This window comes from Serinus canaria, chromosome 9, assembly GCF_022539315.1.
Source record: "Serinus canaria isolate serCan28SL12 chromosome 9, serCan2020, whole genome shotgun sequence".
Taxonomy (NCBI): Eukaryota; Metazoa; Chordata; class Aves; order Passeriformes; family Fringillidae; genus Serinus; species Serinus canaria.
The window spans coordinates 832,508-893,455 of record NC_066323.1 but is presented as its reverse complement, the minus strand read 5'-3'; the positions used below and the strand labels follow the sequence as shown (position 1 = coordinate 893,455).

At 49.6% G+C, this 60,948-nt stretch overlaps 1 protein-coding gene across 1 annotated transcript; it reads left to right on the top strand.

The window, feature by feature from the left end:
- The first annotated feature begins 236 nt into the window (after nucleotides 1-236).
- PLCH1 (phospholipase C eta 1) lies at nucleotides 237-36,800 on the top strand. The gene is made up of 22 exons (XM_050978184.1): nucleotides 237-469; nucleotides 10,804-10,950; nucleotides 11,302-11,545; nucleotides 12,766-12,895; nucleotides 14,403-14,573; nucleotides 16,422-16,515; nucleotides 17,755-17,958; nucleotides 19,080-19,200; nucleotides 20,102-20,273; nucleotides 21,762-21,869; nucleotides 22,447-22,608; nucleotides 23,701-23,772; nucleotides 26,299-26,393; nucleotides 27,026-27,123; nucleotides 28,114-28,293; nucleotides 28,386-28,493; nucleotides 29,114-29,238; nucleotides 29,661-29,745; nucleotides 30,249-30,395; nucleotides 30,800-30,879; nucleotides 32,733-33,093; nucleotides 33,863-36,800. Exons 1-22 carry the CDS (start codon nucleotides 427-429, stop codon nucleotides 35,848-35,850), a joined length of 4,935 nt encoding a protein of 1,644 aa, XP_050834141.1. The 5' UTR covers nucleotides 237-426; the 3' UTR covers nucleotides 35,851-36,800.
- Nucleotides 36,801-60,948: the final 24,148 nt, after the last annotated feature.

The window sequence follows — 60,948 nt, the reverse complement described above, 5'->3', positions numbered from 1 at the left end:
CATTCAGCCTGCGTCACTCCGCCGCTCCCGAGCTGGAGTGTGCTAATCCCTGCCCGCGGGAGTCCCTGCGCTTGCCGGGGCGGGCACGCTCGGTGCCCGGAGCCCTGGCGGTGCCCGGAGCGCTGCCGTGCCCGGCGCGGTGTGCGGGGACGCGGGAGCAGCGCCGCCCCGCAGCTGCAGCACGGGCAGATGCTGCCGGCTCAGCCTGCGCTCCTCCAGCCTGAGAGAAGTTACCGGCTCTCGCCTCTGCATTTGTGCTATGGATCACCGAGTTTGCCTGGCTCATCCCGAGGAGCAGTGCTCGGCTGTACTTCCAAGGATTGCTTTCCAAATGTGTTGGCTCTGAAGGCACGAAGATCAAACTGAGCCTTTCCCGAAGGGAGAATTTCCATTCTGCTTGCCAATAATGCCTGAGTTACAAATTTAATGGCAGACCTTGAAGTATATAAAAATTTAAGTCCAGAAAAAGGTAAGGATGTTTGAGTTTGGAATTGCCATGGGACGAGCTCGTAATGTGTCTGGAAATGGTTATAGAAAAATCAGGTAACTTAACCCTTGGGTTTGGTAAATTGCAGTGTTTGTGTGGACATTGTTGGTATAACAGCTGTGTATCTATTCCTGAATGTTTAACAAGAAAACCTGGTGGGTTTGTATTGACTTGAAAGTCAAGTCAATTTCTCTATGAAAACACGTAGCTTGTGTTTGAGATGCTGCTCTTTTGATGAGAACAAACTGCACTTCTGCGTTAGCCTAAATTATTACAAATGTGTTTGCCTTGAATAAAAACATTCTTGACCTTTTCATCTGTTGGGAATTTTGCTGTGGCTTTCAGTGGAGAAGAGTTGGGTTTTTTTTAGTAGCACTTATAAATAGTATAACACATTTGCAAGTGGTATGTAAAATTTGAATGAAAGCACTGGATAAAAGATGTCTTTCTAAGAATTGCAGGAGATGGTACAAAAAAGGAAGACATCTTGAATAACTTTCTTCAGTATCTTGTAGTTTATAACATCTATTTTTTTCAATTAAGTCAGTGCTGAATGGAAAGTGGCAGTTAGCTTAAGCCTCTAAGTGGATAGAGAGTGAATGCTGTAGAGAGAAGGAGAAATCATGGTAGATTAAAGTTAATTTTTGTCTTTTGCTCATCCTTAAGGATGTTGGATTATGTTCTTGTAAAGAAAACACTTAGAAAATACATTTAGTATAAGGGCTTTTTTTGCCAGAATTGTGTAGTGCTTAGGAAATTTTTGTGACTAGATTATCTGTAATTTAAAATCAAACAAGCTAATCTGAAATAAAGCCATCAAAAGTCATGGATTATACTTTTGAAATATCATCTTTCCCGTTATAAGATGTTAGAAAATTTCAGGGCAGTGTTGGCAGTTGATACTTTTTTTTCTTTGTATCTGTCGTAGTTGATTTTGGTAGATATTTTTTATCTGCTGGAAGTCTCTGGGAATAGGCACAGCTATTGTATAAAAACCAGAGCCTATTTTAGGCAAAAGTGAGTTATTTGAGGATGCCCTGCGGGGAGGGCTGCCTGTGCTGGGGCTGCTGGGCTGTGGTGCCAAAGGCTGCTGTTCTTTCCCAGGTGTTGGGTACCCAGAGCTCTCCATGGAGCTCTGGTGGCCGTGGCTAAAGGAGGGCAGGTGTTACTCCATCTGCCTTCCCAGGTGCAGCAGGTAATGGATATGGCCCCACTGAATAATTCACAGCAGCCAGCTCTCCTGGAGGGGCTGGAACAGGCCTGCAAGGAGAGCATCAGGTTCAAGTTTTGAATCTCTTGGCCCTGTGTGTGTGGGTAAGCACATTCCACAGCAGAGAACTCGGCTGAGGCTGGAGTTCTGCTCCAGGTCATCCTGCAGTCCCTTGCTCACCCAGATGTGATAGCAAGGCCAATTCCAGTTGGTCATCCTTGGTTGTGGCAGTGCCACCTCTGTGTGGGAAGGGCAGCCAGGGCTGTAGAGCAGCGAGTGGCTGTCCCTGCTGTCCTGGGGTGTCCCTGGCGCTGAGGTTTGGTGGCTCAGAGGTGGGGTCATGGCCGGGCTCCCCCTGTAGCAGGGACAATGGCAGTGCCCTGTTTAATGTCCTTATTAGTGCTGCTTTGGACTCCTGTGCCTGCAGCTGTCCAGGCACCTGTCCAGGCACTGAGTGTAGGCTCTGGAATCCTGATATGTGAGGGAATTAGCCTGGAACAGCAAACTGGTCTCAGTGGATATGGAAGGCACCAATCTCCTGGGAAAAACTTGGTCATCCATAGGTTTCATTCCTTAAGCTTAAGTCGGTCTCAGCATTAAGTGCACTCACAAGAAGTTAGCACATGCACATGCAGCTTTGGCAGGTGGAAAGCCTCCAGGTGGTTTGACTATCCTGAGGAGGTTGCCCAATGTGGCCCTGAGTGCTGCCTGACCCGAGTGTCACAGTGGGGCACCACAAAGTGTCCCTGCATGGCCCTGCTGAGGGGGCAGAGGGTGCTGGAGCTGGATGGCTCCAGGGGCAGTGTCTCACCAGCTCTGCAGAGGATGTGGCTGGCCAGGGAGTACCTAGGTTGTGTGCTTGCTAACTGCTCAGTGTTCGTGGTTTTGGTGCTTATGAATGGAATCTACTCGTTTCAATAAATCCACAGTACACTGTCATGGTGTTAGGGGAAACATTTTTGTCATTTGCTGAAGAGCTGCTGTCTTTGCAAAACCCTGGGGCATAGATTAGAATTGTTGAGGTAACTCCTTCAGTGCTTTGCTGGAGCCTGAGCTGCCCCAGTGCCACGCTGGGGTCAGTGGTGGCACACAGGAGCTTGGGGACACCAGGGGCTGTGATCAGAACGTGCTGACAGAAACCTTCCCAGCTCTGTCCAGCACTGAGCTTGCTGCAAGAGGTGTGTGTGCTGCTTTTTCCTCCTTCCTCCAGCAGCTGATGCCTCAGGGAGCCAGTGCTGCTCCGTGTCTCCTTCCCTGACTGAAGTGGGAGCTGTGAGGAGCCCAGGCTGGCTTTTCCTTGGGAGTGCCAGCAAACCTGGCTGTAGGGCAGGGAGCTCGAGCCTGTGCTGTGGCAGGTTATCCAACAGCAGAGAAGGGACTCACAGGTGTTCCCACGTTACCCACAGAAACGTTGATCAGCCTGGAACTCAGATGCACAAACCAGCACCATTTTCAGTAATAAAATCACTTTGGTGTTTGAGACTGTCAGTTCATTGTTTGCCCACAGATGACTCACTGTCGGTGACTTGCACCCAGGTAATTTAGAATAGAATAGATAAACATGTTTCTTTAGCAAAATGACTACTTCTGAGGAGGGTGAATAAATTAGTTCATATCATCCATTGCACTGCAGTCTCCATTCATTACTTTTAAAGGTTAATTAACTTCACCTTCCATTCTGTTCTGCTTTTTTCCCCCTTCCTAGTCTCTAGCTGAGCCCCAGATGTGGCTTTCTTTGGCAGCCTGGAGGGAAGCAGTGCTCCCTCCAGCCTGGCCCCAGGTCCTGGGGGCTGGATCCCTCTTCCATCTGCTCCTGTGCCTTGTCACCAGGGCACTCCCCTCCCCGGCCGTGGTGCTGACAGGGGCTGAGGTGCCGCCACACGTGGCTGTTTGCTGATCAATCTGCAGACATCAGAGCTGGCTGCTTGCACTGAGGCTGGGACAGTTCATCCTCTGCACATCTCTGTGTGGGCACAGGAGCATGCTCTAGGAAGGGCCTTTTGGTGGTGGGGTTTTTTTCCTATTTTTTGTTAAAATGGTGAAGTTAAGTGGGAGGTGTGACATACAAAGGGCCATGTGGTGAATGAGGTCTGCCCTAGCTCTGTGTTGTGGTGGAAATTGTATTTGTTGCCTCATACAACACAGGGAGGCTGAGAATAAGATCTGATTCACTGGTGTATGATCCTTATTTATGTACTTATTGATTTTTTTAGAGGGCAGATATGGGATTCTGGCAAAGAAAGAGCTCTGTTCTCTAGCCCTGCATCCAGAGGCACGGCTCCTGGGATGCTCAGACTGCTCTCTGCCAGCAGGGAGGCCTCCAAGGAGGAGCCCCTGGCACTGCAGAGGTGGCTCAGCTGCAGTGAGGGAGGCATTGCCCTCCTGAGCAGAGCTTCCCCCGCCTGGGGAGCCCCGGGGTTCCCTTTGGGGACATGGGCACAGAGCTGGGGATGGTGCCTGGTGCTCTGTGCCATGGTCACACAGAGGGAGGGTCCTGAAAGCCACCCTGGATCTGGCACAGTGACACCACACACCTGTGTGCCCGTCCTCCCCTTGGCAGGGGCACCAGCAGGAAACTCTCCTGCTCCTTTTCTTCCCACCTCCTGCTTTCTCCACTTTCTGGAGTGTCATAATCAACTGCTGTGCCCTCCCTGCTGAGGGATCCTCCAGGAAGAAAGAGGATTAGGATGTGCAAACTTAACTGTGTTTGCTTAATAAATCTGTGCTCCTTGTTCACCCCATTGATGTGACAATGTGCCTTGGCACTTGGCCATGGCTGTGCTCAGACGATTGTGCTTTTCAGTGTTGACAAAGGATTAATTCCATACTCCTCATGGAAAACTTACAGTCCTCAGCCACGCTGTGCTGCTGTGGCACCAGGGCTCTCACAATGGACAGCTCTGGTGGAGCTGTTTCTGAAGAAAGGATGAAACCTGGGCTAATTGCTTGAAGATAATAAGTGGAACTTTGCTGAGCTGGCAAAAGGAGGGGTCCTTGTGCAGGGGTGGAAAACATGCATTATTCATGGTGTCCAGCAGGGCAGCACAGCCCCTGTAAAAGAGGCAGTGCCCTGGCAGGACATTTCTGCAGTGCACAGTGCTCTGTGAAGTCTCAGTGAGGGAACAAAGCTTGTCATTAAGGACCATTCAGGCCCTTTTTGGATTATACTGTAGTGCCAAGCTTTTGTTTGGATACTTCTGGTTTCTTTCTGATCTCTAAGACCAAAAGAGGAGGGGGCCTCAGTCTGGGGAGGAGCTCTGGGTTCTCCCATGGCAAGAAAAACTAAGGGTTGTCAGGGATCAGCTTGAAAAGGTGAAGAGCAGAGACCTTTCACTTGTAATGTGAAAATAAGGTGAGTTATTGGTCATCCTGGAAGCACTGAGCCTGCCGTGTCAATAGGGGAGGCTGAAAGAGCAGTTACTGTGAAATATGTGTTACTCAGGCATGACTTCTGGGAGCTCCTGCTCCCAGGTTTTTGCATTTGTTTTGGGTTTTTTTGAAAGAAAAAAAGACACCACCAGACAGTTCCCAGACTTACAAAGAGCTGAAACATGCTGATAGATTTCAGTTGTGCTTGGGGTTGTTTCTCCATTCAGGATAGTAAATGGTTTTGCTCTTAAGCTTCACCCCTTTTTTGTTTGCATACTGTTTAGTGACTTTACAAGCATGAGCTGCCTCCCAGGGTTAGTGATTTCCTTTGATTAGATGCCATCCAGTTGTTTTGAGCAGTCTCGACTTGTGTTTGGTTACTTGTGTTGATGCTCTGCATCCCCAGGGCTGAGATGAATTGCCTGTGCCCTTTTCAGCCTCTGGTGTCTCTGCTGGTGCTGTGTGGCTTCCTCGAGGGTTTCTTGAGAAATGCAGAAGTGTGAGAGATTGATTGTCCATCTCATGTCCATGGACTTCCCAGAGATTACCATTAAACCCACTGTAAGGAGCTTAATGTGAGATTCCGTGCGGCTGGAAAAGCTGCTGTGAAGCAAATTAAACTGGCATAAAATATGAGCTGTGGCTATTTAAACCAAACCCCAATCCTGCCTGGGCCTGGAGTGCCCAGAGCTGCATCTGCCCTCCGTGCCCCCCGGCTCTTTGGTTGTTATGTAACCCCCAACAATCAGCACCCTGCTGGCATTAGTGCTGCTCTGTGGGATTTAGAGGAAATGTGCTCTCTGGGTGGACCTGGCAGAAAATGGTGTTTAATGGCATTACTGGGAGGGCAGGCTTAGTGCTCAGGGTGGAGGAATGATGCAGGACAGGTGCAGGAGGAGAGTGCAGACAGCTGAGAACATGGTGGGGGTCTGGGGTTTGCTTTGGGCTTGGGCTGGATCCGGGGTATTTTCCTGCTGGGATGGGACAGTGCAGTTGTGTGCTGGTCTCCAGTGCAGGGGTGGGGGCTTTTTTGGGAAGGACCTTTCAGATCATGAAATCCAACCATCAGCACCACCACAGTGCTCAGCACTGGACTGGGTCCTCAAGAGCCACATCCACTCGTTTTTCACATGCTGCAGGGACAGTGACCCCCCCCACTGCCCTGGGCAGCTGTGCCAGGGCTTCACAAAATACACAGAAACCCCAAATACTGAATGCAGGGGAGAAGAGCTGCTGCTGCAGTTAGAAAAGTAACTCCTGCGTTTTATGGGTACCTTTTATCTCTTCAAGCTTAATGTTGGCTTAATGCAGTTGATGCCTATCATTTAGAAGCCCAGTTTATATCCTCTTTCATAATTATACTTCTCAGTGTTTGGTAATGCTCTTTATACCTTATTTAATCTTTTTGTTCTGTCAGATGGCTGTAACAGTAAGTCCATAAAAGCAAGATGAGACCAGACCTTTTGTCATTTGCTTGCACTTTGAAATATTAATTTCTTAACATACAGGAAAATAAAATATCTGTTTGTGGGCAGCAATAAGAAATTTGTTTTGATCTTTGACTTTAAGTAAAGTTATCTGTCTCGCAACAGGGGTGAGACAGATAATTCCTTTTGCTGCATACTCTTGGCAGTAGAGTTGTGCTGCTAATGCAAAGGTAATAGTGTTTTCTTGAGTAACTAAACCCCAAAATATAGTAGCAAAAAATAGCCAATAGCCAAATAGCCTGAGATCAACTAAATATAGGATATTTAGTTGATCTCAGAGAACATGTTTTATGGGAGGGGGTGCTTGTTTCACTGCAGGGATCTGCCCTGTATAGCAAAATGCTCTTCTGTGTGCTGGGAAATGCTGCTCAGTGTAATGTCTTACTTCCCCAAATCATTTCCTTCTGGTATCGACTGCAGGCTCCTGCACACCCCAAAGTCCTTGTGGGGAGGCACAAGGGTGGGCAGAAGTGCACTCACCAGTGTGACTGCTGGAATGAAATTAAATGTAAACCAGAGGAATTCCCAGCTCCCGGGGTGCAGGGAATGGCCCCTGATGGGAATGGGTTTTGTGGGGATCCTGGGGGGCTGCTGCTGAGCCATCCCTGGTTATCAAAGGATAACCCGAGGGGACGGGGAGGGATTGGGGCGAGGGGATGGAGGGTGGCACGGGGGGATGGAGGGTGGCACAGGGACAGAGGGTGGCACGGGACAGTGGGTGGCATGGGCTGGTTTGGGGATTAGTGCCGAGGAGTGGCCACAGCTGCCCGGCAGTGCCGGCTCAGTGGGCAGCGAGAGCGGCGTGGGCAGGGGCACCCCCAGAGCTGCCTGGCACCCCGGCTCTCAGGGACATCCCGGGGCTCCATGGCTCTGCTCCTGGCCTCAGGGGCCTGCCACGTGCTGGGCAGCGTGGCCACCCCAGAGAGGGTCGAGCTGGCACAGATGGGTTTGTATCTGTTTTCCCCTCGGGTACAGAGGCAGCTCCTCCCGTAAGGAGAGGTTTGTGTTAGGAGTGATCCTCATGGCTGAACTAAATTAAAAAGTGCTCTTTGAATTCAGGTCTGTATTGCTTTAAAGGGTTATTTTGGGAGGAAGAGAAGTAGACTGGTCTTTCATTATTAAATCCCATTAAACTCCAGGATGTCTGTTGGGATGATTTTAGACTGTCGAGTTTGCATAACTCTGCAAACAGAAGTTAATGTAGTTTTCAGGGGGTTTTAATTTTGAATTAAAGCTTCAAATATCATAGAATCATGGAATGGTTTGGGTTGGAAGGGACCTTAAAGACCACCCAGTTCCAACCCCCTGCCATGGGCAGGGATACCTTCCTTATACATTGCATCAGCATGATTTTTTATTTAAACTTCCAGATTAATTTTCTTTGATCTTGTAACATAAGCTACATTGTGTTCTAGTTTAATTTAACTCATTTTCAGACTTTGAGCAAAAAATGCACAGCTAGTCCTTGTGTTAGAAGAACATCTTTTAATGGGAATCATGTCTTGCTTCCCCAAATTTTAATCTATGTCTGCACTGAGGAGCTGCTTCATTTACTCTGTATTCCTGGTTTATCTACAGGATTAGATGTTTTTCTGGAACCAGCTTCCCTATTCCTTAGTGAAATCCTTCCTGAACTGCTCTTCTGGAGCTTTATTCTGCCCTGCACTGCTCAATACCTTCCCTGATTCAGATGCTAATGTGTGGTGTCTGGCAAGGGACCGGCATTAGCATACTGAGAATAGATTTGAAAAAGACCTTTTTTATTTGCGTGCTTATATTTTATAAATAGCCTGAAGGGAAGGATGGGGTGTTTTGTAAATGGTTTGCAGAGCTGAGATCCAGTGGGCTCGTGATTGCTGTGGCATTTCCATTACCCCAGTCCCTTCTTGAAGGTGGAGCCTTTGTTATTAACACCTACACAGCAGGAATGATGCCATGAACTCTCTTACACGTTTACTGTTCTTTAAATGTTTGAATTCTCACGGTACTTCCTTGGAATTGGAAATGTGCAAGCAGCAAAGCTGGTGCTCCCTGGGGCACTGGACCTACTGCAGGAGGGTTTGGGAGTGGAGAGATATCTGTTGAGATATTGGGCAGGAGCTGGGTTTCTTCCACTTTGTGAAAGAAAGTGATTTAAAATCTATTCCCTGTAACTGAAGTGTGCCTGAAGCATGAATGTGACTGCACCCATAACAATTCCAAACGTGATGTAGATATGTTTAAGCAATTGAAATGGTGACTAAGGAACTGGATTGCCTTTTATGGTTTTTATTTTCCCCCGGTTTTGTTGGCTGTAGTTACCTGACTATGGCCCATTCTCTGCTTTTCTTGTATTGAATAAATGTGGTCATCTCCCTTCTGCCTTTTGCTGACTGTCCTCAATGGCATCTCAGTGAAACCAGGCTGGGATTTTTTTCTCCAACAACTGAGCTGATGCTAATAGAGGGACTTTTTTGAGAATTAGTTCTTTTTGTAAGACTTTCACCAGTCACTGCAAGCCTTAGGTGCAAAGAAGCAGATTTTCTGTGTTGAGTAGCTTGTTGCTAAACCTCTTACTGAGCTAAAGCCCTGCTGGAGTGATGTCTCTATTAGTGAAATCAAAAGGTGCTGTGGTGTGTGTGCCAGGCTGATGGAGCAGGGCACGTTTGTGTACCCACACTCACAGGGAGGAAGGACCTCATTGCTGTGCTGGGACAAGTGGTGTTTGTCTTGGTAGGAATCCAAGGCAAACCTGATGTAAACTCAGTTCCACAGGGGAAGGCTGGGTCTGCCAAGAAAAGGCATTCCTGTGTGGGTGTACATAGGGAGTTTTAGAGACTATTTTTGCTTCAGTTCATCTTTTTTCTCTCAGGTTTGGAGTTTTCCATCCCTTGTGGTGTAAATGTTTGTCTTCCTGGTATTTGTGCATCTTCAGATAGATCCAAGTTAATGCTGCCCCAGCCATCACGTGGATATGGTCTGACATCTCCTTCTGGCCTGATTTATGTCACATTTGTGGTTTATCTTAAAGCCCTTCCAAACTCACCTTCATTCAGTGTGTGCTGATCCAGGGGGTGCCATTATTTATGGACATAATGAAGGACTCATGTGAGGCTTTCAGAAGAATTTGATTCTGTTCAGCTCAACCTCAGTCCCCTCCTTCCTCCAAGAAAGAGAACTCAGGAAAAAGACTCCTTCTGATGGGGTTTTTTCCATGTGGGTTTGCCTTGCCAGCTCCTGGTGAGTGAGGGAGCCAGGGGAGGCTATTCCAGTGCCAAGGGCTGTTCAGCCCTGGTTTGCTCAATGTTTAGATGCTGCTCTGACTGCCTGTGAGCCTGTCAGAGCTGCTGGGAGAATAAATAAATCCCAGCTCTGGCAGAGGAGTGGGAGTGTGGGTTAGTCTTTGCTGTGACACTGAGCAGCACTGGAGAGAGAAGTGCTGGAGAGAGGAAGGGTGATAAGAAATAAAGACAGACCCAAAGAGTTTATTTGGGAGCCAGCCAGAGTGTAAACAAATCACCCAGGGAGATGAATTTGGAGTGATACCAAGTGAGGAGAGGCTGTGAATGGATAAAACCAGAAGGTAATTTAAGAGCATGGATATATACTGAGATCAAGAGGAAATCTTATCTTGATCCTTGTGTTTGCAAGGCTGCAGGAGGGAGGATGTGAGATGAAATGGAAGAAATGGGTTTATTTTAGTCAAAACACAGAGGAGGAAAAAAGCCTTATCATTTGGATGGGAGGGATGGATAAAAGGAAATAATCCCAGTGCGTGTTGGAAGGTCGGTGGCAGCACAGAGAGGGTGTGAATGTGTCTGTGTCCTTCTGTGAGCACTCTGCCAGTGCCACAGCATGAGGGACAAACTCCAGGGCTCCTGAGCCCAAAGGACTGTGGGGTTTGAATGAGGATCTCACCAGTCCAAGTACATGGAGTGATGGGGTTTAAAATTACAGCACTGTGGGCAGTAATAGAAAAAATGTAAATAAGATGAGCATGAAACAACTATAAAATGTTTTCCTTCAACATAGATGAAAGTTTTCTTTGCCTCCTTTGTTGTTGGGGTGTTCAGACAGATGAGCTGTTCCATTTTCCTCTGTGGAGAAGGTGGCAGTGAAGAAGGACTAGTCTCCCAGCACTGCCCACTTTCTGTCCCTGGAGGTTCGGGTCAGAACTGGGGTGTGCCTGGCAGATGCTGGGCAGCCCGTTAGTCATGTCCTTAGTGGGTGAGGTGGCTGCTCAGTTGAATTTGTTCTGCTCTGCCTCACAGTTGAAAGATGCATGAGTGTGATGCAGTCTGGGACGCAGATGGTGAAGCTGAAGAGTGGAACCAAGGGGCTGGTCCGTCTCTTCTACCTGGATGAGCACAGGACCTGCATCCGATGGAGGCCCTCCCGGAAGAGCGAAAAGGCAAAAAGTAACCTCCTCATATTTCTTCTAATTTCTGGGGCAGTTCAGTGTTAGAATGTGACTTACAGAGCCACACAGGGGCTCGTGGGCTGATGGGAGATGCTTGGTGTCTCCTGTGCTCCCTTTTGTAGCCTCAGCCCTGTGATGTTCCGGGTAGCACTCGGAGCCTCCGGGGCAGCCGGCACGTGGCACAGCCATGGCAGGGAAACCTTCAGTCCAACAGGGCTTTGGGATGTGAAGATGTAACATTAATAAAGTTTAGTGCCTCTGAGCCTGAATAACTCAGAATGAATTGGGAGAAGCAGGAAGAGGCTGGCTGGCTGTCCCAGCGTGGCCTTTGGTTTCTTTTTCCCCCCAGTTGTCATCGACTCCATTTACAAAGTCAGCGAGGGCCGGCAGTCGGAGATCTTCCACCGCCACGCCGAGGGCAGCTTCGACCCCAGCTGCTGCTTCACTATTTACCATGGCAACCACCTGGAGACCCTGGACCTGATCACGTCCAACCCCGAGGAGGCTCGCACCTGGATCACGGGGCTCAAGTACCTCCTGGCCGGGATCAGCGACGAGGACTCGCTGGCCAAGCGCCAGAGAACGCACGACCAGTATCCTTTGAGGGGCCAGGCCCCCTCCTGGTTCATATTCCTGCCTTGCTTTCCAGGCACTTCAGCACAGCCTGTCCTTTCTCCTCCTGTTAAGTGACCAAAACCCTTCCACTGATTGCAATGGAAACCTGAGCAATGGGTTTGACATGGACACTTATGTGTGTGATAAACCATGGGCTGTGCCTTGGGGACTGGATCAAACTGCGTGGGAGTCAGGAGATAGGCATGCATTTTGTTAATGAATTCCTTTTTGAAGGGGAGAACCAGTTATTTCTAGTTATCTCAATATCTCAGCAACTCCTGGCCATCTCTGTTGCTCTTGTGTCAGATGCCTGTGTCCTTCCCAGCTTCCATTGTTTATCAGGAGTACAAATCCTTCAGGCTCCTTAAATGTCTGTTGTAGATCAGTAGCCAAAGTGAACCTCATGTTCTCTGAATATTTTCTTCATGTGCCTTTTTTTTCCAATAGTTTTTTTTTCACAACAGTGATGACTAAAATGTTATACACAAAGAACACTCTTACCCTAAAAAAACAAACCCCAAGGCCATCTTAATTAAAATTGTAACATGTCTGTTCTTCTGCCTCATGAAAATCTCCAGTGGTACTCCTGGAAAATATACATATTTCAGGTATTTTTAATTTATATCTCCCGTGTTTGATTCCGATTCACAGCAGGCACAGGTCCATTGGGGTTGTATTGCATGCTCTGTTGCACCTGTCCTCAGCTTGCTATATTTACCCATGGCTTTTCTGAGCTGCTCCTGTCTGCTCTATCTTCTCTCCTGGTGAAACATCACTGCAAGTCCTGTTTGTTTTATCCAGTGTGGCACTGGGAGACTGCATACAGAATGGCCCTGTCCCTCTCCCAGCTACTGCAGGAACTTAGCAGGAGGTGCTGAGGGATATTTGTGCAAGGAGGGGGTGAAAGGTGCTGTTGGGAAGTGAAGCTCAGGTAGAATGAAGGGACAGGTGAAAGAAGATCCTAGAGTAAGCCCAGCAATATTGAAAAACTTTGGAGCACGTTCTCAGAGGAGGAACCAGCACCAGAAATGGGAGTGCAGAGGGGCTGGAGTGGTGAACTGAGCTGTGAATAACTGCCATAAAGCAGTTCTGGTTTTAAGCATTTGCTGAGCTGTGCTAAGGGCAGGGGCCAAGGGGTTCTTTCCTGAGCTTGTCCGTGGGGAGAAGCCCTGTGTGCCTGTCCTTGACACGCTGGCAGCTGGGTGAAGCAGACCTTCGAGGAGGCTGACAAGAACGGGGATGGGCTGCTGAACATCGAGGAGATCCACCAGCTGATGCACAAGCTGAACGTCAGCCTGCCCCGCAGGAAGGTCCGGCAGATGTTCCAGGTCCGTGCCTGCGCCACCAGGGGCCACCTCAGATCCACTTCTGGGCACAAATCTGCAGCCTGGGACCAAAAACACAGCACCCACAGGCTTTCTCAAAGTCCTACCTTTTTGTAGACATCAGAATGTTGTTTAAATGACACGAAGCTCACAGAAAAGTTACCAATGTTACTGCTCCTGCTGCATTTTTGGTTTCAGCTCTGTGAGCTGAACTGTTCAGTGCTGGCATTGATGGACAATGAAGTCACTCTGTCGCTACTGAAATGTTTCTTTCATTTCCTTTATAGAAAATTATTTAATAGAAACTGGCTTTATGCAAGTAATTAAGTTTTCTTTAACAACTTCCTCCTATTTTGCCATTCAGATTTGATTGATTTAGAACCAATTTTTTACTTCTGTTGTCTGAAAACAGCTCCCATTTTCCACCAGTCCTTGTGTTTACTGCAGGAAAGGAAAGATAAACCAAGGACATAATGGAGAGCAAAATATGTCATCACTTTTCTGAACCAGTACCAGCTCAAAGCTGGTTTGCTGTAAAACATGGGAAAGCTGAGGAATCTTCTGTGGCATAAAATTCCTATTAGAGATACATCTTTGGAGTCTGGAGTTACTCCCAAAGACCTGGAAACTGCTGGGGTGGTGTTGCAGAGATTAATTTGGGTTGTACTCGTTCCCACAAATTATGAATGTCATTTAAGGTATGTAATAGATCTAAAATGATTTAAAATCCCATTCAACACCATTTAACTGAGAATTCCTTTCCTCTCACCTACTTGCTGTGGTAGGAGTTTGCAGCTCCTTTCTGCATGGAGACCCACACAGTGCCTGCCAGCCATTCTCCAGAATATATTCTTTGTTTTGAAAATCCAAAGCAATCCTCTTAGGCAGATGTTCACAGGAAAAAGCTTGTATTAGTGTGTGTTAAGTACTGTTTTCTTCTCTTCCTACCTCTGAGGAGAAACTGCAAATCAAGCCTGGAGATGCTGGGTGTATGTTTTCTTGGGGAATCTCAGTGCTGCTGCAGAGTTGTCACCTCTGCAGAGTGCTGCTGGGGCTGAGAGTGCTGCAGATTAAATATTGTGCATTTAGGACTCTTGATACTGTCCTGAATGTTTTAAGATATCAGACTGTTGTTGGGGAAGCCTTGGGTGATATTGTTATGCCTCTTGCTGTGTTTTAATCCAGGATAGCTGCAGGGCACACAGGAGGGCAAGAGATCAGAATAAAGCCCAGGGTGAGCCTCTTTCTGAGGGAAATAAATATGAAATTAAATAAGGAAATTAGAGTTTCATGGGGAATCTGTGGCTTTAGTTTAGTAACTGTTTTCACCAAAAACCCCAGAGATGGTGATATAATTCTGCAGTTATTTTAGCCTGTTAGAATTTGTGTCTGAACAGTCTCGCAGACTAGAATTTACTGCCTTTCTGTTGGTGTACACAAGTCCTGCTCTGTTTTATTCCCTTATTTCTCCTGTGCTGAGCATGTTTACCTGAGTGTCATTACCTCTTAGGAGGCAGACACAGATGAGAACCAAGGAACCCTGAACTTTGAAGAATTCTCAGTGTTTTACAAGATGATGTCCTTGCGTCGAGATCTCTACCTGCTGCTCCTAAGCTACAGTGACAAGAAGGATCATCTCACTGCTGAGGAGCTGGCCCACTTTCTGAGGGTGGAACAGAAGGTAGGGCAATATCTGCACCCATGTCTATGGCCATGCACTTACATTCAAGTGTAGGGAAAGGATTTTATGGAAAATACTAACTTGGGTCAGAGGGCAAAGCACAGATGGGACAGAAGAGAGTTCTGAAGGTTTTATTGGTTTTGAGCTGCTTTGGATGATTTTTGAAGTGCCCAGGATAGTGGTGTGAGAGGGTGCTCAGGGACCTGGGGCAGGAAGACGAACACGTGTCAGAGGTGGGGGAGCTGCCTTTGGGGTGCACAAGGACATTAAGGACCTGCTGATGCAGCAGAAACCTGGAGCTGAGTGTCAGGTCTGGCATTCTGCATCCTCTCAGTGCTCTGTGTGCCCTCCTGAGAGCGCTGCGTGGGCAGAGCTGTCTGGGGAGCTGCTCTGCTCAGCACTGCTCCAGCAGCAAAGCACAGTGAGTGAAACCAGCAGCTCCTGCAGGAACCTCTTGGCTGGGCAGGCTGGAGGCACCTTGCCCCCCTGTGCCCCTTCCCAGTGCCCAGCACTGGGAGGCCAGGGAGATTGAATGTTCCCAGTGCCAGCAGTGCCCTGGGGCAGGGCAGCATTGCCCCAAGAGCTGATTGTGCTCCCAGGCAGGAGGCAGCTCCCCAGTGCCCTCACCCAAACAACATCTTGGTTTTGCTGTCGTCTGCGTGCTTGGAAATCTGTGGACAGTCTGTTCTGCTCCATCTGCTACTCATTTGGCAAGATATGGAACACTCTGCAGCCTGGGGACAGAACAAAAGTGGCTTGGGGTTTTTGTTAGCTTGCTAAACTGGCTTCTTTTTCAGGAGAACTCCCTTTAAGGAGAACACCCCATATTATTTTTAGTGGAGTACTCTAAAGTGCAACAAAAAAATGAAAGGCCAAAGACATCACCTCTCAAGCTACAATTAAAAAAGCACAAATGTGTGGACATTTCCCCAGCAGATGCAGCTTTGGACTAGATTAGACATTTCCATTCCTCAAGCACATGGGAAGCCCACACTGGGCCAGCAAGGAGCCAGGGGGGATAAAGGAAAAGTTAATCTGGGCCAGCTTGTACCAGAACAGGGCCTGCTCTGAGCAGTGTTTGCAACCAAACACCAACATGAGCAAGGATAATCAGTTATTTTTTCTACTGAATTGTTCTTTTTTATTATCCTGAGTAATTCCTGCAGCCTCTCAGGATGGTTGGCTTAGCTGGGACAGTACAAACAGCGAACAGGATAATGGCACAAGAAAGGTGCCAGAGGTTTGAGAGCCAGTATTGTCTTCCTGTGATGTTGGTATTGGAGAAATGAAATCCACCCAGTCCTCATCCTCCCTTTGGTCCTCTACAACTCAAGGAACTGAGGAAAGATGAGATGGGAGCTACTCCTTTCCTTTAGTTCTGAAGGAAACATAAGTGTCTACTTGTAAGTGCCCCACAAATCAGTTAGAACCTCAGCTGTGGCCTAGCTGAAGCTGTTGACAAAATTCCTATTTGTTTCAGAAAAGCTGCTGTTTTTCATTTCAGAATGTAATTATTTCTTTCCTAGCCTGTGTATCACAGTGAACTCCCTTGGAAGTAATGAAATCATAGGAGTGGAAAACGCATGAAAATGAAATCCAAGCCTGCCAAATCTTTCTGCATGTCTAAGAAGATTATATTAAAGAATATAATGTCATAGTTCTCATTTCAGCAGTATTGGCCAGTACAACTATTAAGGCTGCTAAACAGCTAATTTTAATCTTGAGACTAAAATGACAGGTTTTAATGATGGCTACCTGTCACTCCTGTTTGTCTCCTCCAAGTTAAGCAGATTTTCACATGCTGGTGATGTTAAAAATGAGTGTACCTCCGCTGTTGTTTTTGTGCAGATGAATAATGTGACACCAGAATATTGTCTGGACATCATACAGAAGTTTGAAGTGTCAGAAGAAAACAAGAAGCAAAATGTTCTTGGGATTGAAGGTAAAAGTTTTGGTTCCAGAGTGAGTTTTCTCTTGCCATGCTGCAGTGGAGTGGAAGTGCTTTGATGGTGTTTTGGTGAGGCTTTTGCTGTCCCTGGATCAGCAGTCGGGAGTGTGGGTGTGTTTTGTGAGTCAGGGGGGAGATGTGAGTAGGTGTGGTGAGGCAGCAACTCTCAGCCATCCATCACAGCCATCCTCAGGAGTGGGGCTGGATGCCTGAGGCTGTGGGGATTTATTGCTCACTCTTACAAAACTGTCCTGTACCGTGCAGTTTATCTACAGCCTGCTCCCAGTGGGGTAATGAAAGCAAAGTGTTCATTCTGCCTCGGCTCTGGGGATCTGGGATCCTGCACAATCCACTCCCTTAGGCTTCTGTGAAATAAACTACAGATAGTTGCATTTTCATTGGGTTTTAATATCTGATTCCCATTGCTTGTGAAAGCACTTGTAAATGGTATGTTTATTCAGAATCCAATTTAGTATCAGATCAGATACTACAGAGAGTAGTAGCTTACATCTCAGAGCTGAGATGAAATAGATTAAAAGCCATGTTGTGCTCCTTTGCCCAGAAGGAAGCTTCTGTGGAGCAGCATAATGTACACGGTGATTTGGGGAGGGGGGAAGGAGGAATTTTCCTCCACATGGTATTTAAATCCCAGGTATGGCCTCCCTTCAACAAGCTTCTGATGTGACCCAGGGCACTGCAACTGAAAAAAGGAAAGTAAAACAAACAAGCTGTGACACTTATACAATATTTCTGCAAGCATTTCTGCTCCTCTTAACCTGCTGCTGCAGCTGCTTTTATCTCTGAGCTGCTTTCGGGGCTGGTGTTGTTTGCACCATCCTTCGCAAACATTTTACGTGTTTCATTCTTAAAGGAGGTATTTTTAAAAATTTCTCTGTTCAGTGCAGCTCTGTTCAGAGGGTTATAAATGAAGTACCATCTTCTTGAATAAACTTGCAGGAAAAAGAAAATTGTGAAGTGAAGACAATGAGTCAGTGCCCTGCAGATCCACGGTTCTGCTGTGGGCGGCTGCTGTCTCGCGTGCCCCCATCCGTGCTCAGGGCACTGCCATTCACAGCACGGGAGTGCCCCCGAGGAGCTCTGCTGGAAAAGGCATTTGTGTCTGAGCCAGGGTGGCCTCCACTGTGCCCTGGAGCGCAGAGCTCCTGCCAGACCCTCAGCTGTGGGAGGGGTTCGGAGCGTTCTCCCCGCCCTGACGCGTCCCTGTGCCCGCAGGCTTCACCAGCTTCATGCGCAGCCCGGCGTGCGAGGTGTCCAACCCGCTGCACCGCCAGGTGCACCAGGACATGCAGCAGCCCCTGTGCCACTACTTCATTGCCTCGTCCCACAACACCTACCTGAGCGGGGACCAGCTGCTCTCGCAGTCACGGGCCGAGATGTACGCGCGTGTGCTGCAGGCCGGCTGCCGCTGCGTCGAAGGTGAGCTGCACGGGGGCTGCACGGGGATGGTGGTGGTGGTGGTGCATGGGGCTGCATGGGGGCTGCACAGGGCTGCACGGGGGCTGCACCGGCCATGGGCTCAGGGCCACACTCCCAGCAGTGATGCTGGGCTGCCTCAGGCACTGCAGCACTTTCTGACCACTCCAGAGAATGGAGTGGGCACCAGAGAATCACAGAATGGTTGGGAGGGGTTCCAGAGATCATCCAGCTCCAACCCCCTGCCATGGGGAAACGTGGGGATCACACTGGATTCTTGTTTAGGCTCTGCATTATTTAAATAATAACTAAACATTAGTGTTTTTATATTAGTATTTTTCTTTTCCGGAAGTAAATAAAGTCTTTTGGCAAAGTTAGACTCAACATTAATTTTTTACGACTAGCATTACAAAAAGTTATCTGGAAAAAAATATTGTTAATCTCTATTTAAAAATTAATTAGAGAAAATGAACCTGAGAAAACTGGGTGATTGCCTTCTGCAGAACAGCTCCCAAGAACACTCAGCAGTGGTATTTTCCTTGACCTCAAAGCTATTGCAGCTACTTCAGAGCCCAGGGACTAGCTCTGCAACTCTCTCCTTGGGAAGTTTAACTGCCTGTAGAGGCAGCAGCAGTGACAAGATTGGTACAAATTCAGGGTTCAGGCATTCATTAGGAAAAGCATTCTTATGCTGGTCCATTCTGCATGTGCTGCATTTGATGCTACTCTTTATACAGTTAGTTAAAAAGCTGCAAGTTAAATTGGGAGTGGGAAAAGATGAGTTCTTTTAAAATAGTTCATCTTCAGAAGCAAAAACTGCATTCCCCAGGTAGCTGTAAACATTACTTGACCTATTATACCTTTGTAGTTTTATATATGAGGAAAAAACCTCAAATTAATACAAGGGGAAAACAGTTCTAGGATGCAGAAATCTCATCTGACCTAGGAGAAGACTGTCCTGTTAGTGTGAGCTCAGCTGGCAGGTTGGGGGAGATGGAATGAGAGGTGCCAAGAGGTGGAGTGAACCTGCATGGTTGAGCAGGTGAGCTCTGCTGGCAGCAGGAGCACAGGAATGGATGAGGCTGGGGGCATCTCTTAATGTGAGACTTTTCTGGCCTTCACAGTGGATTGCTGGGATGGCCCAGATGGGGAGCCAGTTGTGCACCATGGCTACACCCTGACTTCCAAAATCCTCTTCCGGGACGTGGCAGAAACCATCAATAAATATGCCTTCATCAAAAACGAGTAAGTGTGGAGCCAGGCTCGCAGCTACACCTGTTTTCTGTAGTTAATCCCACACTGAAAACAACCATCAAGCCCAGGAAGTGCAGATATTCCTTTAAACACATCAGGGCAGATTCTGTTCCCCTGTTTATTGCCTGTGTTCTGTTTATTGTTCAGCTGCACAAGTTCTTCCCCTCAACTGAGGGAGAGAGTTCTGCCTAAGCTGAACCTTTCTGTGCTCTTAAACTCAGTAAGGCTTTGGACAGTCTGATGCTGCTGATTATCTTTCAAAAGAACTTCCCACTCACATCCACAGGGAAATTCTCTTGAAAAATCGATACTGTGATGTTCTCTACCTACAGAAAATACTTTATTTCAGCAGAAAAATTGAAAAGCTGTCATGTGTAGTTTGAGGAAATACTGAGGTATGAGGCAGTGTTCTGAATCTGTTTCATTTGCCATGGTGCTTTATAACAATTTATTATGAAAACTGTGGACCTTACCCAGAGATATACACACACACACACACACACACACACAGAGTAGTTTCAAATCATGAGTGGGTGTCAAGAATTTTGAGTAGTTTAAAGAGAATAAAAGGAAAATACTTCCTTTTCTTTATTTAAATAAAAAGCACCCAACAATGGATTTGTGGGGAAAAAACCAACCAAGCCCAAAAGCTTGATGTTATTGATGAGAAGTACAAGGTGGTACTTTCAAAACTAAAGGAGGTGGTTTTCATTACTTGGTTGGGGTTAGTGTGGGGTTCCTTTTTATAGAACCCTGGGGCTGCCAAGAGTTTATAAAACAGTGGGGCAAATCTGTGGAAGAACTTGGCTGTTCCATTCCCAGGTGGGTGGTAAGAATGCAGGTGTTGTTTCTGCACACACAGCTCTGAGAGTGTCTGGGGCTTTGTCTCCAGGTTTCCAGTGATCCTGTCCATTGAAAACCACTGCAGTATTCAACAGCAAAAGAAGATTGCCCAGTACCTGAAGGAGATTTTTGGTGACAAACTGGACTTGTCATCTGTGAGCACTGGAGATCCCAGACAGCTTCCCAGCCCTCAGGATTTAAAAGGGAAAATCCTAGTGAAGGTAACTTGCTGCTAGGCATGTTCAGAGTGACACAAAAGTCAGCTTGTGATATTTATTGTAGGTTTTCTTTGGAGGACCATTCATATCCCTTTAGCATCTAAACATTATCTGACAGTCTTTCCTTGGACAAAGTACTTTGGAGTGATAGAAAAGTGAAGCTTTCCTGCCTTTCCCCTCTCCCAGCTGGGAGTGTAGTTCATGGATGGAACTCTGTTCATGGTTCATCTGCTGTTTTTATGGGAGAAGAGCAGCTCAGGAGGAGCTGGAGGAGGCCCTGGAGCTCTGTGCAGGATTAATTGTGTGAGCCTCTCACTCCAAACAGATTTGCTCTGAAAGGAATTCCAAAGGCCAGGATGGATAGAACAGGGAAGAAGCACAAGGCAGACCTTTGGGAGGATGATTAATAGAGTTCTGCCCTATTAGATTGTCTAATTTACTTGGACACAGAGGGGCAATTACTTCTGTGTGAACTCTCAGGATACTCTGGCTTTCCCCCTGTCCTTGGCATCAGTCGGGCTGCAGGAATTCTCAATTTGTCTGATGTTAGTTTGAACATGCTGCAGTGCACAGTACAGAGCTGACCCTAAATTAGGAGCCCTTTGAGTGCTCAGCCATGATTTTGCATTTCACTGCATCAGTTTTCTGGAGTGGCTGCTGGTTAATGAACTGTGCAAACACATGGGGCTGGTGTTTGAGGGATCCACGGGAAATCATGTGGAACATCACTCCTGCAGAAATCCCACGGCACTGCACTGAAGGCAGGAGAGGCTGGGTGCTCTGGGCTCTTACCTGAACTTCTGAGCTGCCTTTTCAGCACGTCTGAGGCTGTCATTTCAGTGTGATCCTCCAGCTCTCGCTGCTGGAGCCCTGTGGGTGCAGACTGCTGTGGAGCTGAGCTGCTTTCAGAATGAGAAATTCTATCTCGAGCATCACAGGATCCCTGCACAAAGCCCTGTCTCCCATCCCCTGCTCAATTTAAGTAGCTGTGTTGGAAAAGATCAAATCAGATTTAGGAATCAGTACCTTGTTGTGAAGTAAGCCAGCTTCTCATCTTTTTGCTATTGTTTTTGCTCTTTTTATACATTTTCCTATGAAAGGCAGTATTGATTCACTAGGCAAACAATTTCAAATAATGGCATAATTTTCATCCTGTAAGTGTACATAAAGAATCATTCTAGTAATTCTCAGGGATTAAAGCCAGTGTAAAGGTACCAGCATGAAGTGAATTTGACCCACTCATTAGCAGCAGCATTATCATTTTCAAAATGCAGCCTAAAAATCAATCCTCTGCATTTCTGCAGAAATCTTGAGTGTCATTCCTGTCTCCCACTGATGAAGTGGGTAGGCTGAGAACATTTCTGTGCACAGGAGCAATATCACACAAGTTTAGTAGGTGATTTACTTAGGAGCAGATGGTGAAGCAAGAGGAGCAGACTGGGTGCACTAACACTGACCACATTTATTGGGGGTGTTTTCTCCTCATTTTAGGGTAAGAAGTTGCCCTGCAGCCTTGGAGCAGATGCTGAGGAAGGAGAGGTTTCAGAAGAGGACAGTGCTGATGAAATTGAGGACGACTGCAAGTTAAAGCCCTGCTTTGTATGTGCACACAGTCAGTTCCCAGAGTGTGACAGCTCTGCACTTCTTACATGCACACTCCATGTCCTACTTACAGTTGTTAGCAGAGCTTTTCATTCCTAAGTTTTTAATTCCTGTGTCAGGTTCATGCTGTTCTACAGGACTCATTTTTACTTTAAGTGCCTTATGTAAGGGACTGGTTTGAGTCTGTATAGTCTGGATGACTGTTAACAGAAATCTCTTCCTTTTTTCACTGTTTGGAGAAGGAGTCTAATGTTTAGGGTGTCTGTAAGTGCATTAGCTGGGAATTCATGCTCTTCTGAAAGAGAAGGGGGGGCTTGTGATAGCTGTGAGGCAGAGAGAGCCCATGGCCAGGTCCTGGAGATGTGTGGGGGGACAGTGAGCTGAGCTGGGAGGGCTCAGGGGAAAAGGAGAAGGGAATGGCAGTGAAAGGCACAGGTAGAAAGGGCAGAATCAGGCAGGATTGTGCAAAGAGTCCTCTTGCAGAGGGAAGGAAGCAGGAGCACTGTGTGACCCTCAGTGTGCACTGGGATGGACACAAACCCCTACCTGAGCTGGGTGTCCTGGTGCCTTTCAGAGCAACGGCGCAACTCAGCACCAGGTGGAATCTTTCATAAGGACAAAGCTGGAGTCTCTGCTAAAAGAATCCCAAATCAGGGACAAAGAGGATCCTGACAGCTTCACTGTGAGGGCCCTGCTGAAGGCAACTCACCAGAGCTTCAGTGCGAACCTGAAGCAGGTATGTGGGCTCTCCCTTCACAGCCCCTGTGGGGACTGCACAGTGCAATGTGCTGCAGGCTGGTTCAGATGAGAGAGCAGCAACTGGGGAACTGGATGCAAACTCCAGGGACATTAAATACAGAGTGAATTTTCTGTGGAGATGTGCCTGCTCTGGAACCAGTGTCACAGAGCTCTTTTCTGGGAGTTACTGTGTAATTGATGGATCAGGAAGGGAGCAGTTGGGATATTTTCCTGGTTTTTTACTGGTCATTTATTTTTTCTTCATTACTGGTCTTTGATTTTTCCCAAATAATTGTTATTAAAAGAAGTAAAAATCTGCTAAAGATCCTTTCTACATGTTAGAGAGACTTCCAGCCTGAGCTCTGAGCAAATTCTGAACACAGGTTATTGGTTTTGCTGGGCCCCCAGTGCCCTCATCATCATGAAAGCCCAAAGTGAGTCCAGCTCAGCCCTGAACAGGGAATAGCTGCAGTTCACAGCACTGAAACACTCACCCAGCTGAAATGCTGGGGGAATATTCTTCAGTTTTGTTTTGCTCTTCAGAAGATGAAGGGCTGTGTGTTCCTGACAGAAGAAGTGAGATGCTGCCAGGAGTTATGCAGCTGATGTCTGGGGGCATGGCTGGGAATGTGGAACTCAGCCTGCAGGCTGCCTATGAGAAGTCCACTTTTATCTGCTAGGAGATTCTTCTTCTCTCCCTTTTCCCTTTGTGGCTGCTTTCAAGAACACTCAGTGGCTTGGTTTGTTGTTATTTGCCTGGTTTTGCTAGACTGCTTTTTCTACATGGTTTGTTGTTGTCTCGAGTGCTAACGTTAGTATTTTTCTTTACAGTTAGATGATTCTAACTGTGAAGTGTACAAAGAAATTAGAAAAGTCCTGTAATGAGATTTTGGATTTCAATTTGTTCACAGATCAGACTTTAACTTACTTTGTCTCATTTGCAGTAATTTTACTTTCCTAATAGTGAGTCAGGGTGACATAGAGGAACTTGTATGAGGTTGAAATGATGCCTTTTGGAGACTGTAGCAGACTCTTTAAAGACATTTCTGAAGGTATTTAGTTATGCTTTTTGTTGCACTTTTCTGCACAGAACTCGGACACAAAAGAAGGTGGAAAAAAGTCTCATGGTCGATCATTAATGGGGAACTTTGGTAAACACAAGGTGAGTGAAACAAATGAGAACTGAGGTTGCTGTTCTAGGACTGGCAGCATTCCAGAGACCCTGGCAATGTTTTACTGCTCCACACAAGCGTGGGGGGCATGGGGGCAGCGAGGAGGGAGCCTGTGTGATTACACTTGGTGTCTTAATCTGTTCAGAAGATTGAGAACCTTTGAGATGAACAAAAACTTCTCACGTGGCTTAAAGATCATCTTTACTCATGCTGTGGAATTGCTGATTTTCTGACCAAACTTGCAGCAGCAGAAGGGCAGCAGAGACAAATGTCTTGGCATACCTTGTTTTCCAGAGTGCCTGGTTCAGTCAGGGCCCAGTCTTGCTGTGTCCCACCCTGGAGCACGGCCGTGCTGGGACTGTCCCTGCTCTCAGGGGCTGCTGTGGCTGAGTGCTGGCTCTGGGCTCCTGCTCTGTGCAGATGTGCTCTGCCTGATCTCCTCCTGGTTTTCATGTCCTGCTTATGTTTGTGCAGCTGCTGGGTCGGGCTGCCTGCTCTGCTGCTCCTCAGTGGTGTCTCCACTGGCCCAGGCAGGAGCTGAGAGCTCTCATTTCACAGTTGGGCACAGAGCAGCCCCCACAGGGGACAGTGCCCCCATTCCCTCCCGTTCCCATATCCTGACAAATGTGCCCCTGTCATCTGGCTCCCCTATTGCCACACTCCCACGACACCCTGAGCTTGGATTTACAGCCTCAGCCTGAGCTGCTGCAGCTGCCAGCTCCCTGCCTGCTGCAGTGGGTGACTGAGCAGAGAGGCAGCTCTGCAGCCCAGCCAGCCCCTGTGCCACCAGCAGCCCTCTGCCCCAGCCTGCCAGACTCTGCTCTCCACAGTGAGGGCTGCACCGAGCTTTGGGACTGAGAATCTGAGCAGTTTTTTATGATTAGGAGACATTTCAAAGATCTTAATCAGCCACCAGTCCATCTGCCCTGAAGCCAGCTAGGAGCCATACAATTCCCTAAGCAGACAGTACCAGGGTTCATATTTACACTTCAGTTCCAAGCTTGCATCAGCTACAGTGCCTGTGTTTCCTTCAGCACCTTCAGCTCAGTGCGTGTTCCCCCTCATGGGTACCCGTGGTCCCTGAGAGTGGGCACTGCCCCTGGCACCCTCTGCTTCCTGCTGGGAATGAGGTGTCACAGGCAAACGTCAGCCACTGGAATCTGCTGCTTCTGCTGAGCGCTGGACAGTCTGTCAATAATTTAATTACTTCAGCTAGTTAGCCTAATGGATGTAGCAGGTTTGGAAAGCCTGTTCAATTTATCTCTGGGGAAAAAAAATTATATATAGATTTTTTTTTAAAAAATAGTGTGATTGTATTGTAGACTGAGGCAACAGAGATATCCTGTAACTGCTCCCTGATGCCTTTCCAGCTGAAGGGATGCCTTGGAAGACTGGTTACTATTGATATTTTTGCAGATACAGCATTACCCACCCAAAAATATTGACACATGACATTTTCAGTCAGCTCTTGTGCCAAATGAATAAACTCTTTAAAAGCTACTGGGGAGGTACAAAGACACTAAAGCTGGCAATTCCTGAAAGTTAACTGCATGGAACATGCTCAGTGCAGACCTTCAGACTCCAAAGTGAACCATGCAAATGATTTCCAATATAGTCAGCTTCATGTCAGCACCAAACACAGCACACTGAATTACGTCCAATAGGGTGTATGACAAGAGGAGGAAAGAAATCTGTGCTCAGGGAGCCCTGTGCAAAAGGATAAGGAGTTCACAATTATATTAATTACCTGTTGATGAGAAGGAGATTAAGTAACTCTCACTTGAAGCTGTGTTTAGCATTACAAAAGATGTAATGTTGAAATTGGAAACTGTTAAATCATAGGTGCTTATAAAAAAGGGGATTTTGAGGTTTTAATCTTTTTCATCATAGATATTTTCTTTATAGTGTAGTAGTTTAGAATCACTTGAATATTTGTACGTGGCTCAAAATGGAGCAGGAAGATGATGTTTGAACATTTTGCCCAGACTCTGTTCACACCTTCACTAATGAAAATGTTTAATTTTCTAAACTGGGGAGAGGCACAGGTGGGCATAAGCAGTGCTCTGTGTATTTAGACCCTGTTGTGTGTTGCTGTTTGTTAAACAGGACACAATCCACTGGGATTACAGCAGGAGCAGTGCCCTGGAGCCAGGGGAGCCGTGTTGTCCTCTGGTGCTGGGAGGGAGCAGGGCAGGTGCAGAGCACACAGTGGCCTGTGCTGGGCAGACCCTTGGCAGAAATAACACCCTGGGGCCTGGCTGGGCTGGCAGCACACAGAAATAACACCCTGGGGCCTGGCAGCACCCAGAGCTGCTCGTGGCCACAGCTGGAATCCCTGCCATGGGTGCAGTGTGCTCTGTGCTGCCTTTTCTTCTCCACAGCAGGGAAACTGCTGGCCCAGCCCCAGGGGTCACTTTTGTCCCTGGGGCTGCAGAGCCCAGCTCAGCCTCCTGCCCAGCCCCAGCCACAGCAAGGGAGCCCCCAGTGACTGACCCTGCCTGGCTCTTTCCCCACAGAGAGCTGCAAAGGCAGCAGCCAAAGCCCACAGTGCCTCGGATGATGAGGATGGCCAGCAGCACCCTCCAGGCAAGGAGCCAGGGCAGCCCCACAGGTGAGCTGGAGCCCCTCAGGTAAAGCCAGGGCTGTTCTGTGCCATCAGCGTGTGAGGCTGTGCCCAGAGCAGGTCCCCTGTGTCTGTGTGTCACGTGTGATGTGTCTGTCACACGTGACAGCTGTCAGCTGGGTTTGCTGTCAGCCCGGTGTTTTGGCTGTGTCACCTGTCACAGGCTGCAAGCAGCAATTAACTGCACAGAAGTGTGACAGTGCCACTGCTCATGGAAAGGTGCCAGGCACTGTTTCACCTGCTGCAAACAGAGCAAACTGTGCAGGTTACAGAACGTGCATCGCAGCCCAGGCAACTTTATTGCATCTGAGAATGGAAAAAAACCAATCAAAAAAGTGCCACTGAGAATGTGTCTGCTCTCACTGAAGTGCTCCTTGGTTTTGTCTAGAAAAGCCATGGTGCAGCTATTTCATTATGTTTTAAATGAAAAATGTTGTTTGTGTGGATGGGCTGTGGAGGTAGAGGGGGGCAGTCATCCCAGAACCCTCTCCAAGGAAGTTTGCCTCACAGGGTTCCCTGCTCACAATTCTTCATTTCCTTTTGTTGAAAAAACAGAAAGGGGGATTGAAATACACCTTCAATCCTGCAAGTGCCCGTTTCTGTTTGCTTTCACCCAGCAGGCTTGCCCGCCGCAGGAAGACAGTGAAGCTGTGCCGGGCCCTGTCTGACCTGGTGGTGTACACCAACTCCGTGGCAGCCCAGGACATCGTGGATGATGGTACGGGCTGGCACAGGGCTGGCACAGAGCTGGCACGTCCCCTGTCACCTGTGAGAGGAGGGGCTGAGTGCTGCTGTTAGGGCGGCACAGGGCTGGCCACGTCACCTGGAGAGGGGCTGATGCTGCTGTTAGGTGGCACAGGGCTGGCAATCCCCTGTCACCTGTGAGAGGAGGGGCTGAGTGCTGCTGTTAGGGTGGCACAGGGCTGGCACATCCCCTGTCACCTGTGAGAGGAGGGGCTGAGTGCTGCTGTTAGAGTGGCACAGGGCTGGCATGTCCCCTGTCACCTGTGAGAGGAGGGGACTTGAATGCTGCTGTTAGGGTGGCACAGGGCTGGCACATCCCCTGTCACCCGTGAGAGGAGGGGCTGAGTGCTGCTGTTAGGGTGGCACAGGGCTGGCACATCCCCTGTCACCCGTGAGAGGAGGGGCTGAGTGCTGCTGTTAGGGTGGCACAGGGCTGGCACATCCCCTGTCACCCGTGAGAGGAGGGGCTGAGTGCTGCTGTTAGGGTGGCACAGGGCTGGCACATCCCCTGTCACCCCTGAGAGGAGGGGCTGAGTGCTGCTGTAAGTGCCCCCTGTGCCAGAGCCCAGCTGGGCACTCCCTCCCTGGCAGTGACTCCTCTGGCCCTGCTGCCAGCAGAGGATTTTGCTGCAGGTTCCCCGGAGCTGTCACGTCTGGGGGTCTGCAGGAGGAAAGGTCCCAGCAGCAGCACTGCAGCTTGGGCACTTTAGCTGGAGCTCTCACTTGGCTTTCCTTTCAAGTCTGCAGACTTGAGGGGAGAACAACAGACCCTCCTGGAAGGGGGAGCTGGTGCCCTGCAGTTACCCAGGGTGCATGATTTGTGTAAGACAGGACAATCCATCCTGGAACACTGGACTAAATCTCACGTTGCCCTTGATGAATACCCGGGTAATGAGGTCTGGGCTCAGGCCCCGTGCCCTGGGACTGTTTGTCACCTGTCTGTTGGTTGTACCATGGCACACAGGCTCCACAGGGAACGTGCTGTCGTTCAGTGAGACCAGAGCCCACCAGGCAGTGCAGCAGAAGGCTGAGCAGTTCATGCTTTACAACCAGAGGCAGCTGACCAGGGTCTATCCCTCAGCCTACCGGATCGACTCCAGCAACTTCAACCCTGTTCCTTACTGGAATGTGGGCTGCCAGTTAGGTAGGAGCTGCATGAAAGGCTTCCCTCCCTTTTGGTGTGTATGTGCCAAGTAATATTATCTTCATTAATGGCACCCCACTTCTCTCTTTCAGTGGCACTAAACTACCAGTCTGAGGGACGTGTGATGCAGTTAAATGAAGCAAAATTCAGGGTAAATGGCAACTGTGGTTATGTCCTCAAACCTCAGCAGATGTGCAAAGGTAAGGTTCAGTGTAGTTAGCACTGTAGCTGCCTGGCCTTTCACAAAGTGTCCATCACAGTGAAGGCACAAGAAAGGAAAGTGCAAACAAATCTAGGATCTTTCATATTTCCATGCACTCATAGCTCTTAGACTTGTACCTGTGTGCAATCTCTTACTGTGATTGTATCTCTATCTATCTATCTATCTGTCTGTCTGTCTATCTATCTATCTATCTGTCTGTCTGTCTATCTGTCTATCTATCTATCTATCTGTGTGTGTGTGTGTTTGTGTATGTGTGTGTGTGTATTTTGAGGTCTTTGCCTTACTAACATGAGTTTAAAAGAAGAAAAAGGGGTCCTAGGATGACCAGCTGCAGCAAAGTAGAACAAGCTCTGCAGTGGCCCAGGAGCAAGTATCCAGGGCTTGGTCTAGCTCTGCCTTGGAATCACAAAACCAAGGGGTTCTCTCCTCAGAAAAGGTTGTAAGAAAAAGGAAGAGAATTTTTAAATTACTGAGCAGCTGCTCCATTCTCATAGTTTCTCATTTCTGACTGAATTAGTCTGTCTGTGTGTGTCTTGGGGGAGTGATATTTATTATGTGTATGTTTTTCCTTAAAATCTCATTCTTGCCATCTTTCAGGCACATTCAACCCCTACTCTGCTGATCCACTTCCTGCCAGTCCTAAGAAGCAGCTGATTCTGAAGATCATCAGTGGGCAGCAGCTTCCCAAGCCTCCTGACTCAATGCTGGGGGACAGAGGAGAGGTGAGATGCTCTGGTGCCAGCAGATGCTTCCAGGGGAGCTCCTGCAGTGACAGGCAGTGTGTGACTCAAACCTTCTCCTTATTCAAATACAGTAAATTTCAGATATTGTCAAGCTTTTGGTCACTACATGCTACACTTCCTGTATCCTACTTGTGGTGTTTAAGAAGTGATTTGGTTTGTATTTTAAAGGGTGACTTTTATGAAAATTAGTCACAGCTGTCCATAGCTCTTGATGCAAACCATACATCAACATGGACTTCATGGAAGCAATTCCCATGATAGTGCTGCTTGAAAATTCATGTCAATCAAAGGGTTTGAATTCTCATATGAATTTAAATCAACTCTCTCCATTAATTTTTTAAAAATTCACCTTCATTTGTATGGCTGGCTTGCTTTTAAAATCTTGTGTTTTTGAAAAACAGATAATAGATCCCTTTGTTGAGGTGGAGATTATTGGGTTACCTGTTGACTGCTGTAAAGATCAGACCAGGGTGGTGGATGACAACGGTAAGATAATCTAAGTGATTTCTTCCTATTAGACTAAAATATTAAATAGGTGTAAATGAATTAGTGTCTGTTACTGCTTTCTAAATCTCAAAGCATCTTACCTGATGAAATCAAATGATTGTATTTTAACAAATTATTTCTGCTTCCCAGACAGAATTTCTGGTGTGGAGACAAACAAGTTAAAGATGAAGGGCAGGAGTTGTTCCCCATGTTGTCTTTTAACCAAATTGTTTTCAAATCTCCTTTATGCAGAAGTTCAAATCTATCTGTATCTATATCTATGTCTGTATCTATCTCAGGGCTTGCCTGGGTATCCCTGCCAGCTCCCAGGCAGACCCATTTTGTTTTTAGAACAATCCTAGAGGCAGATCTGTCCCGTCTAAGGACTGACATGATGGAGTTGTCATTGCTGCTGCTGCTGTGTCCTTGTGTCCTGTGCCTCCTGGAACTGAGGCAAGCGCTCGCTCTGGCCTTGTTTCCCAGTGTGTCCTTCTGCCCTGCAGGGTTCAATCCTGTGTGGGAGGAGACCCTCACCTTCACCATCCACATGCCCGAGATCGCCCTGGTGCGGTTCCTCGTCTGGGACCACGATCCCATCGGGAGAGACTTCGTGGGGCAGAGAACTGTGGCCTTCAGCAGCCTCGTGCCTGGTGAGTGCCCCTCTTCTCCTGGGCGTGCAAATCCACCCTCAAACCCAAGGAGGGTGTTACCAGCACGAGGTGATAGATTTTATAAATCTTTATCTCTGTGACTCCATGTGAAGCTTGGACAAATCTTCTGTTCTCTTAGGGTGCTTTATGCACCATTCCTCAAAGGATTTTGGTTGTCTGTGCTTTTAGAAATGACTGCTGGTGAGTTTTCTTTAACTTGAATGTAATTTGTACTGGGGCTCAGAAAACCTGTAAGGACACCAGAGAAGTTTACTAAAGGCACCAGGTGGCTTCCTGTGTATACATCACTTTTATAGACAGTCATTACTAGCTGGGCATAAAATGGAAACTGCTGGTTCTTGGTGGAGGTTTGGGTGGAAATATTCCTATTTCTGTTTCCCCAGGCTATCGCCACGTGTATTTAGAAGGACTGACAGAAGCTTCCATATTTGTTCATATAATCATTAATGAGACCTATGGAAAGGTAGGCACAGCTGGAAATTTACATCTTCCTTCTGATAAAAACTGATTTAAATGTAGCCCAGAACCTCCCAGGATTTGTGCTGGAGTGCCCAGGAGGCTCAGAGTGTGTGTGGGGTTTCCTTGCAGGAGATCAGCAAGGAGACTTCACCATACCATGACTCCACTCTTGCTGTGCACATACTTGCAGATGTTCTTACTGTTAGCACCTAACAATTATCCTGTCTAGGTACAGGAGGTACATTTCTTCAGTGTGCCAAACTGATCTTATTTTGCAAGTAGATCTTCAGAACTGTAGCTGCACCAGAACATAATATTTGACAAGCTATTTTTAGCAGCTAATTTTATTAATTTAAATGAACCTAATTTATTTTTAGGTTTTAGTGCATAGATTTTGCTTTTCTGCAAGTTGGCTAATTTTATTAATTTAAATGAACCTAATTAATTTTTAGGTTTTAGTGCATAGATTTTGCTTTTCTGCAAGTGTACTAATTGTAGAATGATTTTAAAGTGAAAGTGAAAGCACAGTGCTTTTTCTGGGTTTTCAGCTACCTTCCTTAGCTGTTTCCATCTGGAGATAAGCAGCACAAAGAAATTAAGGCCACGTTCAGCAGAATGCTAAAGTAAAATAGCACCTTAGCAGTGATTTAAAAAACAAAGATAAACACAAAACCCTGACCTTTGTGAGGTTTGAGACTGCAGAGGACACTCAGCCCTCAGTCTTTGTGCCTTCTGAAAGGATGCAGAGAACAACAAACATGAACCCAAAGTTGTGCAGCACCCACAGAGAGCTCAGGGGAACAGAGAGAGAACAGCAGGGAGAAGGGCCCAGGGCTGAGGTTTGCTTTTGTCCAGATCCCCTCCCAGCTCCACTTCCTTTCTCCTCCCTGATCCCCTTGGATCACAGGATGGGATCTCATGGATCAGAATGTGCACATCTGGGCATATGTGGGAGATCCCATCCCCTGGGGATGGTTTGCAGGGGCCTGTTTGGCTGCTGCCCTTGTAAGAACAAATATGCTCAAGAAAACCAGCAGTGTATCTCCAGAGGGGAGCAGGAGGGGACACCCTCTGGGATTCCACTGCTGTCCCTGGGTCTGTTCCCCTGATGCTGCTCTGAATCAATGATGGGCTGCACTGCTGTTTCTCTTGGGCTGAGGAGGAGATCTGCTCAGTTCCTGGGGGACACACATTAAACTAAGAAATGGCTTTAAATGGTTTGCTGTAGAGTGGTTCTGTTTACAGCTGATGTACTGTTACCTTACTTGCTTTTCTGGCAGTCTTGAAAACATTAGCCAAATGGATTTGCATTTCTTTTTGCCTTTCAGTGGAGCCCTTTAATCCTCAATCCCAGTTACACAATAATGCACTTTCTAGGAGCCACAAAGGTAGAGCTCATTGAGCATGCACTTTGCACTTGCTGGGCACAGACTTGCCAGTGGTTGCCAGTCGCATGATCTGCAACTGCCAAACCGGAACCATTCTCCATGCAGGCTCTGAAACATCTGGATATTGCTTTGATGAAACCCATGCATAGAAACCTCCACGTTAATGTGCAGCCTGTCACTGCCGAGCACTTCCTAGAGCCTTGTCAGGTCCCATTAGGAGACTGAGCAAAGCTCTCTGGTAACTGTGGCAGGCTGCCCTCCTAATGAGGAGAAAGGCAGGCATGCATGAATCCATGGAGACCTGTGCTGGGAGCTCCTTGCTCAGAGTAGCTGTGAGTGGCTTGGTGTGAATTTTTGCTTTGCTGCGTTTTGAACTTTGTCCTCATCACTCATAAGCACTGTGAGAGCAGCTCTGCGCCCTGAGAGCGAGCGTGAGCTCAGGCCAGGCTGTGCTGTTCTGTCCCTGCAGAGCAAGCAGCTGATGGGGCTCCGAGGGCTGTTCTCCAAGGCGCCCAAGGCGGGCACGGCCGAGGCCAGCGGGCACCACGTGCGCAAGCGCTCCATCGGCGAGCGCATCCTGCGGCGCACGGCCAGCGCCCCGGCCAAGGGCAGGAAGAAGAGCAAGATGGGCCTCCTGGAGGCTGCTGAGATGAAGGACAGCACCTCCGAGCCAACAGACCTGAAGGACAAGGACGGGGTGCTCCGGCGGCCGAACCGCGCCTCGCAGGCGCGCCCTGCCTCCATGCCCGTGGACAGGTTCCTCATGGTAGAGCTGCCCTGCCCAGCAGAGGACACTGCCCAGGAGGCCAAGGGAGAGGACAACACGTCTGGTAAGAGGCTTCCAAAATTACTTTTGGTGAATGGTCAGGGCTCCCCTCGCTTCTTCCAAGAGTACCTGATTTCTAGCAATCATTAAAACCAGTATCTGTTACACCAAGTTTACTTCTATAGTCCCTGCTTCATTAAATCTCCAAAGGAGTGAGTCACAGAGCTCAAATCTGGCATAGAAAGACAAGAGGATTTGTGGAGAAAACATCCAATATGTGTTTTTCCAGGAATTCAAACCCTTGCCCCTGTGAATGCTGCCTGCTGGTAGAAGATCCAAACAAAATCCTTGTACTGTAGCACTTTGCAGTAACCACATGTATAAACCAGTCTGGAGTCCATCTACTCGATGCTTTTGACTCAGCTTGAAGCATGCATCTTGTTTTCAAGTGTTGTGTGTTTTAACAGAGCTGTTTTGTTCTGTCTTTATTGCCACGCTTCTTTATAGTACAAATGTGACTAGGAACACAGCTGAAGGTAATGCCACGTGCAAACTATGATGTGGTACCTCATTAACATTACTTACAACAAATATTACATCACCTGCCTGATGTAATTGACATTCCAGGGAAATCTCAATGAAGTGCCTGCAGTTGTACTTTTCCATTTATTCATGTCACTCAGATAATTTGTACTAAACCTGCACAACCCCATGATTAAGTTTTTTCACAACTGTACCTAGTTTTGCGTTCTCCATTTGTCTGTCTAAGGACAAAATTGCTGTTGATAGAGCAGAGTCTTGTATGCCACTAATATGTTTCTCATTTAATTTAGCCAACAGTGATGACAATACAAATGAGAAGGAAACAAGCTTGAAAGAATTGGGTTTTCCACGTTCAGAGCAAAAGTCAAATGCTTCAAATTTAGCATCTCAGTTCAAGAAGGAGAATGACCAGAGGGATTCTACAGCTGACTGTTTAGTACCACCTCCACAGGAGCAACCTGAACATTTGGTTTTTGCAAATGGTGTAGCTCAAGCAAATCACCTTGTGGATTACCAGGAGAATAATCTTTCTGATGGAACTGTCCCCCTAACGCAAGACTCTGACTCTGAACTTCCCACAGAAAAATTACACCACAAAAATGGTGCAGACGGTAAAAAGGAAGATGACACAAAAGGATCTAAGGAAGGGAAGATCAGTCTCATGGGGACTTCTGTTTCTCAGAACGCAGAGGTAGAGAATCACAAATGTGACACAAAGAAAAGCACTGCAGCACCTCTTTCCCCTTCTTCTGCTGTGTGCTCACCTGACTGTCACTCCACGGTGGCCCTGCAGGACAGTGACATTTCTCACCTCATTGATGAAGTCTCTCTCTCGACTGAGAGCGAACTGGACAGTGCTGTGTCCACTCTCATCGGGCAGCTCGATGGCACAGATGTCCAAACTCCCCTTCCCCCTGTCTCCAGCCCCCACGGCAGCAGCAGCCAGACCCCCAGGGCAGGGAATGCAGTCCCGAGCAGCCCCTGTAGGCACAACTTCACTCCCACAAAATCCAACAAATCCTCTTTGTTCTCCAGCCTGGAGGATGCAGAGTATCACACATACACAGTTCTCCATGAGGCATCTCCAGCTTCTGAATGTAAGAGCTACAGGGCATTAGTTTGCAAGAAAAGATTAAACAGTCTAGAAAGTAACTTGCCCAGCTCTTCTTGTCCTTCATCCCTCTCTCTGCTAAACGCAAATCCCAAAAGGAACTGTGCTACAAAGTCTGGACCAAGCTGGGAAGCCCCCGAGCCTGCCAGCTCCTTTGGGTCCAACAGCCTCATCTTTGAGGAGGCGCTGGGGCGCCCTGTCCCTGGGGAGCACTCGGACAGCAGCAGCCTGCTGGAGGTGGATGGGGACTGCCAGGAGCTCCTGGTGACCGCCCGTGAGTACAGACGGGAGGACATGAGCCAGCTGGCCTCTCCCGTGAGCCTGCGGCAGAAGCAGGACGCCGGGCACGGCGGTGACAGGACCTCTGGGAGCAGCTCCGCCGCTGCGCTCTGTGCCGCTGCCTGCGGGGCTGCAGGGAGCCAGCTGGCTCTCCCCGCGTGTGAGAGCGCCGGGCTTTGGTGGCAGCAGCCCTCGGAGAAGCACAAGGCCGCGGTGTGTGCCCCCCAGGCCAGCTCAGCCTGCCCCCTGCGCCCCGGCGCTCTGCCGTTCCCCACACACCCGGCCATCCAGCAAAGCAGCCCCTGCAAGTCCAAGAGTCTGGGAGACCTGACCTCGGAGGACATTTCGTGCAACTTTGAGAGTAAGTATCAGTACATCAGCAGGAGCTTCATCTCCTCGGGCCTGAGGGACAGGAAGGTGGCCGCCATGCAGGGCGTGCGGCCGCACTCGACGGACGCGCTGACGGAGCAGCTGCGGAGGCTGCTGTCCCCGGAGCAGGAGGACGGCCGGGAGCCGCTGTGCCCCAGGCAGCCGGACGAGGATTGCCCGCGGGCCCTGGTGAGGAAGCTGTCGTCCCGCAGCCAGAGTCGGGTGCGGAACATCGCTAGCCGCGCCCGGGAGCGGCAGGAGGCGGCGGGCAAGCCGCGGCCGTGCGGCGGCAGCGCCGTGCCCGGGGTGGTGCTGCGGAGCAAGGCCCCGGGGCCTTCGCTCGCCGCCAACCGGCACTCCACCGGCTCCTGCATCGGCCGCTACCTGCACGGCTGCCCCGGCGAGCGGCGCGGCGTGCCCGAGGGAGCCTGCTCCGCGCTGCAGCACGGCTGCGGGGAGCTGCCGCTGCCGCCCAGCGCCCAGGAGCAGCCCGAGATCTATTTCCTGCTCCGGCTCTAGGCACGGCCCCGGACTGTGCTGGGCAGGGACCGTGGCGAGGAGCTGCTCGGAGCCCGCGGGGTGTTTCTGAGCGCCGTGTAATGCCCGGGAGTCAGGGGTGGCTTAGCGCGCCCCTTCCTGCCAGGGCTGAGGGAAGCAGAGCCACCCTCCATCCCTCGGGGTGCTGTGCCCGTGTGCGTTTGTAGCATTCTGTGTCTGTCGTGCCGTGCTCCAAAGCCTGACGTTGCACTGAAGGCAATACTGGTTTCCTTGTGTCTTGTCCGTCTGCTCGGAAAAACACTTTTGGTGATCACTTTTGGCCTTTTGTGAGGATTCTCCAAAGCACTGTGGTGTCTGGAATGCTGGACTGGGGCTTGTTCTGCCCAACAGGCAGCAACCCTTCATTAGCATCACATGTTCTGAATTGTTACTATAAATTTTATGTGTTTTCATGTATGAACTGTGAGTCTGCAGCAAATGGTTTGTAGAATTAGGGTTAGTCCAGATTTGTGAGTCCTGTGTAGATTTGTCTTCTGCCCTCTCTACAAAGTGTGACAACAGTTGTCTTCCTTTTTTGGTTGCTGTGTTGATTTGGGACAGAGTGGAATGTGGGAGTAATTCTGCTTTTATGAATGAAAACGCTTAATTTCTGCTTATTTTGTTCTGTATTTTTGCTGTTGGTTGTGTGAGTAGCTTTGGCACAGTAGATCCATTTTCTGTATATTTGTAATTTTATTGCTAAATTGTCGACAGTCAGTGGAATATTTAAACTGACATGGTAGAGTGACTATTTTGACTGTTCACCTTTTTCTATGAAGGCTGAAAGTGAATTGGGTGAAGGAATCTCAGACACCTAAAGCTTCCCTGTAGGGAACAACATAGCTTTATTTTGGTTGGAAGATACTCTATGCCTTTGCTGTAAGTTTTTCTGATATGTCAAAGACGTACCTTTTACCTCTTTCTTTTGTAATGCAGAGTATTATTATTCTTGAAAACCTCATTAAAATAGATTTTTAAGCACTTGGTTACATGTTTTCTGAAAAAACATCTATCCAAATAGATAGGTGCTGAATCCAGCAGCAGTTAGTGGCTGCACACATCTGTCTTGGCAGGAGATGCAAAGAGGGAAAATCCTTCATTTCACAGGGAGGTTCGTGGCTGGAGGTGGCAGCTGAGCTCTGGTCTCCCTTCTGGATCAGGAGCCACACTTGAGTTTGTCTGACTGTTCCACTCAGGCTCTAACACAGGAGAGTGGCTGTGGTACCACTTGGCACAGAACAGTGGATTTTCTAAACAAAAAGCATTTTTCCATGGAGGACCAGAACCAGACACTGAATTAATCCCTTAAGCTTTGGACCTGCATTTCTCATAGGCAGGGTGCACTTTGGGAGGTGTGACTGAGGCCTAGCAAAAGTGCCTTGTAAGGAAGCAAATGAGAAGATCTCCGTTGTGGGAGGTGAAAAAACTTGCTTTAATTGGAATTAATTTAGAAAAATTGTCTGGTGCTTGCAGGAGGTCAGGACAGATTATTACAGCACTGTCTATCACATAATCTCTTACACTCTTCTCTTAATTTTAGAAGTTAATCCAGATGGGGACAGTTCTTTGTGTGACAGTGACATTTGCCTAATGGAGCAGGGCAGGGTTTCTGTAGTGCAGCTGAAGCCAAATACACATCAGCCTTTACGTATATATGTATAAAAAAATATTTCTTCAGTTTTTAGTTTAAATGAACAAGCTTCATTTTCTCTCATGGAGTGGAAGCAATACAAACAAATGTACCTGCTGCCAATCCAGCTGCTCCTGTGGGGATGTTCCTGCTGTGAAGTGTCCTGGGGTACCTGACCACCCTGCTGATCCTGCTGTGCCCAGGTGATGTGTGTTACTGGTAAGTACTGGTGATGCCAGCCCCAGCTGGTGTGGGACACTGTGGGTCAGAAATGTTTGTGTCACTGTGAAGTGGTGCTGCAGCAACAATTTGGGGTCCCAGAAAATCCAGCCTGGGGGTGACATACTCTGTGCAGCACCTCCAAAACTCTGTGGAAATGGGGCACTTTGGGAAAACTGCAAGTGCCTCCTTCTCCAGCTTTGTGCCCTGGGTCATGAACTGAAGGGACGCCGAGTTCAGAAATTCAGCCTTGAAACTTTGGGAACATCTGATGTGTGGGTCAAGCAGCACTGTACAGAGCCAGGGGTTTTAGACTTCTGGCTGAGACAGACCAGCAATCTGAGTTCAGACATCTAGATGGCCATTCAATTTTAGTTCTCTCCCAAAATTAATTAAACTGTCTGAACAAGGCTGGAGCTTGTTGAGCATCCATCTAGACATTTTTGGTGCAGAAATAAACAATCACTTCAGCCTAGTAAAGGCTAGTGGCTCACATCCTGGTTTAGCAGGCTTAAATTGCTTTGCTAATTCATGACAGAAGGCATAAATTAAGCTGTTCAAGAATCTGCAGAGAACAGATGGGTTTGGAATATTACTTTTGAGAAATTATATATTTTCTAATTCAAAGCCAGGAAGAGTGTCCAGTTACATTTATATGATTGTTTACTGGAATATCAACAGCCCCTGCTTTAAACAGTTGTACAGAATGTTCCAGGTGTTAGGAGCCATTCCACATCCCTCACTCCTGCCCAGGAGCCCCTGTTCTGACACTTTGGGAGGAGGGCTTTCATCCTGAGTTTCCCGTTCGCATCTTAAGTAAGATTAAGGTACGTAAGAATAAAACATTTCGTGAAAGAACAGCCAGGTTTTCACCCAGGAGCATGTTGGGTCAGTTTTGTTATTGGAATGATGCTCATTTGGATTTGTTTTGATAAGATTTTAATGCTGTTCCTTTTTGCAACAGGGAAAATCATGCAGGACCCTCAGTCACATCAGACAGTGGCACAGTGATTACACTGATTACAGATCTGCTTAGACATGCAGGAGGAAAAACAAATTGAATTTCTACCAGAGATTATCTTTTAAAGTCCTGTGTTGGTTGAGACAGAAAGAAATTACAATGAACAGTGCTTGGCTGGCCTAGCTGAGGTGGGATTTTGTGTGTGCAGAAAGCCATGGAAGTGGAAATATCTTCTTTTGTATGTGACTTTAGTGTAGCTCTGGACCAGCTAGGAGAGTTTGCAGTCTGGGTGCAGCTGAGTTACCTGGCCTTGTCTCTGCTCCCAGTGCTGGCCTGGCCGATGGGCATGGCTGTGTTTGTGTGAGGGGAGGGATGGAAGGAGGGAGAGCAGCTGCAGTGCTTTGTTAGCCCTTGCTTTAGGAACTGTTGGGGGGCTAACATGAAAACCCTCTGCAGCACAGCCTTGCCCTGTCACTGCTGCAGTCCCAGAGTGTTTGGAGGGTCCAGCTCCAGCCTGAGGAGCTCTGCAGCCTCTCTGCAGGTGGAGCCATGTGGATTCACTGCTCTGGTTCCATGTGTGTGTGTGTGCAGTGAAAACACAGCAAAGGCATGCTGAAAAGGGAGCTCGAGGCTCTGAACAGCCTGAATCTCTCTGGTTGCTTGGCTTGGCACTTGCAGATAAAGATAAATCTCCCATTCTTCCTGGTGGGTGCATTTAAAAGAAATGGGAACTGCCATGTTAGACTTCACAATGACACAGAAACAGTTCCTTTATATTCAAACCAGTCAGTCTTTTCCAAACCCCACTATTCTCTGATCTAATCCCAGCACTCAGGGAATGCAGCCACGTACAAAGTGACACCAGGGGTGGGAGCTGGTGTCTGACAGCCCAGAACTTTGGGTGTGGGTCAGCCCTGTGGCTGTGAGGGAGGGCTGTGACCTCCTTCCTTGAGGAGCCAGCTCGCTGGCCCCGCTGCTCTGGGCAGTTCCACGAGGAGCAGCAGATTCCTGGAGAAACTGGGATGAATCAAACATTGCTGCAGCCCCGGGTGGGATTTGCAGCGTCCCTTTAGTCCCAGCACCTGCCCTGGGCACTGAGCTCCCCAAGGCCTGGGGTGGCACTGGTTCCCCTGGAGCTCTGCTGCTCTGCTCCAGCCCCTGCTCCAGGCATTCCTTGGATGGTGATTAAAGTGCAGCTGGGGGCAGGCTGCAGTTCCCCAGTGCAGTCAGACAGTATTTATGCGATCCCATTTCAAGGAGTAATAGACTTAAGGAAGCACATTTTTAAGGTAACAGATGTCTGGAAGCAGATGATTAATTTGTGCTGAGTTTTCAAGCACTCATTTAACTTACAAGCTCTTTAAAGTGGATTTTTTAATTTAGTGTTTCACGTCTTAAACATTTATAGTCAAAATCTTATTTCAGTTAAGGATGTGTTTGTCTAAAGTGATACTTTTAAATTCAGTGGAGTTCTGCAAATGAACACTGCTCAGAGAACAGAATATGAAGAGTTGCAGAGTGCTGCAAGTCATGTTAATTTGACTTTCTTATTTCCAAAGCTGGTAACATGGAAATTCAGCTGCATCCAAGAGGATCCTCTTGCAGTGCAGAGTTCAGCAGGATGAGGGAACCCAACTGAGTGTTAAATTTGGGTCCTTTAGACAGTTTGAACCCAGTGTAACTGGTGCAGTGTGTGGAGTTTCTCCAGGTGTGTGCTGGGGTGAGTCTGTTTCTTGTCTGCTGGTCCAGGCTTGGTCCATCTAAAGCTGTTCCAAAGGCATCAGAGATGGCAGTTTGGTTTAAAGCATGTGTCAGGTTTCTTGTGCTATTTCATATTTGATTTCCAAACAGAGTTGATGCTGAGTGAGTAAGATGGTAATTAATATTCTTGTATTTGTTTTGTCTTGGGACTATGATGTTAAATAATTAGAATGTGCCTGGCCTTCTAGAGGTGAGGGTGCAGGTGCTGTTTGAATTACTTTAGATAAGCAGTGGTGATATTGGCCTGAACCCCACTTTTCTGCTATGGCTTAAGCCCCCTGGATGGATTTGGGCTCTGCAGGAGCTGCTCTGGGCTCTGGCTGGGTGCACAGGGTGTGTGCAAGGGGACTGTTCTTAACTGGGTGCTCGTTAGCTCTCGAAAGCTAATTGAGAGGTGGAGCTGTGGGAGCACTGGGGCCGTGCAGCCCTGGTTGCAGTGGGATCCTTCCCCACCCAAACTGAGAGAAAACTGCAGAGGATTTCATCTTTTGGCATTTCCCAAAGCCAGCGTGTGCTTCCATGAGAGAACCCAAGATAATCCAGTCAATGCAGTTTTTAATTGATAAATCCTCAGCAGCTCCTCTGGTCTGTGTTCCAGGCATGGAGCTGAGCCAGCCTTGCAGCAGGAGTGCTGCTGGACTGGGAGCAGCACTGAGGGAAAGGGCTGATGCACACATGTCCAGGAATTGCCCCTTTGATTTCCTTGCAGAAGAGCCCTTGTTGTGACTCCAAGGAGGTGCTTCTCTAGCAGTAACTCAGGGCCATCCATCACCAGGCCAGCAGGCCCTGCTCTGCTCTAGGTCTGTGCTGGGAGTGCTGCAGAGGGATTCAGTCCAGAGCCAGAGGAAATGGTTCCTCTCTCTGGGATGGTTTTGGCAGCACCTCCTGCTGCACCTAATGGAGATGCTGAAAGCTCAGCAGGAGGAGTTCACACAGCAGGCCCTGTGCTGCTCTGATGGGAAGCTTTAAACAAGGAGTGACCCCATGTGTTTGGTTTGAGGTATATAATAATCTAAATCAGGCTAAAATTCTGAGTTGGTGGTCATTCACATCCCCTATATTTTCATTTGTTGCCAAGTGGAAGAATTGTGGGGAGTGATGGCAGTCCTGCAGTGCTGATCCACCAAAGCCTTCCCAGGCTCAACAGCCCAGAGGCTGCAGTTGCTGAATGTATTTCTGTTGCTTTTTTATTGAAATGGTTCTAGAGTTAGTCAAACCATATTGATTGATTGGTGAGAACTGGAATGTGGTCTCCAGTTTGGATTCCCGAGACACTTTCCTTGAGGCATTTCCTCTGCAGGAGGGACAGGAACACAACCCCTTGGAGCAGAATCCAATGGCAGCCTCCTGCTTTTGCTGAGGAAATCATTCCACCAGCTGCTCTCTTGCCCAGCAACTTTCCTTCAACCTCTTAGGTGGACCAGGATAAACAATAATGAATGTTATTTTGTTAGTTTCTTGAAGTTTCTTGAAGTTTCTTTGTTGTTGTTTCCCTTGACGTTTCTCTAGCATTTGTTTGTTTTTCCATTTCCACTTCTTCCTAGGAAGTTACTTCAACTTCAGCAGTGATTTTTGTGACCAGTGATCAGGTTAATTTGTTGATTTTTTAAAAAAAGCATGTTTAAATTGATACTTTCTCAGAGGCTTTCCTTCCATGGCTTTTCCCAGCCATGCTCCTGTGCCTTCCTGTCCATATCACTTTGTGGTGATCCAAGCTGTGGATAACATTTGATCTGTGCAGGCTGCAACAAATCCTGTTTGTGTGGGACCAGAGAGACAGAATTTTCACCCCCCCACACCAGAACAAACCCTGGCTGCCCTCAGATGGTCAATTATCTTAATTGACTTCTCATATTTATTAACAGATCTTTAATTAATCTTCCATTCTTACCTTCAGATTTCTCCCCAGTCTTTGCCCAAGTGTGAGACGAGGTGATTTCTATGCACGGGCTGTGCACTGAACAGATGGATCTGACAGCAATGCCATATTCTCCCACCAAAATTGACAGGATAATAAGTGGAGATCTTGTTAAACTTGGCTGTGTTACCATCACTGCTTGTTTGCTAATATTTCACAGCAAGGCAGACTGGCTGACAGGGCTTTGCTGAATGCATTGGCAGCAGCCTTTTCTGAAGCTTACAGAAATAAAGAAGAAAAAAGGAGCAGGAATGGCTGGAGACCTTCCCAAAACCAATCCAGAGTATGATGGGGAAGCTCAGGGGCCGAGGGAGACCCGGGCTGCCTATCTGACATGGATGGATCTGACCCTCCTGCCAAAGGCTTTTCCATCCAGGCAGCTCCTGAGCTACCCAGAGTTACACACAAAGCTTTGGGAGTCTCTCCAGATCATGTATCTCTTCAGCAACTGCAGCCCATCTGCTGAACTCTGGGCCTGGCACACCTGGGCACACCTGGGCACACCTGGGCACACCTGGGCACACCTGGGCCTGGAGGGCTGAGGCAGCAGGAATGGACTGGGGGTGGCAGCAGCAGCAGGGGAAGATTTGACAGAAACCCCTTGGGTTTAACTTGGCCCTCTGAGCTACACAAACACCTGCTGGAGCTGGGCACAAGAGCTAAATGGCTGCCAGACAGACACTCGTTAAAGTTTAATTAATGATTCAGACTCTGAGCGTGGATCCAGCTCTGGGGCTGGCACACCCGGGTTCTGTCACTGCCCCTCCTCTGCTGCCAGGGCTGGCAGGGACCCCAGGTGTCTGCAGAACAGACTGGCACAGCTGTGGTGCCACCCTGCTGCCTTGGGCTCTTTGTGGGTACCCCCTGTCAGTGTCTGAGGAACACACAGCTCCTCCAGACTGAAATGAGCCTTTGGTTTCCAGGGGACAGCTTCAGCCTCAGTGTATTTACCAAACTGTTTGGGGATACTCAGGGGTCAGCTTGGTAAGTCTCAATGAAGTCATGTGTTCTCTGGGGTCAGAATTTCTCTGGAATTTTTCTCCTCCATTTCTCATGTGTTGCTCCCCTTTTTCTTTTTTTTTTTTTTTTCTTTTCTCTTTTTTTTTGCTATTCCATGCTGTATGCAAAAAAATGGTGGTGTTTTTTTTGGTTTTTTTTTTTTTTGTATGTTTGTTTGTTTTTTTATTTGTCACTGGGCTGCCCTCATTTCCTCCCCATGTGGCATCCCTGGCATATGTCACTTCTCACTGGTGAATTTACTATGTTGTCAAGGCTCACTACACCTGTTGATCAGCAGGGATAGTAGGAAAACAAAAATATCTGTTAAAGCAGTCAGCATCTTTAGGAGCCAGAGATGAGTCAATTCTCCTTGGTGGCACACGTGAAGTCAGTGCCCCTCCACCCTGGGGACACTCATCTCTTGCTCATCCTCACCCCAGGTGTGAGCAGGAGGAGCCAAGAGGATCTGGACACGTGGCAGTAGAGATGAGCTTTGAGTCACACCAGGTGAGCAGGGTCAGTCCTTCCCTGGCTCCTTCAGAGCTCCCACTGCTCCAGGACAGCAGTGTGGGGAGAATTGGGCTCTCTGGGATGTTTGGGGATTTGGTTTGGGCTTTGGAGTTTGGTTCTTTGGGGTTTTTTTAAATGTGAATCAGAGGCTTTGTTCTCTGCCCTTTAATAAATGAAACAAAAGCCATCTGTGCTGGAGGAGCTGCAGGGTGGCTTTGCTCTCCAGGTGTGTCCTTCCCTTCTGTGTGCTCAGCCTGAGGAGCAGCTCGGGCTCCAGGGCTGGGTCTGACCCAGGGTGGGACTGGAGCCTTCCCACTGCTGCCCCAGCTGATGGCACTGGGCTCAGGGGCCTGGGCTGTCCCCTGGGGCTGGCCTGGGCTGTCCCCTGAGGCTGGCCTGCCCTGCTGGGCAGCTCTGGGGGCTCAGACCAAGGGGAGCCAGGGCAGTGCCCAGCAGGGGCCAGGGCAGTGCCCAGCAGGGGCAAGGAGAGCCAGGGCAGTGCCCAGCAGGGGCCAGGGCAGTGCCCAGCAGGGGCAAGGGGAGCCAGAGCAGTGCCCAGCAAGGGGCAAGGAGAGCCAGGGCAGTGCCCAGCAGGGCCAGGGCAGTGCCCAGCAAGGGGCAAGGAGAGCCAGGGCAGTGCCCAGCAGGGGCCAGGGGAGTGCCCAGCAAGGGGCAAGGAGAGCCAGGGCAGTGCCCAGCAGGGGCCAGGGCAGTGCCCAGCAGGGGCCAGAGCAGTGCCCAGCAAGGGGGCAAGGAGAGCCAGGGCAGTGCCCAGCAGGGGCCAGGGCAGTGCCCAGCAGGGGCCAGAGCAGTGCCCAGCAGGGGCCAGGGCAGTGCCCAGCAGGGGCCAGGGCAGTGCCCAGCAGGAGCCAGGGCAGTGCCCAGCAGGGGCCAGGGCAGTGCCCAGCAGGAGCCAGGGCAGTGCCCAGCAGGGGCCAGAGCAGTGCCCAGCAGGGGCAAGGGGAGCCAGGGCAGTGCCCAGCAGGAGCCAGGGCAGTGCCCAGCAGCACCTCATGCCCAGGGCAGGAGCAGCCCTGGGTCAGGATGTGCAGGGTGTGGGGTCACACTCACTGGGCTGTCAGCACGGGGCATCCTGGGCAGGGTTATTTTTTCATGCTGGATGGGAGCATTTAAGGTAAGATTTGATCATTATTTTCCAACTCCACTGTAACCATGGAGACCAGGAGCTTCCTAAAGCAGAGCAGGAGCTCTCGAGGGGCAGCTGGAACTCGCTCAGACATTTCTGCCTCTTTTGGCCCCTTGTCAAATCCTTTTGCTGTCGGGAAGCTGGAATGAAGAATCAGAGCAGCATCTGCAGAATATGACACTTCAAATGAAAGTTCAGTGGGATAAACGTGAGTGGATCTGCATTTGAAAACAAAGGGTAACTCAAAAGCTCCTCTCCCATAGCCCCTGCTCTGAACATGGAGGGTATATGCCAAGAAAATGAGCAGGTACAGCAGATCTCTTCCTTTTCTATAAAACAAAAGCAAGAGGACTTGTATCTGGAAATGACAGATACTGAGGAGGTGGAAAACTATGATGGAAAATATCTCATTAGTCATATATATTTGAATCTGTAAACTGTTGGATAGGGATAGGAAAGTCTCTATCATCTGACTTCCCATGATTAATTGTTCCCACTGTGACAGGATTGCATTGTGCCAGGTCCAGCTTGAAGGGAAGAGCCCTGATGGATCAGTGCAGTGAAGCCTGACTGTGTTTAGCATTCCTGCATCTTGAGCTAATTATTTTGCTAAGTGTGCACACAGTCCTGCCTTAGTTTTGTTAGATGATCAACAACTTTGTTGTTGTCCTTAGTTCCTTACACCCATGTTCAGAGAGCAGAATTTATTTCCTCAGCATTTGCTTTATTGAATTGCAGCGTGTTTGATCTGAGGATATGGCAGCAGAGAAAGATGTTGGGTGTTTTATTTCTGTAATTCATAGTAGGAGCTCAGTTTCACTGCTCTCTGAGGCTGATGAGGCCCCTCAAGAGCTGGGGTCTGTGGAGTCAGTGATTTCAGTGTCCAGGGCACATCCCTGAGGCAGCTGAGCTGCCCTGGCCCAGCTCCCAGCAGGAACTCTCACCTCCAGCAGTCCTGGCTTCCCTCCATGGAGGCAAGTAAACTGAAGAGAGAATATTTCCTGGATTGGAGCAGGTAGTTCTGTGAAACAGCAATAAAGCCATCCCTTAAGGAGAGCCCATGGATTCCTGCTCCTTGTCCTTAGTCCTTAGCTTAACTTGTCCAGCAACTGCCTCGCTCCTCAGGCTGGGAATGCCCAGCACCCTCCCCTGTGCCAGCAGGAAAGGGGGGATTCTGCAGCAGAGTGTGTTTTACTGAATCACAAAAGCCCAGGAATGTGAGGCTCTGGCTGCTGTGCAGCAGGACTGTTCACAGCTCCTGTTGTGTGGCAGCAATCCCTCCCTGGGAGGGAGAAGGGAACCAGCCCTGAGTGCAAAGATGTGCTGGGAAATGCATTTGTGGCAATGAAAATTCATTGATTTGTGGTGCAATGAGTTGTTACGTGTCAAGAGACACGAATAATGGATATGGATGAATTTTAATAGGATTTTTAAAGTTATCTGGAAACAATCCTGAGTTGCACTGCAGTTCTGTGAGATTTCAGCCCACACAATCATCATCTCCTTCAGAGCATTGTTATACATAAAGTTTGAGTAGCTATGGGGGAATTGTTTTCTTTTCTCTGTATTATACAGAAGACTGAATTTAATGACAGGAGAGGAAATGTCAGAACTAAATAAATGACTAATTCCTTGCAGCAGTAGAGCTGGTGCCATAAAACATAAGTTAATAAATGATAACTGTTTAGACAGGCTTGAGCCACCCTTACTCTTCCAGGCAGTTTAATGGCAGAGGGGGGCTTTGAATGCTTTTCTCTGAAGCCAAGGAGTTGTGGCAGAACCTGGAATTCCCTTGGGATGCTGCCCAGGCCATGGGGTGGGCAGGCAGACTCAGGTGTGGGTTGTGCAGCCATGCAGACAGAGGTGCTGCACCTTCCTCTTCCTCCTGGGGAGCTCTGCCTCACTTCAGGCTAAAAAATCCCTGCCTGGCCCTAAAAAGCAGCAGTGAGTGGTGGGGTCCTGTGTATCACTGTGTCCTTGGAGCAAAGCATTCCTCTGTTAGCCAGAGCAGGCCGAGTGAGTGCCCACAGCTGGTGCTCACCTCCATCCTGCCCTCCTGCAGACTCTGCTCCGTGTCCCTGCCTCTGTCCCCTCCCAGCCCTGGCTCCCTTCCTGCCCCAAGCCCCGTGTGCCCAGCCCTGGGGTGCCATCCATACCACGCTCACTGCCCTGAGCCAGGGGTGACAGCATTCCAGGCTTTCATTAATCTCAAGATTAGATTATCAGCTTTGCAATGTAGTGAGGAATAATTTAAAAAGTCCTGTTTTTCTCCTTAAAAACTCAGTGTGCAGGTGTGGCAGGGAAGCAGTCTGAGGCTCAGGATATCAACACGTGCAGAGGGATCATTCAGCAGCTGGCTGTTTAAAAACCCAGAAGACAAGTTGGGAAGGAGATTTAATAAGGAAGGAAATGATCTGTGGTTTGTTTTCCTGGAGCAGCTGCTGGTTATGAAATTGAGGCACACAGTGTGACATCACAGAGGTAAAAGGGTGGAGTAAGCAGAGTTCAGAGGCAGTAGGAGCTTGGATTGGGACGTGCTTATATTGGGATGTTGTGTTTGGTGGAAGACAGTCCCATAATTTAAGATCTGTAATTAGTTCAAAACCTATACTGTTAGGAAGATATTTTTCCCAAAAGAGCTTAATTTCAGTACTAACATGACTTACTAGAGACTCCTTAATATTTGTTAAATTGGCAGTGGAGAGTCAAAGAGGCTCTTTGTAGTTCTGGTATCTCCTTCAATGAACTTGGAATCATCTGTTAGCAGCAAATTAGTGAACAGCTGTAATTATGCTAAAAATATAATGTTGAGAGAGAGGATTAAGGCAGGACAGGAAGAGGCTGGGCAGTGGGGTGGCACAAGGCAAAGTGCATCTGCCCAAAGCAGCAGCCACGAGCAGGGCTCACAGGCAGCACTGACCCCGTGTGCCAGGCAAGGGCAGGGCTGAGATCCATGGATTCCATGGCTGGCTGCTGGGGCTGCCCTGGGGCTGCAGGCAGTCAGCAGCCTGGCATGGCACTGGGCAGACAGCCATGTCCCTCAGGCAGGGAGATCTGTGCTCCAGAGATGAGCTCCTTGTCACGGAGCTGGGGGAGCCACACGTGCCTGGGTCACAGCCCAGTGTCCCTGCCGTGGCCTGGGTCACAGCCCAGTGTCACTGCCATGGCCTGGGTGACAGCCCAGTGTCCCTGCCATGGCCTGGGTCACAGCCCAGTGTCACTGCCATGGCCTGGGTGACAGCCCAGTGTCCCTACCGTGGCCTGGGTCACAGCCCAGTGTCACTGCCATGGTCTGGGTGACAGCCCAGTGTCCCTACCATGGCCTGGGTCACAGCTCAGTGTCCCTGCCATGGCCTGGGTCACAGCCCAGTGTCCCTGCCGTGGCCAGGGTCACAGCCAGGATGGCCAAACCTTCAGCCCAGCACTGGAAGATGTTTCCCACATCACTCTCTGCCTTCCTGCTCCTTCACCCCAGGCTGCCTTTCCCTGCAGGACCTGAGCTGGAGCCCTTCCCCTGGCAGGAGGGCAGGAGTGGCCAGGTGCAGGGGTCCCCCTCTCCTGTATCCATGCACTCCCTGCCTCCCTTTGTCCCAGGATTTGTCACAGCAAACTGCACCTACAGATGTAGAAAAGGAGCAAAAGAACCAATCAAAAGTGTCTCCAGTATAAATTTATGAGCAAGGGAATGGAATAGGATCACTCTGACACAAGGGTTATTTATATTTGCCTTTTTAATTTGAAGCATTCAGAACAGTTTGAGAGTTTTGATGTGTAATATAACCCTGACCTGTTTTCTGCCAAATTGCAATTGTACAGCCTTGGCTTAGCAATAAATTGCCAGCTGGAACTGGGGCAAAGTAAATCCACATACATTATATAACTTGAATTGGTTTATACAGGGAGAAAGGGATATATCTTAAGCCTTTTCAACAAGGGATAAGTGCAATACTGGGAATTTCCTAACATTATCTCATGCTAAATTTTCAAATGCATTTCCAGGTGCAGCATTTAAAGGTGAGGATGTTTAAGTGGTGGGATCATTGGCTTCCCTGTGTCTGGGAGCTGTCCCTGCAGGGATGGGACTGAGTGTTGTGCTGTGGGTGGATATTGCTGTGGGGAGATGAGGTGGGAGGAGCTTGGTGGATATACCTGTGTGGGCAGGGAGAGCTTTCCTCACAGCCAGAAAAGCAAGGAAATCAATAATTTGTCAGAGGGAATAGAAACAGTTGTGGTTTAAGGCCCAGGCTCTCCTGTAATGTTTGTCAAAGTCAGAGCTCCAAAAGCAGCTCCTTCTGTCAGTATTATTGACCAACCTGGAGAGAGCCATCCAAAACTTTTAATTTTGGTAGGAGAAAATTAATTCATTGACATTTTAAAACATGTTGACTACTTTGGGGAGGCTAGAGGATAATACTTTGAATTATCTCCACTCTGAAGGTTTTTCTGTGTCATCATTCCAGTGTCAGAGCTTAGGGCAGAGCACAAAGAGACCTAAGCTGTGATCTCTGACTCCTATGTACACCAATATGTAACATATATAATATCTGGCTAGCTTTGTGCTTCTGGAGTGGCTGGGGGCGAGGTGCAGTGGGACAGGGGTGAGCACTGCCCTGGGAAGTGCAGCCCAGGGACCTGGCAGCAGTGAGTGCAGTGCAGACAGCAAACTGAAAATAAATCAACTAAAAATAGCCCGTCCATCAAGAAAGCTGGAACTGGACACGCTGTCAGTCCCAGCCCCAGGTGCCCTGACAGGGAGGGAGGGAGGGAGGGGAGCAGCCCTGCTCAGCACTGCTGCCCGAAATTCCAGAGCCTGGGAATTGTTTCCACGGGAGGCCACGGGCTGCTTTGGGAGTGGCTGGTGTCACAAACCCCCTCTCTCTCTAGCTGGCAGGGGACAGCTGTCAGGCCCAGGACAAAGGCCAAAGAAGGCCTGTTAAGTCTGTTCTACTCTATTTTCAGTGGGGTTTTAATGCTGTCACTGCTGTGAGCGTTGCTGGGGGCTGTGACATGATTTGACTCAGTCTGGACCTTGAGGTTTGTGCTGCCCTTGTTCTTCCCCCATGGAGAGCAGGGAACAATTCCTTCCCACCACCCCATCCAGCCCTGCCTCTGGAAGGGAAGCCATTCCCCTTGTCCTGTCCCTGCAGCTCCTTTGGTCTTTCCAGGCTCCTGGTGCCCTTTCCTGGGTCCTGCTGCTGTGCAGTTGTTGGAAGGACAAGGGTGGCATCCTTGTGACAGCTCCAAACTCCTGGAAGGAGTCACAGAAGGGATGGAATAAAGGTTCCTTTCAGCTGTGTGAAGGACACTGTTTTGAATGGAGTCCTCTGGGATCAGTTTTAGCTCACCTGAGCTTATTTTAGGAGTTCAGAGCCTGGCACCAAGTCCTGCACTGACCTGCACACCTGTCCCGGGTCACCTGTGGGCTGAGGGCACCTGGCACTGCAGTGTCACAGTCAGTGCCTCGAGGAGCTGCACAAACAGAGCTCAAGGACGTGGCCAGTGCATCACAGACCCTCCATTTAATAACTGCACCATAAGGAATTGTGTGCTAATGTGTCAGCACAGAAAGACATGACACTGAATATTAACTGTCTCCATTTGAATGTCGCCTAATGCATCCAGAATTTAAGGGCAATGGAATTACCTTTGCTACTAATTTAATTAGCATTCATTTAGAAGAAAACATCCTTTGGCATTTGACAGCATTTAAACTTTATGTTGCTTGTTCAGAAATAACTCCCCAGGGAAAAAAGTCATTTAGGGAATGTCTGAAAAATCCCAAACTATCTGGAAATTAAACTTTGCTTTACTTCCTTCACATGTGTCTGCTCATACAAAAATAGCCCTTGGGGTTTTAGAATCCTCAATTTACATGAGGGAATGTATCTAATAATAATAACATCAATAACAATCATATCAATAATAACAATAATCACTGAATATATTTGTATCAGTTACCAGCAGCACCAGTTTCTCTGGAGAGGGGAATTAAGTGATTTTTGTGCTTCTTTTGGGGTTTTGTATATTTTTAATCTATTGCTGCTGGTTGATGATGATGGTAACTGTTCATGTAACACATGAAATATTTTGACTTCAGTATTTTTGGGGATTTTTGTAGCCTAGAAAACTCTATGGCAGTTCACAGCACCTGCTGAAGTGGCAGAGGCTGGTGCTCAGGTAAAAATCCATGGAGAGTCTGACACACATTTAGAAAGCAAGAAGATCTTGCTATCTGCTGATAAGATGATCCAGCAGAGATTATCACACCCCCAGGAGGGTGATTTGCCTCCATTTTTGCTTTAAATCCAAACTTCAAGATAACTTATCAAAAGACTATCTTTAGAGATGATATGCCTATAAAAATCTTCAAAACTATCTTTTTCCCCCCAGCCTTCAGGCTTTTCTGCCTGTGCTTTTACTGGCAGCATGATTGTAAAGCTCTTAAGCCCTTACAAAAGATAACATGCTCTTGATGAGGTTTAAAGATAGCTTATTTCAGATTAATTTAAATGAACCAGAATAAACTGACTCTGAGGAAAGCCTTTTACTGAAATAAGAATTTCAGTATTTTTGCAGCAGTTAACTTAAAAGTGGAGTAATTAAAGTGGTAAATTTCTGTGTGTGGGGAAGGGCCTGGAAAGGGGATCATTGGCCTTTTATCTTTTAAAGGAGGATTTTATAAACCCATTATTCTTCAAAACATAGCATCAATTTGGGGAAATGTCACTTGTGACCTCTTTTGTCATTTGAGGAGCATTGCAGAACACGCTGATTTTTGAGGAAAGACAGGTGAGTTCAGGCATTGTTCTTTGCTCCCTGAAAACAAGGGAAGGGGGTGGAGAGGTGGGGTAACAGAAATGTGGGCCATAGAAATGTTTTCCAGGGCAGGGCTGTTGCAGGAGGAGCTCCCTTCCCCTTCCCCTTCCCCCTTCCCCCTTCCCCCTTCCCCCTTCCCCCTTCCCTTCCCCTTCCCCTTACCCTTCCCTTCCCTTTCCCCTTCCCCTCCCCTTCCCCTTTCCCTTCCCTTTCCCTTTCCCCTTCCTTTCCCCTTTCCCTCCCCTTCCCCTTTCCCTTCCCTTCCCCTCCCCTTTCCCTTCCCCTTCCCCTTCCCCTTCCCCTTCCCTTCCCCTTCCCGGTCCCCTTCCCCCTTCCCCCCCCCCGTCCCCTTCCCCTCCCCTCCCCTTGCCCTTTCCCTTTCCCCTTCCCTTCCCCTTTCCCCTTGCCCCTTCCCCTTCCCCTGCCCCTTCCCCTGCCCTTCCCGTCCCCTTCCCCTTCCCGTCCCGGCCCCTCCCGCCCGTCCCCTTTCCCGTTCCCGTCCCCCTTCCCCGTTGCCCTTCCCTCCCCTTTCCCCTTCCCTGCCCTCCCCTTCCCTTCCCCTTCCCCTTCCCCACCCTTCCCTGCCCTTCCCCTTCCCCGTCCCCTTCCCTTCCCCTCCCTTTCCCCTTGCCCCTTCCCTTTCCTTTCCCCTTTCCCCTTTCCCTTTCCCCTTTCCCCCTTCCCCTTCCCCTTCCCCTTTCCCCTTCCCCTTCCCCTCCCTCGTGGTTATTTTAAATCATTTCCTGGGGGGCTGAGGGCAGGGGAGAGCTGCCTCACTGTCTTCTATCTGTAGGTTCTGTATCCCAAGAGGAGGGGTTTGCATCCAGAAATCAAAGGCACTATAATATTTATCCTATGTAAACATTATGTATGTAATTAATTCTAGAAATGCTTCACTATTTTTCATTTTTTAAACCAGGCTTTTCCCCAGACGCTGGGGCAGCGGCTGCCCGGCTCTGCGGGCAGGGATTGCCACCTGCTGGCAGCCAGCCCTGCCCGGAGCAGCGGAGCTTCCAGGGGGCACTGCCGGTGCCCAGCTCCGGGAGGAGCTGCTGAGACCCGGCAGGTCCCTCTGAGCTGGGCAGCGACAAAGCCCGGGCTGCCAGAGTGCCCGGGGGCACAGCCCGAGCCGGGCAGGGGCTGGGGGTACCCAGAGTGTGCCAGGAGCCAGAGTGAACTGCTGTGAGCAGGCACTGGGTGACATCCTGCAAGGGTTTAACCAGCTGTGAGCAGGGCACAGCTGGCACTGGGTGACATCCTGCAAGGGTTTAACCAGCTGTGCTCAGGGCACAGCTGGCACTCAGTGACATCCTGCAAGGGTTTAACCAGCTGTGAGCAGGGCACAGCTGGCACTCAGTGACATCCTGCAGGGGTTTAACCAGCTGTGCTCAGGGCACAGCTGGCACTCAGTGACATCTGCAGGGTAACCAGTGTGAGCAGGGCACAGCTGGCACTCAGTGACATCCTGCAGGGTTACCAGCTGTGCAGCACAGCTGGACAGCTGCAGGGTTTAACCAGCTGTGAGCAGGGCACAGCTGGCACTCAGTGACATCCTGCAGGGGTTTAACCAGCTGTGAGCAGGGCACAGCTGGCACTCAGTGACATCCTGCAGGGGTTTAACCAGCTGTGAGCAGGGCACAGCTGGCACTCAGTGACATCCTGCAGGGGTTTAACCAGCTGTGAGCAGGGCACAGCTGGCACTCAGTGACATCCTGCAGGGGTTAACCAGCTGTGAGCAGGGCACAGCTGGCACTCAGTGACATCCTGCAGGGGTTTAACCAGCTGTGAGCAGGGCACAGCTGGCACTCAGTGACATCCTGCAGGGTTTAACCAGCTGTGAGCAGGCACAGCTGGCACTCAGTGACATCCTGCAGGGGTTTAACCAGCTGTGCTCAGGGCACAGCTGGCACTGGTGACATCCTGCAGGGTTTAACCAGCTGTGAGCAGGGCACAGCTGGCACTCAGTGACATCCTGCAGGGGTTTAACCAGCTGTGAGCAGGGCACAGCTGGCACTGGGTGACATCCTGCAGGGGTTTAACCAGCTGTGCTCAGGGCACAGCTGGCACTGGGTGACATCCTGCAGGGGTTTAACCAGCTGTGAGCAGGGCACAGCTGGCACTCAGTGACATCCTGCAGGGGTTTAACCAGCTGTGAGCAGGGCACAGCTGGCACTCAGTGACATCCTGCAGGGGTTTAACCAGCTGTGAGCAGGGCACAGCTGGCACTCGGTGACATCCTGCAGGGGTTTAACCAGCTGTGAGCAGGGCACAGCTGGCACTCAGTGACATCCTGCAGGGGTTTAACCAGCTGTGCTCAGGGCACAGCTGGCACTGGGTGACATCCTGCAGGGTTTAACCAGCTGTGAGCAGGGCACAGCTGGCACTCAGTGACATCCTGCAGGGGTTTAACCAGCTGTGCTCAGGGCACAGCTGGCACTCAGTGACATCCTGCAGGGTTTAACCAGCTGTGAGCAGGGCACAGCTGGCACTCAGTGACATCCTGCAGGGGTTTAACCAGCTGTGCTCAGGGCACAGCTGGCACTCAGTGACATCCTGCAGGGGTTTAACCAGCTGTGAGCAGGGCACAGCTGGCACTGGGTGACATCCTGCAGGGGTTTAACCAGCTGTGCTCAGGGCACAGCTGGCACTCGGTGACATCCTGCAGGGGTTTAACCAGCTGTGAGCAGGGCACAGCTGGCACTGGGTGACATCCTGCAGGGGTTTAACCAGCTGTGAGCAGGGCACAGCTGGCACTCAGTGACATCCTGCAGGGGTTTAACCAGCTGTGAGCAGGGCACAGCTGGCACTGGGTGACATCCTGCAGGGGTTTAACCAGCTGTGCTCAGGGCACAGCTGGCACTGGGTGACATCCTGCAGGGGTTTAACCAGCTGTGAGCAGGGCACAGCTGGCACTCGGTGACATCCTGCAGGGGTTTAACCAGCTGTGAGCAGGGCACAGCTGGCACTCAGTGACATCCTGCAGGGGTTTAACCAGCTGTGAGCAGGGCACAGCTGGCACTCGGTGACATCCTGCAGGGGTTTAACCAGCTGTGCTCAGGGCACAGCTGGCACTCAGTGACATCCTGCAGGGGTTTAACCAGCTGTGAGCAGGGCACAGCTGGCACTGGTGACATCCTGCAGGGGTTTAACCAGCGTGACAGGCACAGCTGCACGTGCATCTGCAGGGAACAGCTGTGCAGGCACATGGCACTGTGACATCCTGCAGGGGTTTAACCAGCTGTGAGCAGGGCACAGCTGGCACTCAGTGACATCCTGCAGGGGTTTAACCAGCTGTGAGCAGGGCACAGCTGGCACTCGGTGACATCCTGCAGGGGTTTAACCAGCTGTGATCAGGGCACAGCTGGCACTCGGTGACATCCTGCAGGGGTTTAACCAGCTGTGAGCAGGGCACAGCTGGCACTGGGTGACATCCTGCAGGGGTTTAACCAGCTGTGCTCAGGGCACAGCTGGCACTCAGTGACATCCTGCAGGGGTTTAACCAGCTGTGAGCAGGGCACAGCTGGCACTCAGTGACATCCTGCAGGGGTTTAACCAGCTGTGAGCAGGGCACAGCTGGCACTGGGTGACATCCTGCAGGGGTTTAACCAGCTGTGAGCAGGGCACAGCTGGCACTCAGTGACATCCTGCAGGGGTTTAACCAGCTGTGAGCAGGGCACAGCTGGCACTGGGTGACATCCTGCAGGGGTTTAACCAGCTGTGAGCAGGGCACAGCTGGCACTCAGTGACATCCTGCAGGGGTTTAACCAGCTGTGCGCAGGGCACAGCTGGCACTCAGTGACATCCTGCAGGGGTTTAACCAGCTGTGAGCAGGGCACAGCTGGCACTGGGTGACATCCTGCAGGGGTTTAACCAGCTGTGAGCAGGGCACAGCTGGCACTCGGTGACATCCTGCAGGGGTTTAACCAGCTGTGCTCAGGGCACAGCTGGCACTGGGTGACATCCTGCAGGGGTTTAACCAGCTGTGAGCAGGGCACAGCTGGCACTCAGTGACATCCTGCAGGGGTTTAACCAGCTGTGCTCAGGCACTGCTGGCACTCAGTGACATCCTGCAGGGTTTAACCAGCTGTGCGCAGGGCACAGCTGGCACTGGGTGACATCCTGCAGGGGTTTAACCAGCTGTGAGCAGGGCACAGCTGGCACTGGGTGACATCCTGCAGGGGTTTAACCAGCTGTGAGCAGGGCACAGCTGGCACTCAGTGACATCCTGCAGGGGTTTAACCAGCTGTGAGCAGGGCACAGCTGGCACTCGGTGACATCCTGCAGGGGTTTAACCAGCTGTGCTCAGGCACAGCTGGCACTCAGTGACATCCTGCAGGGTTTAACCAGCTGTGAGCAGGGCACAGCTGGCACTCAGTGACATCCTGCAGGGGTTTAACCAGCTGTGCTCAGGGCACAGCTGGCACTCAGTGACATCCTGCAGGGGTTTAACCAGCTGTGAGCAGGGCACAGCTGGCACTCAGTGACATCCTGCAGGGGTTTAACCAGCTGTGCTCAGGGCACAGCTGGCACTCAGTGACATCCTGCAGGGGTTTAACCTGAGAGCACTGTATGAGCAGGGCACAGCTGGCACTGGGTGACATCCTGCAGGGGTTTAACCAGCTGTGAGCAGGGCACAGCTGGCACTGGGTGACATCCTGCAGGGGTTTAACCAGCTGTGCTCAGGGCACAGCTGGCACTGGGTGACATCCTGCAGGGGTTTAACCAGCTGTGAGCAGGGCACAGCTGGCACTGGGTGACATCCTGCAGGGGTTTAACCAGCTGTGAGCAGGGCACAGCTGGCACTGGGTGACATCCTGCAGGGGTTTAACCAGCTGTGCTCAGGGCACAGCTGGCACTCAGTGACATCCTGCAGGTGATTAACCAGCTGTGAGCAGGGCACAGCTGGCACTCAGTGACATCCTGCAGGGGTTTAACCAGCTGTGAGCAGGGCACAGCTGGCACTGGGTGATATCCTGCAGGGGTTTAACCAGCTGTGCTCAGGGCACAGCTGGCACTCGGTGACATCCTGCAGGGGTTTAACCAGCTGTGAGCAGGGCACAGCTGGCACTCGGTGACATCCTGCAGGGGTTTAACCAGCTGTGAGCAGGGCACAGCTGGCACTGGGTGACATCCTGCAGGGGTTTAACCAGCTGTGAGCAGGGCACAGCTGGCACTCAGTGACATCCTGCAGGGGTTTAACCTGAGAGCACTGTATGAGCAGGGCACAGCTGGCACTGGGTGACATCCTGCAAACGTTAAAGGGCTGGACAGGTCTGTGGAGGGGGTCCCTGCCCATGGCAGGGGGTGGAACAAGAGAGGCTTTAATGTCCCTTCCAACCCAAGCCAGGGACTGGCTTCCAAAAGCCCCACCCAGTCAGTTCTGGGAGCTTAGTTTGGGGTGAAATATGGTGAAGATCCTAGAGGCATGAGAAGGGCAGGGAGAAGTCATGGCAGGCAAGCAGCCAGGTCTCTGTTTCTGCCTGCAAATACTGCCCTTGGTTACTCAGGGGTCTGAACCCCAGGCAGAGTGCCCGTGCCTGTCACCTTGGAGCATCCTGGCCAGTGCCAGAGGGACCTCAGGCTGAGGAAGGGGCTTCAGGTGCTTCATTTCCTCCAGCTGTTCTGGGATTTAACGTGAACAGGGGCAAAGGCACCCCGGGGTGGGGAAGCTCCTTTTCCAAAGCCCCAAAAGAGCGAATACATCTTCCCCGAGGGATGTGTCAAACCCAGCAGGTTTAGTTTGTTTGGAATCCCCACCTCACACCCCTGTGTGTGCACAGAGCTGCAGTGGCTGTGCTGACTGAACCCCCTGCTTCCCTGCAAATAGGAGTTTGCTCTGGCTGTCACAAGAGGGAACTGCAGCACCAGTTTGGAGCTGCTGCTCTTCACACACCTTTTCTGCAAGGACTCCGTGGTTGCAGTCATCTTCCTCCTAAAACTGCTCCCTTCTTACAAGTCAGATTGTCTTTTAATTTGTGCATGAAATTGTCCATTTTTATTGCTTTTGAGAACTTGATTACTGATCAGGTAAAACTTGGTAATATCTTCACGGCTTTCCAAGGCTTGCAAAGCTTTTTTGAATTAACTGATTTGCCATGGTAAATTTAAAGTGCATTTTGCATTTTTCCCACCACAGAGGGTTCATTTAAAAAGGAATATATATGCTATAGGAAAAGCAAGAACAAGGATCCCTCTCATGTTCTCATTCAGGCAGATGGACTGCTAAAGGAGGGAACATCCCCAATGGTTGGACTTGCTGATCTTAAAAGTCTTTTCCAACATTAACCATTCCTGATTCTATGAAAATGTAGAATAAAAGATTCTGAAGAAATTCTTCATTTTGCTCTAGAGAGGACATTGAAATTAGCTTGCTCCATTTTATCCAGTGTTTATGGTCAGCTGGAATGGTGAAATCAAGAAACAAATCTTAGACAAACATGACACTTTAGAAAGTCTTTCACAGTTTATGATAACGAGCACACCCTTTTTTCTTCAGCCAGATTGTGTTTTGCCATTGTGTTCCTTGCTGGCACAAGCCAGTGTTCTTTCAGAGGACACAGTAAGATCAAATAAAGATGTTTTCAGCCCGTGTCTGACTTTGCCCAGCACATGAGCTGAATTACTCAGGCCAGTGGTTGTTTGTGAGTGCAGCATCTTCACTCTGGTCAGCTGTTTTCCACCAGGAGACGTGGGGCTGAACCAAGAGCTGGGACACACATCCCAGCTGAGCACATCCCTTGTTTTCCAGGAGTAGGAACAAAGGAGCAGCCAAAAATGTGACCCAGTCTCTGTGTCTGGGATCAGGCTGAGCACCCTGGTAGAACCCTTGCTGGAGTGTCCCAGGGGGCTGCTGCCTGCTGCTCTGCTGCCTCCCCTCCTCAGCCACCTCAGAAGGAGCTTTCCCTGCCCCTGAGCCTACCCTGGCAGGTGAGGGGTGGTGCTCAGTCGGCTGCAGCTGCTGCAGGGCACTTTGGGGGCTGGGGGTGCCCTGGGGCTCCTGCCAGCTTTGTGCCAGCACCACGGAGCTGTGCAAGAGGTGACTCTGGCTCATGGCCATAACCACCTCCTGTGCCTGCACCAAGGAGCCTTCCTCAAACCCTTTCCTGCACGCAGAGTGCACTGCAGGTTATTTTTTCTCATCCAAAGAAACAGAATGGAGTAATTATTAACTTCATTGTTCTGTCACAGCAGAAAAATCAGATGAAAAATGCAGCGTGGTGAGCCTGGAGGTCTAACTTGGCCCAGGAGTTAGGATTCAGTGCAAATCCAAGTGACACATTAAATGCCTTTCAGTTCTGAAAGAAAATGCCAAGTCGACAGTAAAAGCCACAGCAACAGGTTGCAGTAATGTAGAAAGCACAGCTCCCATCCTCCAGAAAGCTGCCATTTCTCAGATGATAAACCCTGGGTATTTACAGTGTGTGATGGGCTGGCTTCCTTCCAGAAAAATCACCACGGCAAGGGAGCAATGCGTGGAGTCTTTCTGTGAAGAGCCTGAAACCTGCCCTGGGCTGTCCCTGGGGGCTCAGCTTTGGTGGCTGGGCTGTCCCTAGGGGCTCAGCTTTGGTGGCTGGGCTGTCCCTGAGGGGCTCAGCTTTGGTGGCTGAGCTGTCCCCAAGGGGCTCAGCTTTGGTGGCTGGGCTGTCCCTGGGGGCTCAGCTTTGGTGGCTGGGCTGTCCCTGGGGGCTCAGCTTTGGTGGCTGGGCTGTCCCTGGGGGCTCAGCTTTGGTGGCTGGGCTGTCCCTGGGGGGCTCAGCTTTGGTGGCTGGGCTGTCCCCAAGGGGCTCAGCTTTGGTGGCTGGGCTGTCCCTGGGGGCTCAGCTTTGGTGGCCGGGCTGTCCCTGGGGGCTCAGCTTTGGTGGCCGGGCTGTCCCTGGGGGCTCAGCTTTGGTGGCTGGGCTGTCCCTGGGGGGCTCAGCTTTGGTGGCTGGGCTGTCCCTGGGGGGGCTCAGCTTTGGTGGCGGGCTGTCCTGGGGGCTCAGCTTGGTGGCTGGGCGTCCCTGGGGGGCTCAGCTTTGGTGGCGGGCTGTCCCTGGGGGCTCAGCTTTGGGCTGGGCTGTCCCTGAGGGGCTCAGCTTTGGTGGCTGGGCTGTCCCTGGGGGGGCTCAGCTTTGGTGGCTGGGCTGTCCCTGAGGGGCTCAGCTTTGGTGGCTGGGCTGTCCCTGAGGGGCTCAGCTTTGGTGGCTGGGCTGTCCCTGGGGGCTCAGCTTTGGTGGCTGGGCTGTCCCTGGGGGCTCAGTGCCTGTTCAGCTCAGGGGGAGGACGTGGCTGCAGAGCTGCTCTGGTCTGATCACCTGTGGGACACTGGGCTCTGTGTTCACTGCTGCCATCCCTGGGCTGTGCCCTGGGCTGTGCCCTGGGCTGTGCCCTGGGCTCCTCGTGCTGCTCCTCACCCCCAGCTCTGCAGGGCCCCAGGGGTCCCAGGAGCTGCCCTGGTGAGTGAGGTCTCAGGGAGATGGGGCCATGCCTGTGCCAGCTCTGGAGGAATTTCCAGCCCTCAGCTGCCAGGAACTGGAGCTGCACAGAGTCAAACCCCAGCTTGTTATCGCTGCTGTTCTGGGACCCCAGTGGGGGCTGACCCAGCAATGGCTCATGGGGATCTTTGTGCTGCTCTTTCCCATCGTATCTGCTGCTGGGTTTGGCAGGTATCTCAGCACTCAGCTGGGTGATGCTCCCCTCTGCCAGCAGAAATGATGTGTAGACCCAGAGCCCTAGGAAGCACCATGTGGAATTAATTATTTAGCAGCTTAATACATGGATTTTTCCAGGTCTTTGGCTGCATGGTTATCAAATAAATCAGCCTTTATTCTCATGATGTAGATGTGAGCAGAAGCAATGTCTAGCAATTTTTAAGGAGCTTTCAAATGCTAAGATTGGTGTGACTAATAAAATGCATTTCATTAGACAAATTTTCCACACATAAACCTATTTTGTGAATGCAATAATCTGATATTCTCATATGTTAGTCTGCAGGTCACAAGAGAGTATGGGAAAGTCATAAAATAATTCAAGGCATATAAACTTGGCTTTTGATTCGCTAATAAATCAGGGTTTTCTCTTAAAGGAAAAAAGATCAATTAAAAGAAATATGATTTAAAAATTAATACCAGTATTACAAA

Bases quoted from the DNA above. Each gene is read 5' to 3' on its own strand.
- PLCH1 (XM_050978184.1), top strand. From the start codon at position 427: ATGGCAGACCTTGAAGTATATAAAAATTTAAGTCCAGAAAAAG. The intron at 11,546-12,765 runs GTATCCTTTGAG...ACACGCTGGCAG, and splicing joins CGCCAGAGAACGCACGACCA to CTGGGTGAAGCAGACCTTCG. The intron at 28,294-28,385 runs GTAGGAGCTGCA...TCTCTCTTTCAG, and splicing joins GAATGTGGGCTGCCAGTTAG to TGGCACTAAACTACCAGTCT.